At 38.0% G+C, this 72,089-nt stretch overlaps 5 protein-coding genes and 1 pseudogene across 5 annotated transcripts; all 6 read left to right on the top strand.

Annotated features, from left to right (window-relative positions):
• The first annotated feature begins 19,922 nt into the window (after positions 1–19,922).
• LOC104453701 (MLP-like protein 328) lies at positions 19,923–20,794 on the top strand. Its single transcript, XM_010068310.3, has 2 exons — positions 19,923–20,174; positions 20,291–20,794. Exons 1-2 carry the CDS (start codon positions 19,985–19,987, stop codon positions 20,554–20,556), a joined length of 456 nt encoding a protein of 151 aa, XP_010066612.1. The 5' UTR covers positions 19,923–19,984; the 3' UTR covers positions 20,557–20,794.
• Positions 20,795–27,183: 6,389 nt separating this feature from the next.
• On the top strand, positions 27,184–28,022 carry LOC104453702 (MLP-like protein 328). The gene is made up of 2 exons (XM_010068311.3): positions 27,184–27,425; positions 27,542–28,022. Exons 1-2 carry the CDS (start codon positions 27,236–27,238, stop codon positions 27,805–27,807), a joined length of 456 nt encoding a protein of 151 aa, XP_010066613.1. The 5' UTR covers positions 27,184–27,235; the 3' UTR covers positions 27,808–28,022.
• Positions 28,023–39,373: 11,351 nt separating this feature from the next.
• Positions 39,374–40,110, top strand: LOC104453699 (annotated as a pseudogene).
• A 4,731-nt stretch (positions 40,111–44,841) lies between these two features.
• Positions 44,842–45,751, top strand: LOC104453698 (MLP-like protein 328). The gene is made up of 2 exons (XM_010068308.3): positions 44,842–45,120; positions 45,246–45,751. The coding sequence occupies exons 1-2, from the start codon at positions 44,931–44,933 to the stop codon at positions 45,509–45,511; spliced, it is 456 nt and encodes a 151-aa protein (XP_010066610.1). The 5' UTR covers positions 44,842–44,930; the 3' UTR covers positions 45,512–45,751.
• A 3,261-nt stretch (positions 45,752–49,012) lies between these two features.
• LOC104455652 (MLP-like protein 328) lies at positions 49,013–49,959 on the top strand. The gene is made up of 3 exons (XM_039317856.1): positions 49,013–49,200; positions 49,548–49,652; positions 49,770–49,959. The coding sequence occupies exons 1-3, from the start codon at positions 49,013–49,015 to the stop codon at positions 49,957–49,959; spliced, it is 483 nt and encodes a 160-aa protein (XP_039173790.1).
• A 3,412-nt stretch (positions 49,960–53,371) lies between these two features.
• LOC104455651 (MLP-like protein 328) lies at positions 53,372–53,859 on the top strand. The gene is made up of 2 exons (XM_010070409.2): positions 53,372–53,468; positions 53,594–53,859. Exons 1-2 carry the CDS (start codon positions 53,372–53,374, stop codon positions 53,857–53,859), a joined length of 363 nt encoding a protein of 120 aa, XP_010068711.2.
• Positions 53,860–72,089: the final 18,230 nt, after the last annotated feature.

Below are 72,089 nucleotides of genomic sequence, written 5' to 3'. Positions count from 1 at the left end.
TTGTGCCAAGTATAAATCAAGTATAAGATCTCCCGCTTCTTCTCGAGATACAATCATGTTGATGCTTAATAATGTGATTAACACCGTTTTTAAATAATTTTCACTTTTATAGAAGATGTCCTCCCAAATTAAATATGATATTGAAGCCAGTGGTCTCGACTTCTTGTTTCATCTATCTCCTTCCCTTAATGCGCTAACAAATCTTTTTTTTTTCCCTTCCAAGCCCGGTGAGGGTCGCTGATACCTTGCCAGGCTTGGTAGAAAAAAAGGAAAAGAAAGAAAACAAGAAAAAAAAAAAAGAAGAAGAAGAAAAGGAAATAATAAAAAATTATTCATGTTAGTACTGGCTGTTTTATGTGGCACTATTGGCATCCATGTTAAAGATTTTCAGTTAAATTAGCCAAATAAACTTAAATGGAAAAACATGTAAAAGTTTAGGACTAAATTGATACAATTAAAATGTTTATGATTGAATTGACCAAAGTGTAATAGGTTTAGAATTTTTTGAATAATTTTCCCTATAATGGAAAGCATGTCATATATTCATCATTTGAGTTTTTAAGTCTTTTTTAGTACCTAAACGATTATTATTAAGTTCACTATCAGCATAAAGAACTTTCTACACAAACACTATTAGATGGATGACACGTCCGCATGAAGATAGTAATGTAACAAATTTATTCACTCCTCAACAATCTAGGTGATAGTGTGACTTATTTTTTACACTAATAGTAGACCTAACAAAAATCCATAGTTAATGAGAACTTTAGCTTCTATTGTATTTATATTCTCCTACTTTTTAATTATACATATTACTCACTCCACGTTTCGTCCAATGAAATGGTCATGCTATATTTATCTTATAATATTTTGATAGCTTACCTAATTTAACCACTAATGATGTTTGATAATGAATTTTACGATAGATTTGTCAATTTTCATTATTGTCTAGGTTATTTTATGCTAAATATGACTCCTTTGCCCATTATAATTTACCTTTGTATATTGCATAAAAATTGTAATCACATGATTCATCACGAGCTTTTTTGCACCCTAGCACGGGGTGATTTATATATGATAATTTGAACACATTTAAAATAATGAAAGATGGTTTAGTGCAGTATTAACTTAGACTAGCAATTGTTGATCGACTTATGTACATTTTCTTTTGATCAAAATAAAAATTAAAAGATATTAGATGGATTTGCCATTTTATTTGCAAATTAGAGCTGTTTTTTAAACCTACTCCATCTCGCGCATCGCCCGAGGTAATATTCTAGTCTCTTTTTATTTTATTAAGAATACTTGCTATGTTTTCATTCGAGCTATTTCATGAAGTTTCCACTGTTATTTATTTTTGTGATTCCGCATTTTAGACCCATATTTTCTCTTAAAGTTATGACTATTCGACATGAAGTTTTTCCACACTTCGTACCCTTTCGTGACAACGGCCCATTGGTAACCGTCTTGATGGAAGACGAGATATAAATAGAAACGTACGTTCATTTTACGGGCGATCACAAGGTCTGACACAAAATCCTCACATTTAGAATACACCATCAGTACGTGAGGAGATTTGGTTAGTAGAGTGTGCCTATTATTTTCTTGATTTTTCAGGACATTCGACGAACGTGAATACGAACAATGGCTGGAGGTTTGTCTTTAATCGATCCTAGCTTCCGCATATGAATTATTTTGTCTAACATTTGGTATCAGAGCATGTTAGTGCCTCTACCTTGTTTTTCTCGAATTTTTGGTGTATTTTCGGGCATTTTTGAACATGAACAGTAACTTCGGATTTTGAGACCAACAGAGAAACTCCCAAATTCCGGGCAAATTCTGGCGACCCACCCTTTGATTTGGGACCCGCACGGTCGCACTGCCATTAGGAATATTAGCCATGAGTTTTTCCGGTATATCGGTGTTCGCCGGAGGCTAATTGGGTGGCAGAAGTCGCGGTGGTTGAAGGAATTGTGTTTTGGGAAATTTTCGTTTGATTTTGGGGCCAATTTTTGCTCATTTTCGCTGAAACTTGAACCCATGTAGTCGTGCCGGCATGCTCTTCAAAACCCATTATTTATTTCTGTTTGGGATGGGCTGCCGGAGAAGAAACGGCGGTGAAAGTGCGGCGGAAAACGGCGAAAAACTGACGGAAAGGCTTCTGTTCGCACGAGGAAGAAGGCGCGTGGAGCTCACGCGTGCGCTGCGGTTGCAGGCGCGTGGAATCCACGTGCCATGCACTCTCACGCGCAATCAACCGCTGCGCGTGTGGGATCCACGGGCGCAGCGGTTGCTAGGCGCATGCAGACCATGCGCGTGCCGCGGGAACGGGCACGTGCTAGGCACGCGCCTGACGTCTCTTCGTGCGTCTCTTTTTACAATTATGCCTCAAATTTTCATGTTTTTTTGCAATCTTGCCCTTGGCTGATTTATTAATTTACAATTCTGCCCTTTGATGTATTTATTTATTTATTATTATGTCATTTTATGCATTTTTATGAATATTTTATTCATGAAATTAAATGTCCAATGGTCCATATATTTAATTAATTAGAGAGTGGCCACAGCATCTTTAATTAATTAAATTATATAATAAAAGCCTCCGGATCATATTAAGAAATGGACATTAATTGTAATTAATTATATTAATATGATGAATTTTATCCCACAAGAATTTTCATTATATTAATATGATTAATTAGGATGAAATATCATATTATTTTTCTTAATTTACCCATAGGGATTAAGAAAATGCATATAATATGGTAGTTTCTTCATGAAGTAATTATGAATCTATTTAAATTAAAAACTTAGCCCACATGTAGTTTTTATGTTATGTGATTCATATTGTGACATGTTTACATTGGTAAAACATGATTTATTTATATTTGCCTCAAATTTTGTGACATAAGCATGATTATTTGATATGCAGTTTCGCAACCTGTGAATTTTTCTGAATTTAAGTTTGATATTCCTATACTGAATGGTGAGAACTATAAAGTTTGGAAGGAGTTAGTTCTTCTTCAATTTGGGTGGATGGACATTGACTATGCTATAAGGAAATACGAACCACCTGCTCCTACTGATTTGAGCACTCCAGCTGAGATAGCTCTTTATAACCAATGGGAGTGGTCCAACCGCGTTTGTGCCATGTTTATAAGAGCTAAGATATCTCCTAGTATTCGTGGTTCGGTTGCTCAGCATGGCAATGCTAAGGCTTTATTGGAGGCCATAGATGCGCAGTTTGAAAGTTCTGAGAAGGCGCATGCCATGACCCTGATTATGAAGTTTTCATCATTGAAGCTCACTAGTGTTAGAGGTGTGCGTGAGCACATCATGCAAATGAGGAATATTGCAGCTCAGTTTAAGAACCTTGAGGTTGAGATATCTGAATCCTTCATTATGTATTATATTCTGAACACTCTCCCACAATAATATGCACCTTTCAAGATCTCTTATAACACACATAAGAAAAAATGGTCTATTAATGAACTCATGACCATATGTGTTCAAGAGGAAGAAAGACTGGTTATGGAATTGGGAGAAAGTGCTCATTTGTCAACACAAGGAAAGAATAAGGGCTATGGCAAGCATAAGGGAAAAGGTAAAATACCTCCCCAAGCTGACATTAAGAAAGAATCCAAATGCTTCTTTTGTAAACAGAAATGGGCATATAAGGAAGGATTGTGTCAAATTTAAGGCCTGGCTCGAGAAGAAAGGTAATCCAATCTCTTATGTTTGTTATGAATCTAATATGACTGATGTAAGTCACAACACTTGGTGGATTGATTCTGGATCTACAATCCATATTTCGAATTCCATGCTGGGTTTTCAAAACCACAGGAAGTTAGTGGGAAGTGAACAAAGCATCTATTCAGGAAACAAGATGTGTTTGCATGTGGAAGCTATTGGGACATATAGACTAGTTCTCAATAGTGGTTTTGTTTTAAATTTGGAAAAGACCTTTTATGTTCATAGTTTTTCTAGAAACTTAATTTCAGTTTCAAGACTTGTACCTTTGGGATACTCTTTTAACTTTTCAGATTCAAACTTCTGTTTATCATTTAAATTTGAAATTGTCGGGAGTGGTACTTTGTCTGATGGTCTTTTTCGAATTAATTTACAAGACAATGCCTATTATGATGCGATGCATGTTCATGATAAAGCTGGTATAAAACGATGTATTGTGAAAGAACATTCCTCTATGTTGTGGTATAGGAGATTGGGACATTATCTCCATAGAAAGAATTAAGCGATTAGTAAATGATGGAGTACTCGGTACTTTAGATTTTACTGATTGTGATACTTGTATGGACTGCATAAAGGGAAAGCAGACTAACAAGACAAAGAAATGTGCCAAGAAGAGTACATAAATATTAGAAATCATACACACGGATATTTGTAGTCCGGATATGGACTCATGTGGTCAAAAATATTTCATCTTTTTCATAGATGATTACTCACATTACATGTATCTCTATTTGATTCATAATAAATATGAAGCATTAGATGCCTTTAAGGTATTTAAGGTGGAAGTAGAGAAACAATGCGATAAGCAAATTAAGATCGTGAGATCAGATAGGGGTGAAGAATTCTATGGTAGATACACTGAAGATGGACAAGCACCTGGTCCATTTGCAAGGTTTCTTCAAGAGCATGGGATAGTTGCCCAATATATTATGCCTGGTTCTCCGGACCAAAATGGCGTAGCGGAAAGAAGACATCGGACCTTATTAGACATGGTGTGTAGTATGCTTAGCAGCTCCAAACTTCCTAAATTCTCATGGACTAAAGCACTTAAGACGGCAGTGTACATATTAAACCGAGTTCCGACTAAAGCTGTCCCAAAGACACCTTTTGAGTTATTTAAAGGTTGGAAACCGAGTTTGCATCATGTGCGTGTTTGGGGATGCCCGTCTGAAGTGAGAGTTTATAATCCACAAGAAAAGAAGTTGGACCCAAGGACCATAAGTGGGTATTTCATTGGATATGCCGAAAGGTCTAAGGGATACATGTTTTATTGTCCATCTCACACCACTAGGATTGTGGAATCAATAAACGCTAAATTTCTAAAAAAAATGACTTGATCAGTGGGAGCGATCGATCGAAGGATCTTGATCCTAAGAAAAATCATACAGATACTCAACCTTCCACCTCAAGTTTAAGATTGGTTGTTGCTCATAATGCCCCTTCAGTTCAGCCGGCTATTGAACAACCAATTGTTGAAGTTCCACAACCTGCTGATATTGATATAGTAGATCCAATTGTTCAGCAATTACCAGAAACTGTTGAACAACCAGTTGAGCAACATGCTCCTCAAGAGAATGTGATATGGCTAGTATAAGTACCTAGAGGGGGGTGAATAGGTATAAAGTGTAATTTCTTATGATAATCGCACAATACTAGACAGTTGATAGAAATAAGATAATTTTTCTCGTCAATAAACAAACAACGATCAGAATAAGACTGAGAGTAGGGAAGAGAAAATTGAACACAAGGTTTATAGTGGTTCGGCTTATTTCAAGCTTACGTCCACTCTTCTACACTGACAGCCCACTAGCTGGATTCCACTATGAACAAAGAGATATTACAGTACTGTTCTTCCTTGATTTCTCGGTGTAGAAGATCTACCACACTCCCTCAAGGTATCACTAAGTATAGACTCTCTTTGCGTGTACAGTTTTGTTCAATATGAATCGACTAATAATCAAGGAGCTTCAGACTCTGGAATTTCTCTATCGAGCACGCACTAGAACAACTGGAACGTCTTCCTTTTATACTCTTTTATGCCATCATACCCGTTGGCACTTACCAAAGGAATTCTTCCAATCTTCCCATTGGACAGAATCAATTAAGAAGATCATTCGAGCTATTAAAGGAACATGTCGATAGCCCATCAATCCTATTCACACATACAATTAGGATCTTGGTTTCCAAGAATAGAACATTCCAAGAATATTTCGTCAATCATCGGATCTTCAAACGATCTTGATTTCGAATAAATAATCCGTTATATCAAATTCAGCCAAGAAATCTTCTCCAGTCGATAAGACCAAATCCTTAACCAAACACTTTAGCTCTGGATCGCCTTCGTTGTTGGATTAGAAACTGTCAATGAGAATAGTCTTGAGTCTTGAGTCTTGTGTGCTGAGTCTGGTGATTTGAAAGTTTTCAGATTCTAAGTACAAGGGTCTGAACAGCTTCTAGACTAGACTGATAGAAACGTTTTGTCAGCTTCAAAACACTCTAGAGAGATTTCTCCAACAGAATGTTGATGCAACATTGAGAAGATCTTCTAGAATAAAGAAATCGACTATTCCTAGTGATTATATCGTGTATTTACAAGAATCTGACTACAATATTGGAGCTGAGAATGATCCTGAAACATTTTCACAAGCCATGGATAGTGATAAATCCAATTTGTGGTACAATGCCATGAAGGAAGAGATGAGTTCTATGGCATCTAACAAAGTCTGGGATTTGGTTGAGTTACCTGATGGTATGAAGGCCATTGGTTGTAAATGGGTCTTCAAAACTAAGAAGGATTCATTGGGTAACATTGAAAGATATAAAGCTAGACTTGTTGCCAAAGGATTCACTCAAAAGGAAGGAATCGATTACATTGAGACTTTTTCTCCTGTATCTAAGAAAGATTCTCTTCGTATTGTTTTGGCATTGGTTGCCCATTTTGATATGGAATTACATCAGATGGATGTGAAAACGACGTTCCTCAATGGAGAACTAGAGGAGGAGGTTTACATGAAACAACCTGAAGGATTCTCCTCTAGTAAAGGTGAGCATTTGACGTGCAAGCTTAAGAAATCTATATATGGCTTGAAACAAGCATCCCGCCAATGGTACTTAAGGTTCCATGAAGTCATCTCTTCATTCGGTTTTGTAGAGAATGTCATGGATCAATGTATATACCAGAAGGTCAGTGGGAGCAAAATTTGTTTCCTTGTACTGTATGTGGATGATATACTACTTGCAACCAATGATAACGGGTTACTACATGAGGTGAAACAATTTCTCTTTAAGAGTTTTGACATGAAGGATATGGGTGAGGCATCTTATGTCATTGGCATTAAGATCCATAGAGATAGACCTCGAGGCATTTTAGGACTATCTCAAGAAACCTATATCAATAAGGTCCTAGAGAGATTTCGGATGAAAGATTGTTCACCAAGTATAGCACCCATTGTGAAGGGTGACAAGTACAATTTGAACCAATGCCCGAAGAACGATCTAGAAAGGGAACAAATGAACAACATTCCATATGCTTTTGCTGTTGGAAGCTTGATATATGCTCAGGTTTGCACTCGACCTGACATCGCTTTTGCTGTGGGAATGTTGGGAATGTATCAGAGTAATCCAGGTTTAGACCACTGGAGGGCTGCAAAGAAAGTGATGAGATACCTTCAAGGTACCAAAGACTATATGCTTATGTATAGACGGACTGACAACCTGGAAGTGCTCGGTTATTCAGATTCGGACTTCGCGGGTTGTGTTGATTCACGAAAATCAACATTTGGATACCATTTTCATGTTAGCTGGCGGAGCCGTGTCATGGAGAAGTGCCAAGCAGACTTTGACTGCTACTTCCACTGTGGAGGCTGAGTTCGTTTCTTGTTTTAAGGCTACCTCGCATGGTGTATGGTTGAAGAATTTCATTGCTAGGCTTAGAATTATTGATTCAATTTCTAGGCCATTAAGAATATATTGTGACAATTCAGCTGCGGTTTTTATGGCTAAAAATGCCAAAAGTGGCAGTCGAAGTAAGTATATCAATATTAAGTATTTAGCCATAAGGGAACGTGTTAAGGAAAATAAAGTGGTCATTGAACACGTTAGCACTGAATTGATGATAGCCGATCATTTAACTAAAGGCATGCCACCAATGAAGTATAAGGATCATGTAACTAGTATGGGAATAGGTCCCATCATGTAATTTGTCGTCATATGAACGATTTTTGTTGTATGAAACTCTTGTTCAATTGTAATATTGATTCTCAATTTTTGTGTACACATTTTGTTGTTTATGAGAATAACATTTATCCTTGGTTCTGGAATAAACATGGGGTTTATTCATTAAGATATGTTGTCACATATAGGCTGACATTAAAGAAATAAGATGCATTGTGATATATGGAAGATATTACTCACTCTTAGAGGACATGTCGCCATGATCCATGTGTTTTGTTTCTTTTCTTTAAGCGTAAAGTTTTTGTGGAATTAGATGGGATCAAGTGGGAGAATGTTATTTATTTTTGTGATCCTGCATTTTAGACCCATATTTTCTCTTAAAATTATGACTATTTGACATGAAATTTTTCCACGATTCGTACTATTTTGTGACAACGGTCCATTGGTAACCGTCTTGATGGAAGACGAGATATAAATATAACCGTTCGTTCATTTTTGACGGGCGATCACAAGGTCTGACACAAAATCCTCACATTTAGAATACACCATCAGCACGTGAGGAGATTTGGTTAGTAGAGTGTGCCTATTATTTTCTTGATTTTTCAGGACATTCGACGAACGTGAATACGAACAATGGCTGGAGGTTTGTCTTTAATTGATCCTGGCTTCCGCATATGAATTATTTTGTCTAACATCCACCTCCAAGAAAGCATCACTTTAGCATCTCTTTTGTTGCAAATTTGGGCAAATTTAAAAGGCAGAGTATATTATAGGAAGCATACGAAATGAGTCGGAAGTTGCCGGGAGAGAATGGTCACCCTCTATCCAGGGAGACCAAGGATGAGCCTATGATCAGCTGAATTTCTAGGGTGACTTTCTTCAATGACAATTTGGTGGACTCGCCCTAAAGCTCTGTTTGGAAGAGAAGAAGGGGAGGAAAGAGGGAAGCAAACCCACCAAACCTTCGCTTCTCTTCCTTCTCATTAGAATTTTAAGCTTTTCAATATTTTCAACCCTAATCTTCATCACCTCCATTCTCCCTCGATTCCCAAGCAAAACCTAAAGGAGTAAATGAGGATGTTTTGTCCCTTCCTAATAGTTTCATCTGCTATATTATCCACAGTATCGAGACATATGTCCACTGTATTAGTTTATTCTCGACATAAACAATCAAATCCCAACCACCCCTGTCTCTTGCTCTCCCTTTCTAGAAGCTGACATCGGGGCCTCGTCGAGATCTGACCATCACCGTCGCGATCGTGGTTAGTTGTCGATGGCAAGGGAATATCCGGAGGAGGTGCCTCTTGTAGATGGTGTTGCCGTAACGAATATCTGGTTACAGGTGACACGACAGAGATCGACGCCTCATGACAAGTTTGACAGTAGCTCAGTTTCCACTCAGAAAGAGAGAGAGAGAAAGGTGTCGGTGGAGGCCTTAATTCACTATATACGTCGGAGGGGACCCCTCATCGACACCGGTGGTAGGTGGTGAAGCAGCAAAGGTCGCCATTGATGGGGACGATTGGAGGGAGAGATGCGCATTTGGTGTTAGGGGAGCGTAGAGAGATGGTTAGGGTGCGTTTGGATTCTTCGGATAGAATCTAATTTTTCCTAAGTTGAGCGCACTTACAATTTATTTTGTGAACTTGCAAATTCAGGCCACTGTCATGGCAGCAAATGTTAATAGGGCTGTCCGCTAATAAGATAACTATATGCATTGAATATTCATATTTCTCAAAAACTTGAGTGTATATGTCCTATAAAAAAGAAATAGTCATAAAAAATTATAAATTATATCAATTGTAACACATTTATTCCTTTTTTTTTGTGACACTAAAAACTCTAGATTTGTATTTAAGTAATACATTTACCCTTTGTTAGGGTTCTATTTAGAGCCACACGTGGATTCGATGTGCCATTATTAATATTTTTTCAAGGAAAAATGCCACTAATATGGAACCACGCAGTGTCGCATAAGTGCCACATCAGAAAAAGATTAAAAAGAAAAAAAAAAGAAAATTCAAAGTACTGTTTATCACAGTTTATTAGTCATCGTCTTCAAAGTTACTGTTCATCGCATTAAAAGTTACTATTCATCGTCTTCCAGTTCACAATTGCTTCGCCCAAGCTCCTTTGGCGCTTGTCTCTCGCTGCCCCATCACCGCTTGGACCTCCGGTGGTGTTTGTCGGCCCTTGTTTAACCACCTGCCAGATTTGGCTACAGCGATTGTGAGCTTCGAGGTCAGATCTGGCTTCAAAGTTAGCGGCCTCCATGGCCGGTTGAGCTAGAAGCTTGGGTGGCTTGCCCAGATCTAATCCAAGTAGCAGCATCAACAATGCCATGTTCTTGACGCAATAGAGCTTCTTTAGTCCCCATTGCAGCTGAAGACTTTCCACTTTCATGTTTCACATAACCTTAACGAATTATAAATGTACACTTGGGTACAAATTTGTGAATTTTAGTATCACAAAAAAAATGTTTTGGAATAAATGTGTCATAGCAGGCATAAAGCAAGGTATTTGATGGCCTTGCACCAATATATTATATGAAGTAGGATATTTCAATGAAATTAACCTAGCATGCGAATAGTAATATCTACAGAGGATTGCTTATTGTAGTGAGACTAATTCACAAAATTTTATACTAAGTGACGTGGTTGGCTTATTATTGGGTCTTGATATTGCCCACTTGATTAAATGTCCACTTGCACTATGTCATGTCGATAAGTATACAAAATTTGGTAAACCAATATTAGTATACGTAAAGGTGAGACTAGTGCATAACAATTGTTAGAAGCATAGAAGAAACTCCACATCTTCACTTGTAGGGATTGTGGAAAAAAAACACCCAACTCTCAATCTATCGATATATCTATTGAGATTTGTAGTCACTTTAAAAATTTGGACCACTGAATAATTGGGGGCAAATCAGTTGCTGCACCTTACACTACATCTTTGATGTGGAACCTCTTCATTTAATACCTCCGCATGTAGCACTTAAACCAATCGCCTCTCCCCACATGTGAGCCTCTTTCCTTATGATCTTCACAAATGAAGATATTCTTTGTTTGTGAAGATCATAAGAGAGAGCCAATGTCAAAAACCATCAGTGTAATTAGATGGTATCACAAAAAAAAAAAAAAAAAAAAAAAAAAAAAAAAAAACCCATCGGTATCAAAAAAAAAAAAAAAGAGTTTTGGAAAAACCAGGCATAATGTAAGATCATAAGAGAGAGCCAATGTATCACAAAAAAGAAGAAGAGTTTTGGAATAAATGTGTCATAGCGGGTATAATGTAAGGTCTTTGATGGCGTTGCTGCAATATATTATATGAAGTAGGATATTTCAATGAGATTAACCTAGCATGTGAATGGTAATATCTACAGAGGATTGCTTATTGTAGTGAGACTAATTCACAAAATTTTATAATAAGTGACGTGGTAGGCTTATTATTGGGTCTTGATATTGCCCACTTGATTAAATGTCCACTTGCACTATGTCATGTCGATAAGTATACAAAATTTGGTAAACCAATATTAGTATACCTAAAGGTGAGACTAGTGCATAACAATTGTTAGAAGCATAGAAGAAACTCCACACCTTGACTTGTAGGGATTGTGGAAAAAAAAACTTAACTCTCAATCTATCGATATATCTATTAAGATCTGTCGTCACTTTAAAAATTTGAACCACTAAATAATTGGGGGCAAATCAGTTGTTGCACCTTACACTACATCTTTGATGTGGAACCTCTTCATTTAATACCTCCGCATGTAGCACTTAAACCAATCGCCTCTCCCCACATGTGAGCCTCTTTCCTTATGATCTTCACAAACGAAGATAATATCTTCGTTTGTGAAGATCATAAGAGAGAGCCAATGTCAAAACCCATCAGATGGTATCACAAAAAAAAAAAAAAAAACCCAATGTCAAAACCCATGAGTATCAAAAAAAAAAAAAAAGGTTTTGGAATAAATGTGTCATAGCAGGCATATTGTAAGATCATAGGAGAGAGCCAATGTCAAAACCCATCAATATCACAAAAAAAAAAAAGAAAAAAGAAAAGAAAAGAGTTTTGGAATAAATGTGTCATAGCTGGCATAATGTAAGGTATTTGATGGCGTTGCTCCAATATATTATATGAAGTAGGATATTTCAATGAGATTAACCTAGCACGCGAATGGTAATATCTATAGAGGATTGCTTATTGTAGTGAGACTAATTCACAAAATTTTATAATAAGTGATGTGGTCTGCTTATTATTGGGTCTTGATATTGCCCACTTGATTAAATGTCCACTTGCACTATGTCATGTCAATAAGTATACAAAATTTGGTAAACCAATATTAGTATACATAAAGGTGAGACTAGTGCGTAACAATTGTTAGAAGCATAGAAGAAACTCCACACCTTCACTTGTAGGGATTGTGGAAAAAAAAACCCAACTCTCAATCTATCGATATATCTATTGAGATCTGTTGTCACTTTAAAAATTTGGACCACTGAATAATTGGGGGCAAATCAGTTGTTGCACCTTACACTACATCTTTGATGTAGAACCTCTTCATTTAATACCTCCGCATGTAGCACTTAAACCAATCGCCTCTCCCCACATGTGAGCCTCCTTCCTTAGGGTAGCTCACTCTTTATTTAAATATCCTTCTTCACCAACATCCCCAGCTCGAATCTCCTTCTTGGCCTTACCAAGTTTGCCTAATGTTTGCAAGAATAACCTGCCCTTCTAATTCCACGTCAATTCCTTTGCCCAGCCAAACATGGCAAGAAGCGGCGGACACCATCTGCCACCCGATCAATGAGTTACATTGGAAGTTTTTTTCTTTTATTTTTTGAAATATTTATTAGATATCAATTCTTTGTAACCATCGACTAGATTACCACTTGTTAAAAGCTAATATCTTCATTTGTGAATATCATAAGAGAGAGCCAATGTCAAAACCCATCAGTATAATTAGACGGTCACTTAAAAACATTAAGAAAATGTTCTTTTTTGCTTTAAGAAGTAACCCACAATAATTGCCTTATGGTGGCTATTTCTTTTCTTTTAATTGTGGGTCCATTTTAATAAAGGGCTAGGTTAGCCTAATATGGGCGGCCTAACAACTATAAAACCCATCAATAAGTGACCAAAATTTAAATTAAATGGCGGTGCCTACCTCTTTAGAGATAGCTTTCCGTAATCCTATAATAAAAAATGTCATGATTTTATTACTATACGAGGTACACATGTCCCTGTCCTTTAAATTTTGCTTTGATTGGTTTATATTTGTTCTAGCATCCCCAAGAAAAGGACAGTCATTACTCAAAATGCAATGAATGCCATAATTTCCACTCGTAAAAGATTAACTATTTTAATGTCGATTTGATTTTTTTCTAAGAAAAGTTTCTTGTATTTATATTTTCTGGGACTAGGCTGAATCTTGCGGCGGCAGGAAGGCCACATCGACTCTACCCATTCTTTTGGATCCATCGCCAATGGAGAAGATTTAGGATCTTGCTTGAGAAGGACAAAAAAAAGGTGTGCATTCATTATTTTATTTTGTTAGGGTGGTAATTCACTTAGCCGTTTAATCTTCATTTTATGATAGATAAAATTTGCATCGCCTTCTTGACCATCTAAGTTTCAGGGTTAAATTATTATTCAAATTTTCAGTAGGTTGTCCAGAATATTTTGAACATTTGACTAATTCTTACAATATGTGCTTGTCCTCCTAGATCATATATACCAGCTGAATAATTAATGAAGACACATATATGTTTTTTTTTTTTTTTTTTTTTCTGTTAGGTGTATTCCCAAACTTTAAAGCCCCTCGGTGGGTCCACTGACCCACTTGAAGTTCGGACCTCTCCACCTCCTCATTCCCATTTTGGAATGGTAATAGTGGGGTAAGCTTCTAATGGTTCGAGACACGCATCTTTATATTTTTTGGAGTGGTCTCAAAAGAAGAATGATGATTCAAACTCAAGTCTTGAATGAGAAGGATGAAAATACTTATCTCTTGAACAAGCCTTTGAATTTCGAGAAAAAAAAAACAGGCCTTTAAATTTCTAAGTTAAATCATTTAGTATGATATCTGAGTCATTGCTTACTTTCAACCATTTCGGGGTTCCATTCTCTTTCTAGCACTTACCTTCGCTTTCTTGTTGTTTGCGCCAAGCGTAATATTCTTTCCGTCCATTATTCAACCTATCATCTTAATATATAGTATCTTAGAATCAGAAAAGTGATCCTCAGTTTTCCCATTAGTTACATTTTCCATCCAATAGTTTTATAATATCAAAATTAATGCTCTCTGTCTATTCTTTGCACCTTGTTTTTTCCTTAGAAAAAACCAAACCTGGCGTTGACCATTTTACATAACTTTTCTAGACCCCATGGTTTGAAGCATATGCCTTGATCCACGGTACAAACTGTATATTTCAAAAGTCGAGAATACAATTGTATAAGGAAAGAAGGTTATAAATGGTTATTATTATTTTCACTGTTGTCGTTTTCTTTTTTGGTTTCAATGAGAGAGAGTTAAGTTGCGAAGCTAGCTCTCTCCTTAAAATCCTCGCAAGGACTTCCTCCATTTTCCCAGGTCCGATTTTTCAGAAGTGTTGTCAATTCTAATGGATGATGACACCCCCTTTGCATTAGGGTTCAGACATGATATTTGAGCATGACAAAAGCGCGAAAGTTTATTATAAATTGGAGCACCTCTGTTTTCCGAAGGACGATTAGTAGTGTTGTCAAATCATATGATGGCTTGAGTAGAAGACATCGCTGGAGATTAGGATTGGGATATCCAATGTGAGTGTGACGTTAGCATGAACGTTGCTTACATTAGGGATGGGATAAGTATGAAAGTTGCCTACACTACAAGAAGACATCCCAGGAGATTAAGTATGAAAGTTGCTTACACTACATTTGGCCATTCGGACATTTTTGTTAGATAAAATAATATCAGATAAGACAAGGATATGATATGATTTTAAATATCTCATCCAATGTATGTTGACTTCCAGATATAGCAGTAATTTAAATAAATATTATTCAAATGAGTATTTGATTTACAGGATTAAGATAGAAATTATTATGAGGATTAAGTTAGTTTACAAAACTATTATTCGAAGATAGAAATTATGAATTTGTTGCTATTCTGTGATATAGATTAGATGTTTTATCCATTTTAGGTTACACTTTCCTCTATCACCAATAAGTGTCTCGATTGGAGAACAAAAACTTATTCATTCTTAATCAGAATACATTTAGAGAGAGAAAGTCCTGTGTTTTCACACAAACTTGTGTGTTTGCAAGATTGTTCTCATTTTGTGAATTTAGCACTCTAGATTTCTGGTGATTTCTGGATAACCAGAAATCTAGAGTGCTAAATTCACGTGGTATTGATACTTTTGAGTCGATATGACAACAATCATACAGCTTCCACATTTTTTTCTATTTTGGCCACGACAACAATTTCATACATGCATATATTGGGCGATGGATGCACATATACATACTTAGATCGTTGATTGCGCCTTTGAATCCTCAACGAAATTGGCCAATCCCAGTTTCACCTACATACATAAAGCAATGTAAATAATCCTTCCATCTTAGCCATGGAACACGAGTATAAGATGGGGATGATCTTACCGCTCTAAGATTCTCTTTTAGAGGTGAAATTAACGTAAAAATCCTTGTCTTTTGTTGGCCAAAGATTTGGACAATGGGCTAGATCGATAAAATCTGCTAATCTATATAAATAGCTAAATATTATATGACTAAAGTTGAACGATTTATCAAAATCAATGAGCTATTAATTAAATAGAGATTTGTCTTTTGCAATGCGCGCGCTGCAAGGATTAGTTAGTGGGTGAAGATTGGTCGACTGAAACAAATGAATCATATCTTGCGGGACCCTCTAGAAACACACACACACACACATATATATATTTAAATAAAAAAAACCGAGATAAGTGCATACAATAATTATCAAGGATCACGTGAATCATGTCTTGGGGATCCTCTAGAAACATATTTAAAAAATAAATCGAGATAATTACCCAATCAATCTTAAAGTTATTGTGCGACCAAAGATCACATGAATCATGTCCATTGAGACCTTCTATAAATATATTTTAAAAAATATTAGAATAATTACCCAATCAATCTTAAAACTATTGTGTGGATATCAATTCAGTTTTTGTCATGTAGTCCTAAACCTCCACGTGAAATTCCCATGTAACATTTTTGGCCAATTATTGCCAAGAATTTCTAATGTGGTGTTCAATCATCGCCAGTCATCTTATATGACATTTTTTTTTAGGTCAGTCCTATTCTATTCCTACTCTACACTTACTCTCAGACTTTTGCCCTGCCTCGTGCAGGGCGTGGAGAGTCGAAACCCACTCTTGAAACTTTTGCGTCCCCACCCCATCCCCTCCTGAGAAGGTGGGGATTTGAATCTCTCGCCTCCCCCTTCCATGTTGGAAGGGTGGCTACTAGGGCGAATCCTAGTGGTTATCTTATATGAAATATTAACGTGGATGTTTTGTGGTCACCAAGTTAATGATTTTTGGCGGCAATTGGTCGAATGCTTAAATTGAAATTTTGTGCAAATATTTAGAACTATATTAACAAAATTGAAAAGTTTAAGCCTACATTAATATCCATATAATAGGTTTGTACTGAACTGGTAACTTTTCCACAAAAATCAAGGGCGGCCTGTATCATCTATACAAATGAAGTATATCCATGCTGATTTGTTTGCACATAAGTCTTCATGTTTCGAATTTTAATTAACTCATCGTTTCAAAAAACCAAAATGGCCTCCTAGGTAGATTGGAGAGCGATGTGGAGGTGAAATAGCCAGCTTAGAAATTTTACAAGATTCGGAATCACGATGCTGGTAAAGTTTAGAGGCATTGATTAGCCTTTTAATTTTTAATTTTTGTTCTGTAGTGTGAACTTCCTAATTTTATATATTTTCAATCAATATTGAAGTATTGTTAAAATTTGAAATAGAAAACATTTTAAGAAAGTAACGATCTTTAAATATTTTTTTTTTCAATTTTCCCTTTTCTCTCTCATCACGAATTTTTAATTTGAAAAATAACACAAGTGGTTCATTAACTTTAATTCAATGTGCAATGTTATTCATATGCTTTTAATTTGTTTAATATGGTCCTCGGACTATTGACAAATATTTAACATAGTCTTTTAGTTTTTCAAAAGGCAAATTAGACATTGCTCGATGACGTTGATTATTACATGCTGAATTAGAATTTAAAAAATTATGAATCAACATGTCCAGCTTTTTATCCATCTAAGTTAGAAAATGAAATTTTTTTAACATGTCCATTGTTATTTAATGATGCAGATTACTATATCCTTATTTGAAATAGATATCTCATTTGGATAATTCACATGTATTTATTGTTTGTTGTCCACTGTTCAAAGTTAACATATTGGAATCGTATCAACATATTCTATTAAATAAAATTAATGCAAAATCGACATTACACATTTTTCATGTAATTTAAAGATTAGATTAAATATTTATTAATAGTTCAGAAACCGCATTAAACATATTGAACAAGTTAAAAGTTTAGGAACAACATTATATGTTGAATCAACTTCATGATGGCCATATGTCTCATTTTCCCAAGTTTAAAATTTTTAATGTTTCACCCTGATTTTCATTATCTCCATTTTCCCTCAATTCCCAGGTAAAGCCTAAAGGAATATATGCACATCTTTCGTCCCATTGTTATAATTCATCAGGTATGTCCACTGTATTAATTGGCTCTGGACACAATCAAACTCCAACGGAACGCTGCTATTAACCCTTCTCCTCTTACTCTCCCTCTTTAGGAGCTGGCTTCGAGACCTCGTTGAGATCTGACCATCGCCAGATCTTGACGAAGAGGCTAGATTTGGAGGACGTGGCTCTGTACATACTGTTGCCTCAATCATTAGCTGGATAAAGGTCACGAGATAGACGGCGATTGAAGAGAGAAACAAGGCGGGGGAGTGGGGGTGGTTGGGATTTGGAGTAGATAGATGTGATTAGGGTGAGTTCGGATTCTTTCATAAAATCGTTGAAAATGCGAGCAATCTGTCATGGCTATATTGTTAACCCGCTGCCCGACAATAAGATAACCATCCGCATTGAATATCCATATTTTTCAAAAACTTAAGTGTACATGCCATGTATAAAAAATATATTAAGAGAGAATTTCTTTCACTGAAAACTTTTTTGCAAGGAAAATATTTTCATAAAAATATTTTTCAAGAAAAATAATTATTTCTCATTCGTTTGATGGTTTATGTAAAATAATTTCTTTTTCATTAGAAAAGGAAGTTATTTGCTATTCATGATTTTTTTTTTTTTTTTTGTAAATTAGCTAGTTTTCCGTTGTCCAAATACCGGAATTTCAGAAAATCATTTTCCAAAAACGATTTTCTTTCAAACAAATAAACCCAAAGTGTATGTAGAATATTTCAATGAAATCAACCAAAGTATGGGGATGGCAATATCTATAAAAAAAAAAAGGCTAAGTATATCAAGATCACATTGAAAATCGTATACTAAGTGACGTGATATAGGTCTTGACGATGACCCACTTGATTAAATGGTCACTTAGACTTTGTCGCCTCACTTACATGCAAAACTTTGTAGACCAGTCTTAGTACATCTAGTGTTGAGACTAATGTATAACAATTGTAAGGAGCACAAAAAAATTCGATACTTTCACTTGAGAAGATGGTGAAGAGGGAGCTTAACTTTGAGTCCATCAATATATTTAGTTAGACTCATCTCTGCATTGAAAACTTGAATCATGGAGTTATTTGGCTAAACTAATTGCTCCACCTTACGCTAGGTCTTGCAAGAGCCCAACTCTAAGCCTATAGTAAAACCCACATCCACTCCAAAAGCTTAAATAAATGATTGAGGTGGACCAAATTAATTGCTCCACCTTCCACCACATCATTGAGGTGGAATTTTTTTTACCTAATACCTTCACACATGCACTTAAACAAGTCACCCCCAACATGTGAGCCTATTCCATTAGGCTAGCTCCCTCTTAATTCAAGTGTCCTTCTACATTGACATTCTTAGCTTGAATCTCTACCTTGGCCATGCCAAGTTTGACTAATGTTTGCTTGAATAACATTTGCCCTTTTAACTCTACCTCAATCGCCTTTGCCAAGACAAACTTGACAAGAAGTAAGGAACGCCATCTATTGCCTAGATCGAAGAGTCACATTGCAAATTCTTATTTTGAGATATTCACTATAAATCGATCCTATCAACCATTGACTAAGGTAACACCTGTTGAGATATGCAACAAAACTCTAATATCTTTACTTATGGAGATCATCATGAGAGACCTCAAATATACAGTCATCAATATGTCTATCATTTGGGTAGACTCAGCTCCACTTTAAAATTTAAACCAATCAACAATATGCCAAATATGGAGCCTTTTTTGTTTAACACTCTAAAATGTGCATCACAACAATATATAGAGCAACGATGAGCACATGTTATAATGCATCAAAGATACCTTCAGTCCACCTATAGGCCAGATAATTTATCTATAACATTATTTATGCATTGAGTCTAATCTTGACTTGACCTTGGCAAATCAATCAGATTAGAAGATGATTTCCACTCGCAACTTTCATAGAATATTAGAGCTCATTATGAGAAAATAAGAAATGAATGAATTAGGCATAAAATTGCTAATGACCGAAATAAATAAAAGTCTTGAATTGCTTCAAGACTTTTAACAGGCCACAGCTGTAATGGCTCTGCCATATCTTTTTATTTGTCCAAAATACATTTTATAAAGTAATTGCCAATAACGATTTGACAAGTAGATATAATTAGTAAACATATCGAGGACCACGTGAATCATGATGCGTGGGACCTGAAGTAGAGACGAAGATGAACAACAAAGTCTATATAAGAAACGAGTCACACTTCTTTTTTCTCAACGCAAGCCAGTTTTCTAACGAATTTGGTGGATTTTGGAGTTCCAATATTTGTGCCAACATGGCTAATTTGCAGGGAAAACTGGAGGCTGAAGTCGAACTGAAAGCACCAGCTGACAAGTTCTACAAGATTTGGAGGAGCGAAACCCACAAAATGCCCACCGCCACCTCCAAAAACATTCAAGGAATTAAAGTTCACGAAGGTGACTGGGATCAACATGGAGCTATCAAGATTTGGAATTACACCGTTGGTAATTGGTTCAATCTGATCTCTCTAATTATCAATTTTATTCCATGTTGTCACTTAAATTAAATTGACAGCAGTCTCTAACTTAACCCTTCTATTTTTGCCGGTGTAATTGTATAGAAGGAAAATCCGAAGTGTTCAAAGAGAAGGTCGAGTTCGATGACGACAACATGTCATTCACCCTCCATGGCATCGAGGGCCACATCTTTGACACGTGGAAGGTCTTCAAAGCGGCTTGCAAAGTCGTCCCAAAGGGGCAAGGCAGTGTGGCCAAGCTGAGCATGGAGTACGAGAAGTACAAGGAGAGTGACCCTAGCCCCGACAAGTACATGGCTGTGCTCGTCGATATGACCAAGGATATCGATGCTCACATTGCAAGCGCATGAAGGAAAAGATCATGTCACGACTATTATCGGATATGAAGTAGCGCTATATAATGCTTGAGATTTCTGATACTTCCACGTATGGCGATGATCCAATAAATCAAGCTGGTTGATCAGGTGATCTGAAGTTTAGTTGGGTTTGGAAATATGAGATTTCGTGTATTGTGTTCATGTGGTATTGTGTTTGTAATAAAACGCGCTTGTGGTTTTTGCAAAATGATTTGTTTGGGGGAAGCTAGCACATTCTTTGATTTGATCCCTCCACAGATTACCGTTCAAGATTTGGACTGTGGGCGCGTTTACTTGACCATTTCAATTGCGCATAAGAATATAAAATCGCACCGTGACAATACCTAATCACAATAAACAACATCGAAACACAACTTAATTAAGATTGAATAAAGATTATATTTCTGTAGAGTAGTTGATTTGATGCACACGATTTTTAGACGTATTTCAGGTGACTTCTTAGGAATTTTAGATTGTTCCTCGCGTGATTTTTCATGTATTGAGCTTTAGCTTAACTGGCCAGAAAAGAAAATATCCTATAATCAAGAATCTATGTAGCATGAATCCTAATTTTCTTCAATAACTTTTCGCCTGCACCTTAATATTGTGACTATGGTTAAAAATTCCGCTGTCGAATATGAGGTGCAGCTTATTGGCGATTGTTAGAGTTGTTCAAAATGTTGTCAAGCATTAAAAATTGAAAACCTTACATGCGACTATGATGATATGCTATGACTTTACCACGGTTAAATAAGTGATCCAAAAGATAGTTTTAGTGGTGGCGCATATCTTTCTAGAGATAGATTTCCGTAACCCTATTTCCTCAAAGCGAAATCTAATTGCCATGATCTTATTAATACTGAAAGCAGACATGTCCCTGTCCTTTAGAATTTTGCCATGCTTAGATTATATTTGGTTCAAGGACAGTTATTACTCAATTTGCAAGGGATGCTATAATTTCCACTCGTAAAAGATGAACCACTTCCAAGGCTCTGTTTGTTTTGCAGGGAACATTTTTTCGGGAAAATATTTTCCTAGTCAATGGAAAACTACACTTAAATTTAGAAAAATGATTGTCTCCTTTGAAAAAATGAAAAATATTTTCCAAAATATGACTGAATATCTGCATTTAAATTGAAAATTCTACGCTTGAGCACAAAAGTTCTAACATAAGGTCTCTAGTGATAGGGCTTGGGTTCACACCGGGGTCATTGAGGCTGTGCCCAAACCCCTGGTGCCCATGTTCGATTCTTCGGCACCTAGGCTGGAGCCCATGAAGGACATACTCGGATCCTCGATGCTTGAGCTCTAGTCCACAAAGGTCATATGCAAGTCCTCGATACTTGAGCTCAAGTCCTTGACTAATGGATTATTCGTTCTTATAAAAATATTTAAACAAATCAAGTTTTTAATTATTTATCTTTTGTCTTTTTCTCGTTTTTCTTTTCTTTTTCCTTCTTCCTCGAGTAGTGGTCGGCCGCAATGATGGCCGACGCCTAGCGGTTGGTCACTGGCTGAGGAAGAAGGAAAATAAAAGAAGGAAAAGAAAAGAAAATTAAAAAAATTGATTTTTTTTGGTAATTTTTCCCTTGAAAATCTAATTATCCTATCAAACGGTAAAAATATTTTTTTTTAGTTCATTTCAGATTTTAGTTGAACATCTGAGAATATTATCATTTTCTTAAAAATGATTTTTGAAAAATATTTTCTAAAAACGTCACATTTTCCATGAAACGAACCCATACTAAATCGATTTAATTTTTTTCTTAAGTAAAGTTAAATTTCTTGAATTTATTTTTTCTAGGACTAAGCCGAATCGTGAGCCGGAAGGAAGGCCACATCGACTCTACCCCGTTCTTTTGGATCACCCAACAAAAGAACATTTAGGATCTTGCCGAAGGAGGGAAATGTTTTATGCATTCATCCTTTTTTGTTAGGTTGGTAATTCACTTAGCTATTTAATCTTCATTTTACGATAGATAAAATTTGCATCGCCTTGTTGACCATTTAAGTGTTAGGGTTCCATTATTTTCAGAATTCAATGGGATGTCTGGAATGTTTTGAACATCTAACTTATTCTTATCATGCGCAACGGTCCTCTTATACCACAAATTTTGGGTGTGTAATTATTCGAGACACATTGGTCTATGTTCTTTGGAGTGGTCCTAGAAGAATGTGCAAGTATAGCGATTCAAATTCAAGTCCTGAGTAAGAAGGACGAACATGATTACCATTTGAATAAACCTTCCGATTTCTATGTTGGATCATTTAGTATGTATGATATCCGAGTCATGCTTATTTTCAACCATTTCCTAGTTCATTTTCTTTCTTGCACTCACCTTGAATTTCTTGCTGTTTGTGCCTAGCGTAAAATTCTTTCCGTTCATTGTTCAATCTATCATTCATACGTGCCATATAGTATCTTAGCGTTACGAAAGTGATCCTTCATTTTTCCATTATTATTTTTTTCATCCAGTAGTTTCAATAATGTCAAAATTAATGTGCTTTGTACCTTGTTTTTTTTTTCCTCATAAAAAAACCAAACTTTGCCTTGTCTTTTTTACACAGCTGTTTAGACCCCCATGATTGCGTACGTCTTTATCTCAGGGTACTAGATGTATATTTCAAAAGTCGAGGATGCAAGCTGAATTATGGATGATTATTATTGTTTCGACGGTTATATCGTGTTCTTTTCATGTTCCACGGAAAGAGAGTTCATTTGCCAAGCTAGCTCCCTTTCTTAAAATCCTCGCAGTGGCAAGGAAGTCCCTCCCTTTTCCCGGAGGGCGAATTTGTAGAAGTATTGTCAATTCTTGTGATAGCCTGAGTGATGGAGTGCAGACGTCTCCTCTTATTGGGGTTGAGTTATAACATGTGAGTATGACTACAACATGAAAGTTGACTATTAATTGGAGTACCTCCATTTTTTCAAGGATGATTTTGTCGGAAAAATCAATTTTCCATGTACAATATCCCAATAAATCAATCAAGGGCAATCATATCAAATATATCATTTCGATGATATCTTCATCATATCAATTAAAGAGCAATGCTGTCTTCAATAAACAATTCATTCAATTTACAATGCACAAATTTGTAAGAACATACATTATGATTTGATGAAGACCTACATGAGTGTTCAAGAAGATAAGCTTTTAGAATTATTAGTTTAGTTAATTCAGGAAATCCTTTTTTAAAGATATATATATTTTGAACTTGCTGTTATTTTGTGATATGAATTAGATATTTTTATAATTTTTAGATTACATTTTTCTCTATCACAAATAAGTTTCTCGTTAGGAGAACAAAAAGCTTTTTCATTATTGATCAGAATACATTTAGAGAGAGAGAGAGAGAGAGAGAGAATTCCTTTGTTTTCATGCAAAGTTGTGCGTTCGCAAGATTGTTCTCGTATTTGCGGACTTTAGTTTCTATATTTCGGTTCATCCATTTCTGTTGTATAGATAATTTGAGATGATATGACAATGATCACGTAGTCTTCACATTCTAGCCTTTTTTTTCTTTGGCGGTGACAACAATTTCACACATGCATATATGTGTGTCATGCATGTACATATAGACACGAAACAATGATCGCACCTTTGGAGTTTTGACCAAATCGGCTAATCGCATTTTGACATACATAAATGAAACAATGTAAATCCCATTTCAACTATGGACCACAAGCACACGATAGGAATGATCTTAGCACTCTAGGAAAAGATTGTCTCTTTGACAGGTGGGTTTAGGGTAGGACTCATTTTTTCTTGGCGAAAGATATGGACAATGTGCTAGATCCATAAGATTTGCGAATCTATACAATTGGCTAAATTAGTATATGATTAAAGTCGTGCGATTTGTGAAAATTGACGAGCTATTAATTAAATAAGATTTTTTTTTTTTTTTTTGGCAATGCGCATGCTCATTTAATAAACCGATTAGTTAGAAGGTTGACTAAAACATGAAAACGAATACCAAGGATCACATGAATCATGCCTTGCACGGCCCTGTAGAAACATAAATAATGGCAATCGGGGGCCTTCATCATCTATACATATGAAGTGTATCCATGCTAACTTGTTTGCACATGAGCGTTCATATTTTGAACTTTAGTTAACTCTTCGTTTCGAAAACGCAAAATGACATTGCATGGCGAATTGGAGCTGAAATCGCCAGCTAAGATATTATATAAGATTTGGAATACATTGCAGGTAAGACTAAGGCCGTTGATTATCCATGCTAACTTGTTTGCACATGAGCGTTCATATTTTGAACTTTAGTTAACTCTTCGTTTCGAAAAAGCGAAATGACATTGCATGGCGCCCTTGATTAACCCTTTAATTTTTTTTTTTTTTTTTGCATAATTGAATTTCCAACATATATAAATTTTTTTTTTTTTTTGGTGTCTTGAAGATTGATTGGGGTTTTGTATGATTGATTGAAAAAGCAAAATATGGTTATTTAAAGTCCACCATCTTTTTTTATTTCGATTCAAATGGTTGAAACAAAAGGTATATCACTTTAGCACGAAAGTTATGACACTTGTGTTTCGTCGAATCACTTGAGTAACAATTTCAATTTTGGATGCTGGAAATTTGACATGACAATATTTTATTAATTTCCCAAGTTGACGTGGCTAGCTAGTGTGCCTCCTAAACAACATGGTCTTTATGTTTTGCCCTACATATAAACCATAATTCAGACAGATCAAGCCATTATCAAAATTCTTCGAACCCTAATTTGGATCAAGCAATTTGCCGCGATTGAAAACCAATCAACAGCCACATTATATAGAAAAAGTACTCGATCATAAGACACCACTCCAAGACCGTAATTAAATGCAGTTGTCCTGTCCTCTCATAGCAAAACATAACAAAATGGATGCCAAAAAACATGAGCACCGCGTCCGTAATGGAGATTGTGAACCACAGATCCTTCATCAAGAGGGTAAGGTTGCAAGTGCCTACCAAACAATCTTCAACTAGTTTGCTACAATTGTTGGTTAACTCTTATATCCGGGAAATGTTGGTCAACTAAAGCAAGCATCCATCCACCAGTGTTTTTGGCAATTGTGCGTGGAGGGTAGAATGGCCTCTTATGGTCAATTTGGAGTATACGGTCTCTCCATTAAGTCTTGTGTTGAAATTTTTTCTTGAAATGGTCGGTCAAGCATCAATGGTCGACTTTTTTGTGGCTAAGTATATTGAGACAATAACACAAAATTGTATACTATACGACATGACAGGCTTTTTATTGGGTCTGGACAATGATCAACTTGATTATATGTTTACTTACACTCCGTCTTGTCGCTTAGTGTACAAAACTTTATAGACTGATCTTAGTATATTTAGTATATTAATGTGTAACAATTGTTAGGAGTGTAAAAGAAGCAGCTTAATACCTTCACTTGGGGAGATGGAGAAGAGAGAGTCCAACTCCAAACCCATCAATACTTCTAATTAGACTTATCTCCACTCCGAAAACTTGAACCAATGAGTTAGTCGGCTAAATTAATTGCTCCCTTTACACCACATCTTGAGAGAGCCCAATTTTGAGCCTATCAATTTATCTAGTTAGACTCATCTGCACCTTCAAAAGCTTAAACCAATTATTTATTGAGCCAAATAAATTGCTCCATCTTATATCTTATCAACTGAAGTGAGACTTTTTTCACCTAATACCTTCACACATCCACTTAAACAAATCTCCCTCCAAGCACGAGTCTCTTCCTTAGGCTAGTTCCTCCTTAATTCAAAGGTCCTTCTGTACCAATATTCTTAACTCGAATCTTTACCTTGGCCTTGCCAAATTTGGCTAATGGTCGCGTGAATAACATTTGTCCTTCTAACTCTACCTCAATCGCTTTTGCCCAATTAAACTTGGCAAGAAGCAAGGGATACCATCTACCACCACGATCAAAGAGTCACATTGTAAATTCTTATTTTGAGAAAACACTCATTGAGATGTGCAACATAACTCTGATATCTTCACCTGTATCAAGAGAGACCCCAAATCTACGCCTATCAATACATCTATTATCTAGTTAGGCTCATCTCCACTTAAAAAATTAAAACTAATGAATTATATGTCAAATATAAAACCTTTTTTTGGCTTTAACACCCTCTCATGCGCATCATCATAATAATATAGAGAAATGATGAAGGCATCTTATAACTCACCAAATACACCTGAGAGTCCACCTGTAGGCCAGGTAAGTTACCTCTTTCATTATTTTATGCATCGGGTATAATCTTAAGTTTACCTGGGCAGATCAATCAGAGTAGAAGATGATTTCCACTCGCAACTTTCATAGAATATTGGAACTCATTATGAGAAAATAAGAAATGAATGAATTAGGCCTTTAATTTCTGATGACCGATATAGATAGAAGTCTTGAATTGCTTCAATTATTTGACAGGCCACAGCTGTAATCGCTCGGTCATATCTTTTTATTGGTCCAAAATACATTTTATAAACCAATAACAATTTGACAGGGAGATATAATTGATGAACATATCAAGGACCATGTGAATCATGACGTGTGGGACCTGAAGTAGAGACGAAAATGAACGCCAAAGTCTATATAAGAAACAAGTAACGCTACTTTTTTCTCAACGCAGGCCAGTGTTCTAACGAACTTGGTGAATTTTGAAGTCTCAATATTTGTGCCAACATGGCTAATTTGCAGGGAAGACTGGTGGCTGAAGTCGAACTGAAAGCACCAGCTGACAAGTTCTACAAGATTTGGAGGAGTGAAACCCACAAAATGCCCACCGCCACCTCCAAAAACATTCAAGGAATCAAAGTTCATGAAGGTGACTGGGATCAGCATGGAGCTATCAAGACTTGGAATTACACCGTTGGTAATTGGTTCAATTTGATCTGTCTAATTATCAGTTTTATTCCATGTTGTCATTGAAATTAAATTGACGGCCGTGCCTAACTCGAACCTTATATTTTTGCTGGTGCGATTATATAGAAGGAAAATCCGAAGTGTTCAAAGAGAAGGTCGAGTTCGATGATGACAACATGTCGTTCACCCTGCACGGCATCGAGGGCCATATCCTGGACACGTGGAAGGTCTACAAGGTGGGGTGCAAAGTCGTCCCAAAAGTGCAAGGCAGTGTGGCCAAGCTGAGCATCGAGTACGAGAAGTACAAGGAGAGTGACCCTAGCCCCGACAAGTACATGGCCGTGGTCATCGATATGACCAAGGATATCGATGCTCACCTCGCAAGCGCATGAAGGAAAGGATCATGGCATGACTATTATCGTATATGAAGTTTCGCTATATAATGCTTGAGATTTCTGATACTTCCATGTATCGGGATGATCCAATAAATCAAGCTGGTCGATCGGGTGATGTGAAGTTTAGTTGTGTTTGGGAATATGAGATTTGGTATATTGTCTTCATGTGTAATTGTGCTTGTAATAAGACACTCGTGGTTTTTGCAAAATTATTTGTTTGGGGTAAGGTAGTACATCCTTTGATTTGATCCCTCCGCAGATTACTGTCCAAGATGTGGACTTTGGGCGTGTTTACTTGACCATTTCAATTGCGCATGAGAATACATAGAGTAATCGCATCATGTTGATATCCGAATTTAATCGCAATAAACAGCATCGAAATACAAATTGATTAAAATTGAATAAAGATTATATTTCTGCAGTGTAGATGATTTGATGCACACGATTTTTAGACATATTTCTGGAGACTTTTTGGGAATTTTAGATTGTTCCTCGGGTGATTTTCACATATTGAGCTTTAGCCTAATTGACCAGAAAAGAAAATATCCTATAATCAAGAATCTTTGTTGCATGAATCGTAATTTTCTTCAATAACTTTTGGCCCGCACCTTAATATCGTGACTATCGTTGCAATTTCGCTGTCAAATGTGAGGTGCAGCTTACAAGCGATTGCTTGAGTTGTTCTTAATGTTGTCAAGCATTGAAAATTGAAAATCTTACATGCGACTATGTTGATGTGCTATTACTTACCACGTGATCCTAAAAATAGTTCAAGTGGTGGCGCATATCTTTCTAAAGATAGATTTCCGTAATCCTATATCCTGAAAGCGAAACAAAGTCATGATCTGATTAATTCTGAAAGTAGACATGTCCGTCCTCTAGATTTCTGCTATGCTTGGACTATATTTGGTTCAAGGACAATTATTACTCGATATGCGAGGAATGCTATAATTTCCACTTGTGGAAAGATTAACTAATTTCAAGGCCTTCTTTCTTTTGCAGGAAACATTTTCAGAAAAAAACATTCTCCTAATCCATGGAAAACTGTGCTTAAATTTAGGACAATGATTTCCCTCTTTGAAAAACTAGTAAATATTTGCGTTTGGACCATAAATTCTATACCTGGGCATGAAAGCTCTAAAGTTAGGTCTCCGGTGGTTGGGCTTGGGCCCATGCCCGGGTCCATTGAGGCTGTGCCCAAACCCCTAGTGCCCATGCCTGATTCTTCGGCACTTTTGCCTAGGTCTATAAAGGAGATGCTTGAGTCCTCCATACTCGAGCTCTGGTCCACAAAGGCTTGAGTTCTTGATTAATGAATTATTCATTCTTATAAAAAAAATTTTAAAAATCATGTTTTTAATTATTTTTTTGCTCTTTTTCTTGTTTTTTCTTTTCCTTTTCCTTCTTCATCGAGGGACAAGCTTACCCAAGGCTAGTGAGCTTGTCTCTTGCTTGTGGCTAGTGGCCATCGTCATGGTCGGCCACTTGCCAAGGAAGAAGGAAAAAAAAAGAGAAAAATAATTAAAAATTCGATTTTTGGGTAATATTTTCCTTTAAAATCTAATTATCCTACCAAACGACGGAAAATATATTCCAGTTCATTTAAGATTTCAGCCAAATACCAAAAAAGATTATTATTTCTTGAAAAATGATTTTTTGAAAAATATTTTTCAAAAATGTCATTTTTTTTTTATTTTTTTTTGCTAAACGATGGAGGCTATATCGATTTGATTTTTTTTTCCTAAGTAAAGTTAAGTTTCTTGAATTTATTTTTTCTGGGACTAGGCCGAATCTTGAGCCCAAAGGAAGGCCACATCGACTCTGCCCCATTCTTTTGGATCATCCCAACGGAGAAGATTTAGGATCTTGCCGGAGGAGGAAATTTTTTATGAATTCATCCTTTTTATGTTAGGGTGGTAATTCACTTCGCTATTTAATCTTTTTATTTTACGATAGATAAAATTTGCATCGCCTTGTCGACCATTTAATTGTTGGTGCTTTATTATTTTCAGAATTTAATGGGATGTCCAGAATGTTCTGAACATCTAACTTATTCTTACCATGCGTGACAGTCCTCTTACCATGTTCTTTGGAGTGGTCCTAGAAGAATGTGCAAACATAGCGATTCAAATTCAAGTCCTGAATAAAAAAGGACGAACAAGCTTACCACTTGATTAAACCATCTGATTTCTAAGCTGGATCATTTAGTATGATATCCGAGTCACGCTTATTTTCAACCATTTTCTAGTTCCATTTTCTTTCTTGCACTCACCTTAAATTTCTTGCTGCTTGCACCCAGCGTAAAATTCTTTCCGTTTATTGTTCAATCTATCATTCATACGTACTATAGAGTATCTTAGAATTACGAAAGTGATACTTAATTTTCCCATTAATTTTTATTCGTCCAGTTATTTCGATAATATCAAAATTACTGCACTGTTACATTTTTTTCTCATAAAAAAATAAAAAAACCCAAACTTTGCCTTGTCTATTTTACATAGCTGTTTAGACCCCCTGATTGCTTACGTTTTTATCTCAGGGTACAAGATCTATAATTCAAAAGTCGAGGATGCAAACTGAATTACGTATGATTATTATTATTTTGACTGTTATATCGTGTTCTTTTCATGTTTCACCGAAAGAGAGTTCATTTGCCAAGCTAGCTCCTTTTCTTAAAATCTTCGCAGTGGCAAAGAATTACCTCCCCTTTCCCAAAGGACGAATTTGTAGAAGTATCGTCAATTCTTGTGATTGCTTGAGTGATGGAGTGAAGACATCTCCTCGCAATGGGGACGAGATATAACATGTGAGTATGACTACAACATGAAAGTTGACTATTAATTGGAGTAACCTCCATTTTTCCAAGGATGATTTTGTAGAAATATTGTCAATTGGTATGATATGTTCATTAAGAAGTAAATATATAACCTCACATTAGGCTTGGGACAAGCATGAAAGTTCATGCTATGTATAACGCACGAATTTGTAAGAATACATATTGAGATTCGATGAAGACTTACATGTGAGTGTTTAAGAAGATAAGATTTTAGAATTAGTACTGGCTAGTTAGTTTAGGACATCCATTTTTTCAAAATAAAGATTTCTTTCGATTAGTCTTACTCTAACTCTCAACTCACTCTTAGACTTTTGCCATATCTCTTAATAAGACGTGGGAGTCAAAATATATACATGAAGTTAATTGTCCCCAGCCCAACCTATTCAAGAAAATGAGGATTTGAACCCTCCACATCTCTCTTCTCAGGTGAGAAGGGTGGCTATTGAGACAAACCCCGGGGGTTAATATAGAAATTTCAACTTGCTGCTATTTTGCAATATGAATTAGATATTTTATCCTTTTAAGGTTACAACTTTCTCTATCATGAATAAATTTCTTGTCTGGAGAACGAAAAGCTTTTTCATCCTTAATTATAATACATTTAGAGAGTGAATTCCTTTGTTTTCATGCAAAGTTGTGCGTTTGCAAGATTTTTCTCGTATTTACGAACTCGGTTTCTAAATTTTTGTTTATCCATTTACGTTGTATCGATACTTTGAGATGATGTGACAATTTATCACACAGCTTCCACGTTCCAACTTTTTTTTTTCCTTTGGCCATGACAACAATTTCCCACATGCATATATGTGTGTGATGGATGTACATATACGCATAAAACAATGATCGCACCTTTGGAGTTTCGACCAAATTGGCTAATCAAAGTTTGACATACATACATAAAACAATGTAAATCCTTCCATTTCAACTATGGAACACAAGTACACGTTAGGGATGATTTTTCCACTCTAAGAAAAGATTATGCTATTAATTAAATAAGATTTGATTTTTTTGTAATGCACATGGACATTTAATAAACCGATTAGCTAGTAGATTGACTAAAACATGAAAAATAATACCAAGTATCACATGAATCATGCCTTGTGGGGGGAGAGAGAGAGAGAGAGAGAGAGAGAGATTTGCTAATCTATACAATTAGCTAAATATTATATGATTAAATTCGTACGATTTGTGAATATTTATGAGCTATTAATTAAATAAGATTTGTTTTTGTAATGCAAATGGTCATTTAATAAACTGATTAGCTAGTAGATTGACTAAAACATGAAAAAGAATACCAAGTATCACATGAATCATGCCTTGGGGGGGGAGGAGAGAGAGAGAGAGAGAAAGATGCACATGGTCATTTAATAAACCGATTAGCTAGTAGATTGACTAAAACATGAAAAAGAATACCAAGTATCACATGAATGCTTGTGGGGGGAGGGGGAGAGAGAGAGAGAGATGCACATGGTCATTTAATAAACCGATTAGCTAGTAGATTGACTAAAACATGAAAAAGAATACCAAGTATCACATGAATGCTTGTGGAGAGAGAGAGAGAGAGAGAGAGAGAGAGAGAGAGAGAGAGAGAGAGACTGTTTTGCATTAGGCTAGCTCCTCTTTAATTTCAATATCCTTCCATACCAACATTCTCAACTTGAAAAAAAGCCAAAATGCTCGCACGGGTACTGTTCATCGCCTCTCTTCCTCTAGGGTTTTGAACTGTAGCTCGCCGGCGTCAGCTGCTCGATCCGGCCGATCCAGACCTCCGATTGGCGTGAAAATTGGGGGTTCAGCTCCTCTGGGAAGGCCCTCGCTCCTCACCGAACGGATTAGACTCTCTCCATCCCTGCGGCGAGATCTGAGCTTCGGAAATCGCCTTCTGCTGCGCCGCTCGGCCCTTGGAGGTGCGGTGCTGGTGCGGCTCGGGTCTGTGCTTCGCAGGCGTCCCAACAACGTTAGGTAAGCTTCCCTTGGCTCATTGAACGGTTGCTGGTGCTCCTCTCGCCGTGTCGTGCCGCCCGCACCGAACTGCTGGTGCTCGACGCTATATCTTTGCGGCTCATTCTTGAACGAGTGCTGGAGCTCCCCTGTTCGTCTTGAACGGGTGCTGGAGTTCCCCTGTTCGGACCTGCCGTGCCGCTCCTGCTCTTGAACAGTTGCTGGCGCTCCCTTGCTCCGCCCCTGCTGTGCCGCGCCCTGCACCGAGTTGCTGCGTTGCTCGGCCCTTGAGGAGCAGAGCTGGTGCGTCCCGGACCGATTGAAGCGGGAAGAGGGCATCGGGTAAGCCGCCTTGCTCCCGAGCGGTCCGTTGGTCCTCCTCCCCGCCCCGTCCTTCTTTGCGTCCAGCCAACCCGAGAGGTGCGAGGCGTCCGAACGGTTAGTCTCTTACTCTCTAGATGGCTGATGTGTAGAGGACTGGGTTTAGCTGGTTGGGTAGTGTTATGGCTGCTCCAATGGCTGTGGGTGGTGAGCCGAGTAATACGGCACAATTGAGGGATGAATCGGAGAGGACGTCTAGCCTCCTCAATCGAGACAAGGAGGCCCGGGCCTCCATGCACACGGGCAAGGCTCCTGCACTAGCAGAGACCTCAAACCGTGGCCCCAAAGCTACAGGCAGGGATAGGCGCTCGAGAGGACGAAGTAGAGCAAGGTCGGCTTCCAAACGGCCTCAAGCCTCGCAAAAACAAGCGAAGAAACCAGACGCCCCGGCTGTCCGGACGTGGGCGAATGTTGCGAAACTTGCAGCGAAAGGGTATGACCTTACCTTTGTTCCTCCCTCGTTTGAGGATGATGTCCCGGTGGTGGATCTTCCTGAAGAAGTGTTAGATGCGGTGGATCCCAAATGGCATGAGTGTCTGGTTGGATATTATATAGGGAAGAGTTTGCCGTTCCAGCTCACGGAGAACTCGCTCAAGCTATGTTGGGGACCGAAGCTTGTTGAGGTTTTTGCCGATGACCAGGGTTTCTTTTTCTTCCGCATCCCTGACCCCGAGTTCAGAAGGAAGATTTTGGAAGAAGGTCATATAACGGTTGCAAGGGTTGCACTTGTTTTGCAACAATGGAAGCCGCTCCTAGAGTTGAAGAGGGAGAAGCAAACCTCGGTGCCGAGTGTGGATTCGCTTGAAAAACCTACCTCTTGACCTATGGACAGCCCCGGCAATAGCGCCATCGCGAGCACCATTGGCAAGCCGTTATTTGTTGATCAACGCACGGAGCAATCTCAAAGGATCTCTTTTGCAAGAGTGTGTGTGGAGATTCAAGTAAACAAGCCAAGGTTCTACTTGACCGTGGTAAGACTAAACGGAGTTGTTCGGTCGATTGCCATTGAGTACGAGTGGAAGCCAGCGGAATGCTTGAAGTGTGGCTCCTTTGGGCACAATTGTGCAACCTCTTTGAATGGGCGGAAGGCGGTGCAAGGCCGAAACAAGTTCGAGACCATTCCTCCCCCACCGTGGAGGCCCGCCCCCTCGAGACTTCACCAATGCTGGTGGTAGACCTGAATGAGGCTGATTTTGGATGGAAACAAGTCAAGGGAAAGAAGAACAAATCTCCCCTCCCAAGGAGACATGTTTGGACCATCCGGCAAGCTCTGGTGAAGAGGAACCACCTCTCAAGCAGTCAGCAGCAGCTCTTAAAAGCTTGCCATCAACCTCCACCCGGAGGGCTCAGAGTGGGTTTCAAGCACTAATTAGTGTGGATGACCACACCTCGACAATGGAGGAAGATCCCATTAGCCATCCAGATGCAGGCTTAGGGAGTGGAGCGGAATTGAATGAGTCTGTCAACCACCTTAGCTCAGATGAAGATCTTCTCTCGCCTTGTCAATCACCGAAGGCCCCTCCAGATCTATCGCCGAAGGCTCCTCCAACGAAAAACATGGAGGAGAACACCCAGGACAAGCCGCTCGTGCTTCCTCCTGACCCACCTCCTCCAGCGGCTCGAGCGGCTCCCTCTCAGAGCCGTCGCAAGCCTCCGAAAAGGAGGTAACCCTTCCTCGTTTCCTCTTTTGTACATATGTATATAGGTTGCTGGAATATTAGAGGTATGGTTGATTCGACTAGACAAGCGGAGATTCGTAATTTTATTACTTCGAACCACTTGTGCTGTGTTGGTTTGGTGGAAACTAAGGTGCCACAGGATCGCTTTAACTCCATTTCCGAAGCTCTATTGAGAGGTTGGTGTTGGACTCCAAACTATGACTTCTTCCCGGGGGTAGAATTTGGGTCGGATGGGACCCCATGAGAGTCAAGTTTGAAACCTTCTCTCTTTCCAACGGGCAATTCATGGGAACCTTGAGACCCTAGACTCGGGGTGGCTTGCTGTGTTTCTTTTGTTTATGGAGATCACTCCTTTTCGCGAGGAGACGCTGTGGGAAGACATCATCATGAAAAGCACCCATCTCCGAGACACTCCTTGGCTTGTCTTGGGGGACTTCAATGCTATTAAGGATCCATCGGACCGGGTCGGTGGCTCCGAAGATTGGCTCCCTTGTTTCAATGAGTTTGGACAGTGCTTGGAGCAAGCTGAGCTAGAAGACTTGAGGTTCGTTGGGTTTAGATACACTTGGACTACGTCTTGGGGCATACTAGGAAAGCAAGGAAGATTGACGGGGTTCTAGTGAATGCAAAGTGGAGCTTGGATCTATCTTACTCGAAGCCTCCTTCCTTCCTCCCGGGAATCTCAGACCACTCGCCTATGGTGGTGAAGATTCTTAATCCGACTCATACAAGGAAGCCCTTCAAGTTCTTCGACTGGATGAAGCACCCGGAGTTCAAAGAAATTGTCTCACAAGTGTGGAATGAGCCGGGGAATGGTTTCCCTATGTACAAGCTTGTCTCTAAACTCAAGGCTCTCAAATGTCGGCTTAAGCAACTCAACAGAGATTCCTTCTCTAATATATCTGCTAGAACTCTTGATGCGCGGAAGATGATGGAGGCCACCCAAGCAGAATTACAACTAAATCCCTTTTCTACCGACCTTGCTGAAGTGGAGAAAAGCCAAAGATGTATCTTTGCAGAGCTGCGCTCCTCGGAAGAGTCCTTCTACAGGCAAAAGTCCAGGGTTAGATGGCTCAAGGAGGGAGACCGAAATACCAAATTCTTCCATCAATATGTCAACAAAAGACAGTTGAGGAACAGAGTCCTATCCGTCCTCGACTCTTCGGGGAACATGCGACGGAGCCACACCGGTGCAACGAAGGTTTGTAGAGTTCTTTGAGGACCTCTTGATGCCACAAGAGGAGATTATTAGACCTTCGTTAGAGGACTTGAGAGAGGTTATCCAACATCCACTTTCGATTGATCAGGCTGCTCTTCTTGCTCAACCAGTTACAGAGATAGAGATCCGGAACACTATCTTCTCTTTGCCCAAGAAAAAGGCTCCTGGGCCAGATGGTTTCACAGCGGAGTTTTTCAAAGAAAACTGGGACACGGTAGGTCCCTTAGTAACGACTGCAGTGTTGGACTTCTTTAACTCCGGAAAACTCTTGAGGGAGGTTAACAATACCATCTTGGTAATGGTTCCGAAAGTGCTCAACGCCACTTCTGTGGAGGATTATAGACCTATCGCCTGTTGTAACACTATCTACAAGTGTATTACAAAGGTGCTAGCTAATCGGGTGGCCCTAGCTTTGAAGAACATGATAGGCCCTTTTCAGACTGCTTTTATAAAAGGTAGACGAATTAGGGACAATATATTACTGGCCCAGGAGCTATTCTCTAGCTTTCACCTTCAGCCTTATCTACCTAAATGTGCGATAAAGGTGGACTTCAGGAAAGCATATGATACGGTGGATTGGAGCTTCCTTGAGAATGTGATGCTAGCCTTTGGCTTTCCTCACTCTGTCACTAGCCTAATTATGACGTGTGTTCGCACTCCTAAATTCTCAATTGCTTTGAATGGAGAGCTCCACGGGTTTTTTGCGAGCGGTCGAGGTCTTCGCCAAGGGGATCCCATCTCGCCTTACCTTTTCACTATGGTCATGGAAGTGCTCTCAGGGATCATTCTTAAGCAATCCTCGAGACCCGATTTCAAATTCTTTTGGAGGTGCGGGCAAGTGGGTCTTTCACATCTATTCTTTGCAGATGATGTCTTCCTTTTTGTGAGGCGCACCTTCCTTCGGTAACTCTCCTTAAGGAAGCTCTAAACATATTTTCCTCCTGGAGTGGCCTTCGTCCTAACTCGTGCAAGAGTGAAATTTTCTTGGCGGGTGGCAATCCTTCCCTAAGGAATAATATTCTATTGGAGTTGGGCTTTCGAGAAGGAAGCCTCGCGCCTCGGTACACTGGGGTTCCCATTATCACTTCGAGAATCAATAAAGCAGATTGTTGTACTCGGTCAATCGCATCACCGCAAGGGTTCGAGTCTTGGACTCACCGTTTCCTCTCTATTGCTGGTCGGCTTCAGCTTATCAAGCGGGTTCTTCATGCTATACAAGCCTACTTTGGGCTAGTGTCTTTGTCTTACCTTCAGCCGTGATAGAACGGATAGAGAAAATATTTAGACAATTCCTATGGAAAGGTCCGGACCTAGGCGGGGGTGGTGCGAAGGTAGCCGGGATGACGTTTGCCTTCCAAAGGATGAAGGAGGGCTAGGTGTTAGGAGGCTCCAAGATTGCAATAAAGCCTACATGCTAAAGCATATTTGGATCTTGTTCTCCGACAAGGAAGCGCTATGGTGTAGATGGGTCCATTCCACGTTCTTAAAAAACAAGAATTTTTGGGTTGCTAGGAAGCCAACTTCTAGCTCCCGGGCTGGAAGAGCTTGTTGACCCTAAGAAGGAATTTTAGGATGGCCTTCGTCGGAAAATTGGCGATGGCCAAACAACCCTCTCGTGGTTTGACAGCGGCATCCTAGAGGGCCCTTGAACCTGTTCTTTTCAGACTCTCTTATCTATAGCTCGGGCTCTCTAGACAAGCTTGTGTTGCTGACCTCTTCTCAGATGCTGGCCAAGCTCTTAGATTGGTGCTTCAATCGTGGGGGCAACCTCTTCCGACCCTGACGAATGACCCGGATCGTTGCTGTTGGCGAGGAAGCTCTTCGGGCCAATTCACTATGGCATCGGCGTGGAACTTCATCGGGGAAGAAGAAGACGCGGGTCCACCTTTGGTACTCCTTTGTATGGGACAACGCCATAGTGCCTCGATATCAGCTCAATCTTTGGCTCATGGCCGACGTAGGCTTCCAACCCAGGATCTACTTTTGGCCTATGGTATTATTGGAAATGCTACCTGTGCATTTTGCAAGAATGTGCCTGACTCTCTTGACCACTTGTTTTTTGACTGCTGTGTCACGGCTAGTGTTGCCTTCTTTTGGGCGTCCAGATGCAATTTACCCTGGCGCAACAGAGGTTGGGGGGAGAATTTCATATGGGCAACTACCTATTTGATGGGGAAAGATTTCTATAAGTGCATAGCCCGTTTTTCATTTGGCGCGCTGTGTCATATCATTTGGAAAATAGGAATGCCATCATCTTTAGAGACCAGCCTCTCTCTATTCCGGCCATTAAAAACCACCTCTTTAAAGTGGTTCGCGACAAGGCTATCACCTTCAGGAACGTTGAAGACAATTTCAGAAACAGAAGGCTGCAGAGAAGTTGGAGTCTAGACCCGATTATTTTCAATGGGGACCCTTAGGTCCTAGATCAGACGATGGCCTCCTCTTTGTTTTTTGTCTTTGCTTGATAGCTGGTCGAGCTAGTCGTGCTTAGTTTGGCCTTGTTGTTGTAGTTGTTGTGCCGCCTCTGCGGCTTTTGCATCTCGTCACCCTTCCACTTCTTTTGTTACTACATTTGGAGTGCAAGTTCTGGTGACGAGATCTTTTGTACATTTGGCTTTTCTTATTATTTATCTTACCTTTACCAAAAAAAAAACATTCTCAACTTGAATCTCTACCTTGCCTCATTAGTTTTGGCTAATGGTTGCATGAATAATGTTTGCCCTTCTGACTCTACCTCACTCGCCTTTGCCCAATTAAACTTGGGAAGAAGCGAGGGATACCATCTACCACCACGATCAAAGAGTCACATTGTAAATTCTCATTTTGAGAAAACACCTGTTGAGATGCACAATATAACTCTGATATCTTCACCTATGGAGATCCTCAAGAGAGACCTTAAATCTACACCTACTAATATATACATTATCTAGTTAGGCTCAGCTCGACTTAAAAAAATTAAAATAATGAATTATATGCCAAATATGGAACGTTTTTCGCTTAACACCCTCACATGCACATCATAATAATATTTTAAAGAAATGATGAAGGCATCTTCTAACTCACCGAATATACCTTGAGTCCACCTATAGGCCAGGTAATTGACCTCTTTCTTTATATTATGCATTGGGTATAATCTTAAGTTGACCTTGGCAGATCTATCAGATTAGAAGATGAATTCAACGGGCAACTTTCATAGAGTATTAGAGCTCATTATGAGAATATTAGAAATGTATGAATTAGACATTTAATTGCTAATGACCAAAAAAAATGTACGGCTTGAATTGCATCCATTATCAACAGGCCACGGTCATAATTGATCAGGCATATCTTTTTATTGGTCCAAAATACATTTTATAAAGCACTCCAATAGCAATTTGACACGTCGATATAATTAGTAAACATGTCAAGGACCACATGAACCGTGATCTGTGGGACCTGAAGAAGAGACGAAACGCCAAAGTCAATTTAAGAAGCAAGCCACACCTCTTTTTTCTCAGCACAGGCCATTGTTCCAACGAGCTTCGCGAATTTTGGAGTCTCAATATTTGTGCCAACATGGCTAATTTGAAGGGAAAACTGGAGACTGAAGTCGAACTGAAAGCTCCAGCTGACAAGTTCTTCAAGATTTGGAGGAGTGAAACTCACAAATTGCCCACCGCCACCTCCAAAAACATTCAAGGAGTCAAAGTTCATGAAGGTGACTGGGATCAGCATGGAGCTATCAAGATTTGGAATTACACCGTTGGTAATTGGTTCAATCTGATCTCTCTAATTATCAATTTTATTCCATGTTGTCGTTGAAATTAAATTGATGACCCTGCCTAACTTAAACCTTCTATTTTTGTCGGTGCAATTGTGTAGAAGGAAAATCCGAAGTGTTCAAATAGAAGGTCGAGTTTGATGATGACAACATGTCGTTCACCCTGCACTGCATCGAGGGCCACGTCTTTGACACATGGAAGGTCTTCAAGCCGGCATGCAAAGTCATTCCAAAGGAGCAAGGCAGTCTAGCCAAGCTGAGCATCGAGTATGAGAAGTACAAGGAGAGCGACCCTAACCCTGACAAGTACATGCCCTTCTTCATCGACATGGTCAAGGACATCGAAGCTCACGTTTTAAGTGCATGAAGTAAAAGATCATGGCATGACCGTGATCATGTGTGAAGTTGTGCTATATTATGCTTGAGATTTCTAGTACTTTCATGTATCTAGACCCAATAAATCAAGCTAAATGATCAGTTGATGCGAAGTTGACTTGGGTTTTGGCAATATCAGAATCTTGTTTTGTGTTCACGTTTAATTGTGCTTGTAATAAGACACTCGTGGTTTTTGCAATATGATATGGTTATGGGGAAGTTGATACATGCTTTAATTTGATCCCTCCATCGATTAATATTCGCAATTTCCAATCACATTAAGAGCTTAATATGTGGTTGGACTTTGAGTGCGTTTACCTATACACTTTGATATATAGAGATGCTGAAATTTAGTTGCAGTAGACGATATTAGGATACAAATTAGATTAGCTTGAATAAGGATTACATTCTGGTATCATAGTGGATCCAATGCAGGTGATTTTCAGACACATTTTAGGTGACTTTCTTGGAATTTAGGCGATTCCTCGCGTGACTTTTCACATATTGTGGCTGGTCCCACCTGAGTATCGTGGCTGTCGTCACAACTTCGCTGTGGATGATGAGATGCAGCTTCTAAGCGATTGCTAGAGTTGTTCAAAATGTTCTTAAGCATTGAAAATTGAAAATTTTTGAACACGCGTCTATATTGATTTGGTATAAATTACCAAAGCTGAGATCAGGCAGACTTTTTTCACAAACGAAGAGTACAGTATGAAATTGAAACTTCCTGCTCAACTTGTGTACCAATCTAAACTACAATGCACTTCTTGACTTTTTCGCACCTAACCGCATTTCTCATGAATTTGGGGTGATGGAGTAAAGACTTCTCCTGGCATTAGAATTGAATCATGACATGTGAGTACGACCTTAGCATGAATGTTGACTATAGATTGGAGTATCTCCATTTTGTTGAGGACGATGTCATAGAAGTATTGTGAATTCACGTGACAGCTTGAGTAAAGGAGTAAAGACGTCCCCTCACATTAGGTTGGGATATGGCATGTGAGTAGGACTGTAGCCATAGTAAGAAAGTTGACTGTGAATTGGAATACCTCCACTTCCCCGAGGATGATTTTGTATGTGAATTTATATGAGAGCTTGATTAATGGATTAAAGATAATGGAGTGAAGATTCCAAAGGTTTTGACATTAAAATCTGTCAATTTAGATAAGGTGATTACTGTTGAGAGCGAAATACTTAATTTCGTTATCAATAAAGCTGACGTTAAAGACCCAAATTCTGATGACAGAGCTTCGAGCTCACATGAAAATTTGCTAGATATTAATTTGCAGGAAGATTTTCTTTTACCACAGAACTTCGAAGAATTAGCTGCAAAGTTAAATTTAGAAACTTTCTTTTGGGGAAAGTCTGTGGATCATCATGACGAGTTAACATGGAAAAGTAGAATCGTTCTCCGACACTTGAGGATTCAAGGCCGAGTGTTCTCTGACCGGTATAGATTGGTGCAGTCTAAACAACTCTTCGGAGTCGAGTTTTTGCAGAGGAGAAGGATGAAGACGAGCATCATCTAAATTTGAAATTTTACTTAATTTCCCTATCTATAGAACATAAGAGGCTATTTCTTTCTGAATGATTTTTTAATTAGATATTAGTTAATATCTCTATGATTTAGTAGATGATTTCTTTTTATTATTTATGGAACGTATGACAGGGAGTTCGGTGTTGTCTCGCCAGCGTCAAAGCATTGGGAGCATTACTATTGATCGGGAGAGAGTTTATTTTGTATTTCGGTCAAGAGGCGCTAAGTTATCTGAGCAATCAAAGGCGGACTAGCAGTGACATGCGTGCGTGTCGGTATACTTTGTTCTGCAGATATATTCTGTATAGGTGCACGCTCAAGTCTGGGGCACTGAGCCGAGTTGCAAATTCTCCTAGTAGACGGGCCACCCTTTTATCAGCGAGGTTGTGGGGGTTGCGAATGTTGGCGGGAATTGTTCTGCGAGTGATTACAACAAAAGCAACCCGGTGAGATTATTGCGTGCATGATGGCTTCCTAATGAAGGGAAATCACCTTTGCATTCCTTGTTCCAAAGAGATTCTACTGGCAACATCTGAAACCGGAAGTTGGTGAATTGGTGCAGGGATGTCTCTTATTGTCCCAGAAAAGATTTGGGAGGACCTCTCTCCGGACTGTGCTCTGGGTTTTACCCGTGTACGATTGGTTTGTACTCAGTTCTTGTAGCGGTTGACTGGATCACCTGGATGACTCATTTCCACCCTTGCAAGACGACATCAGATGCGACAAATGTAGGGAATCTCTTTTTCTCACAAATTCTGGGGTTGTACTGAGTTGCTAAATCGATCACCTCAGATTGTGACACTGGGTTCCCTAGTCATTCTTGGCAAGGTTTGCGGCACTTATTTGGTTTGCATTGCACTATAGTAGCACAACACATCCGCCAACTGACAGGCACACTGAGGTCGTGAACCGCACTTCGGGTAATCTGATTCGAAGTATATGTAGGGATAAACCTAAACGATGGTGCTTTGTTTCGGCTTAGGCAGAGTTCGCGTGTAACAACGCAACTCATTTGGCTACTGGGGTTCTCTGTTGTTTACAAAACCGCTCCACAACAGGTTCTTGACTTGGTTTCGCTTCGTAAGTTTACTGACAAAAGTGTTGCTGCGCAGAATTTGGCCAGACGGTTTCATTCCACACGAGAGGAAATTAATCAGAGAGAGGCAAAGGCAAACCCTAAATATAAATAAGCCACGGACCTACACCGGAGGCAAAAAGCATTTGAAGTTGGCGATGATGCCGTGATTTTCTTGCGGAAGGAGCTGTTTCCTGTAGGGGAGTACTGTAACTTACAGCCGAAGAAGGATGGGGCGTCCAAAAATCAAGCGGAAGATTAATGGCAATGCCTAGTTTCCTGATTCCCCAGGTTCGATGGGTATCACCGCAGCTTTTAATGATGCTGCATCATTATTTTTTCTTTTGGCCGGGGAATTTTTTTACACATGTATACATATAATAGATATAATCTGTATGTACGTATGTGTGATGTATATTGTTTGATCCGTTTTATTAGTACGATTTGTGAAAAATAATGAACTGTTACTTAAATAGGAATTCCTTTGTTTTTTTGTTTTTTTTTGTTTTTGGCATTGCGCATGTTCATCCAATACCCCAATCAGTTAGTAGATGAGGATTGAGGGAACTAAAAACAGGAAAATGATTTCCAAGGATCACATGAATCACATGTTGTGGGACCCCATGGAAAATATATATATGCAAATCAAGGGCCTTCATCTTCTATACAAGTGAAGCATATCCATGATGCTTTCTTTTTTTGCACATTACTTTTTCTACTTCCAACTGTCAACATATCATAGACCGACCTCCATTCCGGAAAGTCAAACAAATGGATAATTGGCCAAATTAATTGCTCCACCTAGCACTACATTCTTTAGACAGAACTTCTTTTGCCAAATACCTTAATTCGCACGCTTAGGCAAACCCCTTCCATGCGTGAGCTCTTGCATTAGATTAGCTAATTCAAGTATCCTTCTACCCTAATATTCTCGGCATGAATCTTCATCTTGTCCTTGCCAAATTTGGCTGATTTTTGCAGGAATAGCATCCGCCCTCTTGACTCCAACTCAGTTGACTTTGCCCAACCAAACATGGTGAGAAGCAGGGGACACCGACTGCCATTTCAATCAAAGAGTCGCATGGGAAAGTCTCTATTTGAGATATTCACAGTATATCAATCTCATAAACCATCGGCAACAATATCACTTATTAAGACGCATGACAAAAGTCTGATATTATTATTGATGGAGATTATCATGAGAGGGCTCAAGTCTTATAATTAGACCACCTCTATTTAAAAGTTTAAAATAATGAATTATGATACCAAATTTATTGCTCTATCTTATATTGCATTTTCAATATACAATCTTTTTTTGCCTGACAACCGATGAGCCACCTAATCTATTACCTTGAGTCCACCTATAAGCCAGCTAATCTATTTATTTCATTATTTTCTGCATTGGGTACAATCTTAAGTTGACCTTGGCAGATCAATCAGCTTAGAGGATGATTTCCACTCGCAACTCTGACAGAATTTAAGAGCTTATCATGAGAATGTAAGAAATGTAGGAATAGGCATTTAGGATACACATTGTAACCATTCTCTTTCTTTAATTTTCTATTTTCCTGCTCCCTAGAACAAGTGTGGAATAAAAATTTGTTTACTAATGCAATTTCATTTTATTTATTTATTTTGGAACAAATTTTTAGCCCAAAAAAAGTTAGGAATAGAAATGCGAAGTAGAAATTTTTTGCTTTTCTCTTTCTGGAATAGAACATAAATAAAAACTCTTCTCATTAGTCACTCTTGTGACTCATTGCCTTTCGCCCGCCACCACCCCCTAGCCCCCACCAACTGCCACCCACTACTTGCCGATCGCTACTATTGAAGAGAGATATTTAAGAAGGTCTATCAAACGGATTTATGTTCTAAGAATATAAATTTTATGTCATTATCAAATGCGTATCTCTATTTAGAAACTCATTCAAGGAATAAAAATAATAATCTATTTCCGATCAGAAATTATTTTCAGAAACATAATAATTATCATTAACACTCTTAATTACAAATGGCCAAGAAAGTAGAAGTCTTCTATTGTTTCTATTATTTAATGGGCTATGATTGCTGGGTCATATCTTCTTGTTCGTCTAAAATACATTTTATTGTCGGCAATATAAGTTGAAATATATTTAATAAATATACAACGTGAATCATGATGTGGGACCTAAACTAGAGAGAAAATGAACACCGAACTCTTCTATAAGAAACAAGCCATGCCCCTTTTTTTTTCTCATCACGGGTCAGTGTTGTAACAAATTTAGAGAATTTTGGTGTCTCAACACAATTATCACTCAGAAAAAAAAGGGGGGGAATGGCAAATTTGCATGGAAAACTAGAAGCTGAAGTCGAACTGAAATCACCAGCCGACAAATTCTTCAAACTTTGGAGGAGCGAAACCCACAAAATGCCTACTGTCTCCTCCAAAAACGTTCAAGGACTCAATCTTCATGAAGGCGACTGGGATCAGCATGGAGCTATCAAGATTTGGAACTACACCGTTGGTAATTGATTCGATTTGGTCTCTCTGACTATCAATTTTTCAATGTTGTCATTGAAATTAAACTGATGTTCCTATACATATTGCCTAACTTAAACCTTTTTTTGTTTCACTGGTGCAATTGTATAGATGGAAAATCTGAGCAGTTCAAAGAGAAGGTCGAGTTCGATGACAACAACATGTCAGTCACCCTCCACGGCATCGAGGGCCACATCTACGATGTGTACAAAGTCTACAAGCCGGTGTGCAAGGTCATCCCGAAGGAGGAAGGCAGTGTGGCTAAGCTGAGCATCGAGTACGAGAAGTACAAGGCGAGCGACCCTAACCCCGACAGCTACATGGCCGTGTTCATCGAGATGACCAAGGACATCGATGCTCACGTTTCAAGCGCATGAACGAAAAGATTATGGCATGACTATGATCGTATATGAAGTTACGCTATATAATGCTTGAGATTTCTAGTTCTTTCCCGTACCGTGATGATCCAATAAATCAAGCTGGTTGATCAGGTGATTTGAAGCTTGAGCTGGGTATTTGGGGACATGAGATATTGTGTATCTTGTCCATGTGTAATTGTGCTTGTAATAAGACTTGCAGTTTTTGCAAAATTATATGGTTATGGGGAAGCTAGTACATGTTCAAGATTCCTAATCAAATTAGGGGCTTAACGCGCGGAGTGACTTTGAGCTTGTTCACTTAAAAACTTCAATTGGACAAGAAGGTATTCATAGTGATCATATCCTAACAACACCGAAATTTAATCGCAATAATGATTTTGAAATACAAATTAAATAAGCTAGGAATAAAGATTATATTTTTGCAGTGTAGTTGATCCAATGCATGCGATTGTAGACATATTTTAGGTGACTTTCGAGGAACCGTAGATGGTCCCTCTTGTGAATTTTCACATATTGAGCTTTAGCCTAACTAGCCAAAAAAGAAAGAATTAAGAATCTATGTAGAATGAATCATAATTTAATTCAACAACTGGTCTAAGATTAATTGGACCGATTGCCCTAACCTTAGAGTCTTGACTAGTGTCGGAATTTCGCCAATGATGATGAGAGTGTAATTGTGAGCGATTGCTAAAGTTGTTCAAAATGTTCTCAAGCATTGAAACTTTGAAAACTTTTGTACATGTGTCTTTATTGATTATGTAAAATTTACCACTCTTAAAATCAGGCAGATTTTTTCAACTGAAAATAAGAAAATTTTGAAATGACAATACCTGCTCACTTGTACTCGATCCTAATCTCATGTGCTATAGTCTTGTATTAATTTTTTATTTCGCACCTAAGCACATTTCTCATGAGAAACTTTTAAGTAGTGGAAATTGCAATTAGTTAACGTAATTGTCTCATCGAAAAGTATTGGTAGAACAGACTGTTCATCAATTCTTTTTAGTGGGCTTCGGGGTAAAGTGCTCTAGCACAACCTTTTCATATTTTCCTAATGTCTGAGTCAAAGCCGAAAATATTATTTTGCCGACAAGATATATCGGTTGCAACAAAATACTATTCTTTGTCCTTTCATCCATGCTTGCCCAATCATGGTGTAAATGCAGCGTGAACTAATCACTTTTTGCGAAATTATCAGAAGGGAAGTCGGAGTTGTTGAGGAGAAGGTGGAGTTGGACGATGCCAACATGAAGGCGACACTTCACGGCCTGGAAGGCGATATCTTCAAACTGTACAATGTGTCGGGCGATCTGCAAGCTCACTCCGAAGAAAGAACAGCTGTTTCAACAACGATGATCAAGTACGAGGAGCCAACTTCCGAGTCCCGGTGCTGATAAGTACATGGATGTGTTTACCACTGTCACCAAAGACATGGATCCTCATATGGATTCTGCAGGATGAAAAGAAAAGGAAAATAAAAAGGATGAAGCTAGGTTCTGTATATCTTCGTTTGAGCTTATATATGGTGATCACGGATGCATTTTATAGGTATAGACAAAAATATATAAGGTACTGATAGTTAATCAATGTTCAGGAAAATTTTTTTGTTAGGACATGATCATAGATCAAACTTACTGGGATACCTTGACTCGCTTAATCATCGAACGAGTACTTAAGGAAAAAGACGAAGAGATGCTGTCACCAATGTTCGGCAGACAAAACTGATAATCTTAATCAACATTTGTCCATGACCAAAGCACCTCATTAGTGTTGAGAAAACTCCTATCAAGATTTTGAAGTTGACAAAATTTTCTGTTTCAAATTCTTAAATTACTTGTGAGTTGTTTCTAAGTATTTATCAAGGTTCTATCTAATACTCTTGCTTAAGTCTATTTCATCCCAAAAACATTTCTCATTATGACGAAGGCTGGACTAAGATCATGTCTAGAATGAGGAATAGTCCAAAGTCAAACTTAGCAATGTTTGACACGAATGAACTTTATTTGGAGACAAAAGATTTTTTTTTTCAACAACTATCTTTTGGCCAAGGATTTCACCTTATATATACATATTGATTAAGTCAATTGCAAATTTGACAAGCTCAATCTTGAAAATAAGTTCCTTATGAGGAAGTTCTACTTATAGAAACTTAGATTTTGATTGTATGGGTGATCAAAATTAGTGAAATTTTTATCTCTATCTTCAAATAGCTACAAGATCTCTTTAATAGATTTTGTCCAATGGATTGATTGGAAGAAATTCCTCTAGAGAATGTCAACGGCTAGTGTGGCATGGAGGAGAATTTAAAGAAGGTCATTCGGTCAAGTTGAAGTATGGGACGCAAAAATTAGAATTCCAAAGTCAGAAGCTTTTCTCAACTACTTGTTTTCTTCATTGTGCCTTACAAATTGTGTTCAAAAGAGAAAAATACAAAAATAGTGGCTTAGTGAGTTAGAAGATTATATTACTAAGTATTTGCACTTATAAGTTGTAATTCTCCGTTAATGCTACAATGAAATCAGCTAGTAAGCTATCGGCGTGGGAAAGTTGACGTAAGCTTAATCTAAACCGAACCACTATATAATTGTGTGCAATCTTATTTTTCTTAACTTTATTTAAGTTTTGCACTTTTATAGATTATTTCAAAAGTCTATTGCATCGCATAACAGATTTTGAATATTTTGAATCTAGTGGCTCATTTATAGATTTTGATCCTTATTCAAACTTTGTTCGCAACTTATTTTATTTTGTATTTATTTGTCAAGATTTCCTTTAAACCCCATTCACTCACTCTAAGTGTTTGTACTAGCTTATCAATTACCAATAGAGATCATCTTATTCTATAGCTTCCCTTGACATAGACAACTCTAGTTAATTGATCCATCACCAAAGCACCTCAGTTCTTGTCTCTATTTTTCATGAGGAGGACCAAGCAGTTGCAATTGGGCAATTTTCTCCATAGTTATTCCTCTTATACTTACCAAAAATTTCTTTTTTGTGAACCTGGGTATATCCTCAAAATAATTTGAAGATAATGCTCGGAAAAAGGGATATGAATTGATGGGGATGATAACGATGCACATTTTGTTGCTACTACAAATTGCCATAACTCGGTTTGAACGACAGTGCATTTTGTAATTTGCGATATTTTACACTCATGTACCCTATCCTAAGATGGGATTCCTTGTGATCTCAGGCGAAACCAAATGAATGCATCGCTTATATAAATGAATTATGTTTCGAATGCTTAACATGTCACAACACTTTGTATTAAGACTCGGGAAACAATCTCCCAGAGGACCATGGAGGAGCCCCTTTTCTTTTCGAATAACATGTCAAGATCTGAGAAAATTTAAATGGACTGAAGTCTCCAAAAGATCCTAAGCATTCTATATATTGGCTTCAAAGGCGGCTGCTCATTCGTATGGTCTAGCAACAACGTACACTTCTCGACACAGTCTCTTAACCTTTCTTTTTCAAAGAGCAGAAGGAGAGAACATGGCTCAATTGGTGAAGGTCGAGGCTCAGGTGGAGTTGGAATCTCCAGCTGAGAAGGTGTTCGATATTTTCCGGAGAAAGTCCTACCTCTTCCCAGAAATCGCCCCTCATGTGGTCAAGGACGTAAAATTGGTCAGTGGTGATTGGGACTCTGTGGGCTCCGTATGGCTCTGGACTCAATGTTGTTGGTGGGTCCTGAATTTTTGTTACTTGCATATGCCAATTTAACTCCCATATCCCATTTTATATTTATCTCCCAATTCCTCTGTCTTGTGATTGAGAGTCCACCGCTGCTCCAATTTCTTCTATTTTCCATCAAATTCATCGCTAATTCATTGTCGTGAGTCGAACAATTGAAGCTAACATGTGAGGTCAGTGTCAAGCTTGAATATTTTAGCTTGTGGAAGATCTCAACACTTCATTATTGTTTCGTGAGCTTTGGTTTGGCGACGTCTGAACAAAGCTTTCGAGTAATTTCCGCTAACGTTGGATGCGTTTTTTCGATGAATGGTCTCAACTGATTTCCGATCTGAAGGTCTAACTTGGTGGCGAGAGGATACGCCTGTATTAAACTTGTAGTAAATTTTTCAAACCCGAGCATAAAGTGGCGCCTGACTGAAATGGAGCCATACGGGAATAAGTAAGAAGTCATGCGTCAACTGAACTGGGGTACATACCACAGGTGATTCTGGAATCGGGAAGGAAACTTTTGAAGCTTTCGATGATGAGACAAAGTCCATCACATTCAAATGTTTAGACGGAGTGGCGATGAATTTTATAAGAGCCTGAAGTCAAGCTTACAGTTCTCTCCGGAGGGCGAACGCTGCATGGCGAAAGCAGTTTTGACTTACGAGAAGCAAAACGCTGACGTTCCCGACGCCAATAAGTATTTGGAGTTCACGCGCAGTCTGCTCATCAGTGTTGACGGCTACCTTCTCAAGGCGTGAAAGATGAACCGAAAATGGCGATTCGATATAATTTGAATGGGGATGTGCTGCGTGTGCTAAAGTATTAGGTGGTGTGAAAATAATGACCCTATAGAAGCATCGAAGGAAATGATGTCCAGTTGCTTATCGAGCGTGTCAAGATTTGGGAGCTTTCCTCAATGCATGGTATTGTACTCCATGGTATATGAAATGTAATTAGTACTTTGTGTGAATAAATGCGTCCAGTTGTGTTTACAGAACACTCTGCATAGGGTATAATCATTTCGTATATTTTTGTGGCCCGAAATTTGCTTTCTAGTATGTGAAAGAAAGACCGCAGACAAACTGAAAAGTTCAAAACTTGAGGAGTTATGCAAGTTTGCCATAATCTTAGATTAGCCTATTCACATTGGGTTGGCTTATAATAGTTAAGGAACGGAACTTTTATGTGAAAATTAGACGCCCAACACATATTCAAGCCCTCATATTACCAAAAACAAAACGGAAGTCAATGTACTTTGGACCTAAGTACAATGCATAAGACTCGATTAACACAAAGAATACTAAAAAAGCTCTTTTCTCGGATTTCCTGAGCAGCAATCAGTATAGGAGCATTAATTTTGAAAGACTCCAAATTGCTTGAAACTCAACTTATTTGGAAACTAGACATATAAGGTTTTCCAAAACGTACAATATTTGATCACATTGAAGTACACAAGTTCTTTCAAACATCAGATAAAAGTGACCACGACAATCCAGCCAACCAAGATACGATCAACGAAGCTCCAGATAATTTTGCATCGATGTTTAGATAAGCCTTAATCTTCTGAAGGTGATCCGTCATCATAAAATTTCAATTCCTGTAATCCTAAGCCTGTGGATTGACAGGCCAACTCCATCTATCGATGAACTTGGGCGGATTTGGAGGGGAGTTGGATGGGCCCTGGCCCTACCAACTTTCTGAAATTGTGCTCGAGCTCCAATTTTCCAAAATCATTTACAAAATATAAGGAAGTATTATTAGGATTTCTTTTACCAAAAAAGGTCCTTCCAAATCTAAGAGCTATATTTTACAAAAACGATACTTCTAATTGTGAAAAACGAAGACGGATGAGTAATTATTTCCAAACTTGAGTAATAAATGCTTTGGCACAGATGGAATGATTGAACTTTATTATTAGGTCTTCCTCCATTTGCCTAACATAAATTAAAAAGATCTGAGTTTCGACCAAAAATAAATTAAGAAAAGCTAAGATATTCTTTGCTATATAGCTCGTGAAATGCATAATATTTAAAAAATGATAAAGAACAAAATTTCCTACCATGATATATGTTAGTTATTGAAAAGACTGAACATCAGTTTTCTTAACTACATTTTCTATTAGATATTTACTAAAAAAAAATTCTATGAGGGGACCATTTCTCACCCTAGTTCTCCCTATTCCGTCCTGTATAACCTCATGTTTGTGAAATACACGTGGCTTAAGCCAGAGCAGTCAACGTGATTCATGTTCGCTTTCTCAAAGTTAACCAACGAATAGTATCAAAACCAAATGTGATCATCGTGGAGAAGAAATTGTCAACTCTTTAAGTGATCGGGTGGTGCTAAAAGGTAAGGATACTGATTAAAAAAAAAAAACTCGACCATTAAATTTACTTTACTAAATAACCTATAATTCTGTTGGTACGTAGTTGACTCGTTTAATTCATTGATTTTTTTTACTGAGATATAGATATGCATGTTAATTTAATTAATACATAAGAAGATATGCTACAAAGTTGATTGATCTAGCAGTAACAAGATTCATTTATTTTTCACAATATCACAAATTTATTTTTCACAAATTCAATTTACGTCACGAGCAAATTTCCAAATAGGCCATGCTGCATTGCCTAGATCTTCATACCTTATGTCAAGAAATTTTTAGCTGCTAGTATCTTAATGAGACTGCAGTGACAGACGTAGATCATCACTAATGCAGAAAAGTTTCAACTCAAATAAAACAATTTGAATAGAGCGTGAAATTCCTAAGTCATCGTCCAAAATATTCATAAGCATTGTCACTTTCATCCTTTTTACTTATAAAAGAAAATGCACGAGATGTGATAGCTAAGGACCAACCTTTTATGTACCCCGGCCATCAAAATTAGAAGTCTAATAAATTATTTAGCAATTTATCTTTGAGGAAGGCGAGATTGATGGTGGTATTGATTTCTCAAAACGACACGCAAAAGGTCAAAAATCCAAGGGGAAATGGCAAGTGGTCGATGAGGGCGGTGACATTGATGATGTTATTAACTTCTCAAACGATGTGCATAAGGTTGAGAATCAAAGGAAAACAGCAAGTGGTCAATGCGACTAGCTTGTGATATATTAACTGAGTGACGTGGCCTACCTTAGAAAAATAGTTATTGAGCAATGCAACCTATGTGACTGACAATGAAAAAAATCACCTCCATGACAAAGGCTAGACTGGGCAATGCAATTGGTATAGTTGCTGTCGAAACATGACCATCATGGATTGGATTTGATTAAGTGCTTCCTTAGAAACTTGTGCACATAAAGTGAAACTTGTTGATTGATGAGCATGTATTTATTTGGATGTGTCCTAGGATGCTCGGGGTGCACTAGGAAAGGAGTCTCTACTATTAAGTTAAAAATAATAATGTGAAAGATGGATTTGAAGAAATTATGTATATTTTGATGTATAGAAAAGAGTACTTGGAAAGTTTATTTATAGACTTTAATAGATGGCTATTTAAGGAAAGAAAATCTGATATGCATAATGAAAATAAATATAGAAAATAAAAGGAAATATCTTATATATTTTAGAAGATATTATAACACAGTCCACCAATACGCCTGCAAATATATTTATTTCATTATTTTCCGCATTGGGTAGGGTCTGAAGTTGACGTTGGCAGTTCAATCATTAGAAGATGATTTACACTCGCAACTTTGATAGAATTTAAGAGCTTATCATGAGAATTTAAGAAATGTATGAATAGGCATTTTATTGCTGATGGCCGAGAAAGTAGAAATATTGCTTCTATTACTTACCAGCCTATAATTGTTCAGACATATATTTTTAATCATCTAAAAAACATTTTAGTATCGGCAATACAAATTTTTTTCAGGAAGAAAAAAACTGTATTGTCGACAATAATACAATTTTTGTTTCTAATAAAAGTACCACGTGAATCATGATGTGGGACCTAAAGTAGAGAAAAAGATGAACGCCAAACTCTTATATAAGAAACAAGCCATGCCCCTTTTTTTCTCATCACAGGTCGGTGTTGTGACAAATTTAGATAACTTTGGTGTCTCAATGCAACCATCATGGCGAATTTGCATGGAAAACTAGAAGCTGAAGTTGAACTGAAGTCACCAGCCGACAAATTCTTCAAGTTTTAGAGGAGCGAAACCCACAAAATGCCTACCGTCACCTCCAAAAACATTCAAGGAATCAATCTTCATGAAGGTGACTGGGACCAGCATGGAGCTATCAAGATTTGGAACTACACCGTTGGTAATTGATTCAATTTGATCTCCTAACTTCAATTTATTCAATGTTGTCATTGAAATTAAACTGATGTTCCTATACCTATAGCCAAGCTTAAACCTTTTTTTTTTTTCACTGGTGCAATTTTACAGATGGAAAGTCTGGGGTGTTAAAAGAGAAGGTGGAGTTCGATGACGACAACATGTCGGTCACCCTCCACGGCATCGAGGGCCATCTCTACGACGAGTACAAGGTCTACAAGCCGGTGTGCAAGGTCGTCCCAAAGGAGCACGGCAGTGTGGCTAAGCTGAGCATTGAGTACGAGAAGTACAAGGAGAGCGACCCTAACCCCGACAAGTACATGGCTGTGTTCATCGAGATGGCCAAAGACATCGATGCTCACGTTTCAAGCCCATGAAGAGAAGATCCGTTGTTACGAAATCGCACGTCGATTCCAGAAAAATAATGCTCGCAAACAATTCACCAGATAGAATATAGTAATAAAAGAGCATAATCAGATGAACACGCCAGAAAATTTGTTATCGAAGTTCACCCAAACTTAGGCTACGTCTCCGCGCAGAGGCACTCTGCAAATCCACTAGACTTCAAAAAAGTTGGAATACAACGACGATCTTCTCAAGATCAAGGCACAAAGAGATTGAGAACTCTCATCAAGAAAAACTCACTTTTTTTCTTCTCTCTTTTTCTTGCCTCTCTATTTCCTTTTTCAATGTCTTGACGGCTAGGGTTTTGCCATCGCTAATATGTAGGTACCACTTTTAACCTAAAAGGAAATCTAATAGAAAAGACAAAAAGCCCCTAAAAACAAATATTTGGCTTTATCTATAACAATCTCCCACTTAAGACAAATATACCCAAGCACCAAGCAACTTTGCATCCATCTTCTTCAAAAAATAGTAGTTGAAAAACTTATGCCTGCGATACTCCTCATCAATCAACATGGAGTAATACCAATAGTAGTAGTACAGAAAATATGCTTCTCTCTCGTCTACTACCTTGGTCATCATGTCACTGGATTCTTCGAGCCATCAATCTTTTGTAGCTTTAATTCATTATCTTTCAATGCTGACCCGATAAAGTGATAACGCTTCTTGATATGTCTAGTCCTTGAGTGATAAGCTGCATTCTTTGCTAAGTGCACCGCACTTTGACTATCACTCCACAAAGGTACGACCGGCTGTTTTCGATGTAACTCCTCCATATAATCTTGTAACCACATGATTTCCTTGGAGGCTTATGTAATCGCTACATATTCTGCTTCGTCGTCGATAAAGCCACTATCTTTTGTAGTTGAGATACCCAACTCACCGCTGTACCGCAAATCAGAAGACATATCTAGTGGTACTCTTACCACTATCTCGATCACCCGAATGATCTGCATTTACATAACCCTGCAACTCTAGAGATGTACCACCATAACAAAGTGAGTAATTGGAAGTACCTGCTAGATATCTAAATATCCATTTAACTGCATTCAAATGCTCTCTACCTGGGTTCTGCATATATCGACTCACAACTCCCACTGCTTGTGCAATGTCTGGTCTCGTGCTCACCATGACATACATCAAACTCCTCACTGCTGATGCATATGGAACTACCGCCATCTCATCTTTCAAAGCTTGAGTGCTTGGACACATATCCTTGGAAAGTTTGAAGTGACTCGCTAGAGGAGTTGCAACCGGTTTTGCCTTGTCCATGTTTTTAACACCTTGTTCACATAGTCTTCCTGCGACAATCATAATTTCTTATTTTCCCCGTCTCTGATGATTTTCATGCCTAAAATATTCTTGGCCTCTCCCAAGTCTTTCATAGCAAACTGTGATGATAACATCTTCTTCACTTCTACGATTCTCTTCATATTGGAACTAGCCACAAGCATGTCATCCACATATAAAGATAGATACACAATGTCACCATCATCATATTTATAAAATAAACACAAAGGATCAGACTCACAAGCAGTGCAAATCCTTTTTCTTGCATGAAACCATCAAATTTTAAGTACCATTGCCGCGAAGCTTGTTTCAAGCCATACAAGCTTTTTTTCAAGCGACATACCATGTGCTCCTTACCTTTGACTTCAAAACCCTTAGGTTGTGCCATGTATAATTCTTCATCTAAGTCACCATGTAAAAACGTTGTTTTTACGTCTAACTGCTCAAGATGAAAATCCTCCACTGCAACTATACTTAACAGAACTCTAATTGATGTCATTTTCACTACAGCTGAAAATATCTCGGAGTAGTCGATCCCTTCTTTTTTAGAAAAGCCCTTGACTACAAGTCTCGCCTTGTATTCAATACTACCATCTGCTTCATTCTTAACCCCGTACACCCATTTGTTTAATAAAGCTTTTTACCGTGGGCAACTTGGTCAACTCCCAAGTTTTGTTCTCAAGTAACAAGCTCATCTCGTCTTTTCATAGCACACTCCCACCGCAAGTGAGACGTGTCTCCGCCTTTGCCTCATCGTAAGTCTTCGGTTCCCCCAAATCTGTATATAAGACATGGCTCATAACAGTATTAGCTGATGGATCAAAAATTACCTTTGGCTTTCTCACACGTGTAGACCTTCTTAAGACATGTACTTCAGGGTCATTCGTTTGCTCCGAATCACTATGTTCTTCTTGAACTACCTCTTCACTGATAATAGGCTCATCTTGAACCTCTCTTTCGAACTTTGATCTACTAGAAACATCTTCACGGGCATTATGTCTAATTCAACATACTCGGGGTTGTACTACCTTCTTATGCTCTCTCCTCTCCGACGATCCTTGTACATCTTTTCTTCATGGAATACTACATTGATCGGATGACTTTGTTATTCTCATAATCCCAAAGTCTATAGCCATACTGCCGCCACCGTATCCAATAAAGACGCACTGGGACTTAGCATCAAGCTTTTTTTCTATCATCCCCGTCAATTAAAGCATATGCAATACAACCAAACACCTTTGGATGTGAATAATTAATCTTCTTACCTGACCACCGCTCTTGTGGTATTTCTCCATCCAACGCACTAGATGAACTTCTGTTGATAAGATAAACAGCTGCATCAACTGTAGCGGCCCATAAGTGTAGCGGGAGACCCGCATGTAGTCTCATGCATCTCGCACGTTCTAGAATAGTCATGTTCATTCTTTCAGCTACACCATTCTCTTGAGGAGTTCTAGGAACAGTCTTTAGCCCGTGTATGCCTTCTCGGCTCAGATAATTTGCAAATTCTTTACTTGTGTATTCACCACCATTATCAGATTTCAAAGCTTTAATCTGATAACCTCTTTTTTTTCTACCATGGTCTTCCACATTCTCGAACATCCCGAATACTTCTGATTTTTCTTTAAGAGCATAGACCCAAATCTTTCTTGTTGCATCATCAATGAATGTGACAAAATATTTCTTACCACCATAAGAGAGTTCCTGAGTAGGTCCCCATACATCGCATGAACCAACTCTAGCTTCTGGCCTTTATTTTGTCGCACATTCAATTGAAAACTAACAACCTTCTGTTTTTCATAAATGCAACTCTCACAAAAATCTAACTCAACTTTTAGTAAACCCGGAAGTAATTTTCTCAAGTGTAATGGCTTTACACCTTTTTCACCAAGATGTCCTAAATGATAATGCCAAAGAGTAGATAAATTACCTGTAGCCATTGTAGTTGCAACCATATCACGATATTGTCTCCTTGAGAAGGTAAAGTGTACCCGTATGCTTTCCCTTTACTACTACTCTTACCCCCCGAGGTTATCTTCCACTCTCCGCAACCAAAGGTTATTACCAAACCTTCTTGGTCAAGTTTACTAGTTGAAATCAAATTTTCTTTAATTCCGGAATATGCCTAGTTTCACGCAAAACTAGACGTCCTCCACCCGAGATGCTCAGCCACGGTTCCTTTCCCAACAATTGGACACATGTGGCCGTTTCCCACAACCACTTGTCCAAAATCTCCACTAGCATAATCATCAAATATGTCTCTTTGCGAGGTGCAATGAAAAGAAACGCCAGAATCAATAAACCATTTATCTCGTTGTCAAGTCAAACCCGCGCACAAACACAAGTTATCTAGCAAAGATTTATCGCTAACTACATTAGCACCTTGATTCTCATCTTGCTGCTTCTTTTTGTAGGCTTCACACTGAAACCTCCGTGTCGGTTTTGTGACAAAACCAACACTCATCTTTTGTAACCTGTCTCTTACCCCTTGATTGTGATCTGCCATGACCGCTAAAATTTCCTCTACTTTTACTTCTTCCACGGTTCTCCACTGCAAGTGCCGTTGAAGATGTAGATGCAGAAAAATTATCTCCACCTGAGACTTTCCTTCGCATCTCTTCATCCATGATACTACTCATAGCATCATCAAGAGTTAAATCATCCTTCATGGTGCTCGAAATTCCCTACACCGCGGTATTGTAGCTTTCGGAAGAGAACATAAAAATAATAAAGCTTGAAGCTTCATATCTAAATTTATGCCCTGCGGATTCCAATTGACCCGTGACTCCGCGTGAAACTATTAATATGCTCGCCACGTAACCTCTATCGATAACTTCATATTAACCAGTTTCTTCAGCAAAAATACCGATTTGATGTGGATGGCTTCTCAAAATATTCGTTAGAATATCCATGGCTTCTTTTGCAGTTTTTGCTTTCGCGATGTGATACCCCGTCTTTTTCGTCAACCCTAGACGAATCGCACCTAACGCCTTTCGATCAAGAATTTTCCATCCAGCTTCGCTGTCGGATCCACTTCGCCATCTCGGGTTTCCAACCTCAAGTGGTGCATAGAGATCTTTTGATAAAGATAATCCTCTATTTGTAGTTTCCACCATCCGAAATCCTCTCCATTGAACTTATCGATTCTGATTTTATCTTTCGCCATCCCGTTTGCTTTCAATCGAACGTCACCGAAAACCCTCGATGTTCTCGATTAGCCAACCTAGGCTCGATACCAGTTGTTACGAAATCGCACGTCGATTCCAGAAAATAATGCTCGCAAACAATTCACCGACAGAATATAGTAATAAAAGAGCATAATCGATGAACACGCCAGAAAATTTGTTATCAAAGTTCACCCAAACTTGGGCTACGTCTCCGCAGAGGCACTCGCAAATCCACTAGACTTCAAAAAGTTGGAATACAATGACGATCTTCTCTCAAGATCAGGGCACAAAGAGATTGAGAACTCTCATCAAGAAAAAAACTCACTTTTTTCTTCTCTCTTTTTCTTGCCTCTCTATTTCCTTTTCAGCGTCTTGACGGCTAGGGTTTTGCCATCGCTAATATATAGGTACCACTTTTAACCTAAAAGGAAATCTAATAGAAAAGACAAAAAAAAGCCCCTAAAAACAAATATTTGGCTTTATCTATAACAAGATCATGGCATGACTATGATCGTATATGAAGTTGTGCTATATGATGCTTGAGATTCCTAGTACTTTCATGTATTGTGATGATTCAATAAATCAAGCAGGTTGATCAGGTGATGTGAAGCTCAGCCGGGTATTTGGGAATATGAGAAATCGTGTATTGTGTACATGTGTGGTTGCTTGTAGTAAGACACTTGTGGTTTTGGCAAAATGACATGGTCATGGAAAAGTTAGTACATGCTTTGATTTGATCCCTCCATAGAAGATGCACGATCGAGATTTCCAATCAACTTAAGAGCTTAACATGCGGTGTGACTTCAAGCGCGTTTGCTTAAACACTTCAGTTGGACAAGAGGGTACATGGAGTAGTCATATCATAATTAAGGATGTGCTTGTTTCATTGAAAATTTCATAATATTTTCCATGGAAATCATTTCGGAAAATTTGTCCAAAAAGTCCAAAACCTATTGTATAACCATCAATACAATCTTAAATCTTTCAATTGTACTAAATAAGTCTAAAACATTTTAATTATGTTAATTCAATCTTAAAACTTTTAATATCCCCTTAAACATTTTAATGATTATTTCGGTCAATTTTGATTGGAAATCACTATTATAACAATCTAATTAGTACCGACAATCTTATGTGGCACAACCGACGTTGATGTGGATAATTTTTGTAATCATTTTATTTTATTTTTCCTTTCCTTCTTTTTCTTTTTTTCCCTTTTTCCCTTTGTTGGCCATTGTCAGGCCAACAATGATCGTTTGCCTCAGGTGAAGGCCACCTAGGGCAACCCTTGCCCTCGCTCAATCTGTCAAGGGTGGTCCTCACCAGCCCAAGCACAAGCGTCCCTCGTCCGAGGGCAATGAGGTGGTCCTCACTTGAGGCTAACAACCTCCCTTGATCATCAACAAGACATGGCGATGGCTAACAAAGGAAAGGGGGAAAAAAGGAAAGGAAAAATAATCATAAAATTTAAAAATCGATAAAAAAAAAAAATCCACATTAGCATGGGCCATGCCACGTAGGATGCTTTTGCGTTGACTAGATTATCACATCAGCAATTTCTCATCAAAATTTGCGAAATGACTAAATTAATAAATTATTCGAAGGTTTAGGACTAAATTATCAAGTTGTTAGAAGGTTTATGATTAAATTGGTACAATTAAAATATTAAGGATTGAATTGGTCACCATGCAATCCATTTAGAATTTTTAGACAATTTTCCAAAATCATTTTCTGGAAAAAATGGTTAATTTTCTTTTGCTTTGTGGTTTAAGAAAAATGGTTTCTTTCTTGCCCAAAAGGAAGGTTATTTTCCTCCAATATTAAGCTTGTTATTGTCAGTTCATGAAAACAATATTCTCCTTAGATCAATTAGTTTTCGTTATCCAAACCAAAAAAATTGAAAATAATTTTTCATCATGCAAACAAACCCTACGAAGAGTACAATTCGAAATGACCCAAAGAAGAGTTCAATTTGAAATTAAAATAACTGCTCAAGTTGTACTCGATCCTAGTCTCATCTATTGTGGACTTGATTAATTATTTATCGCACCTAAATACAATTCTCATGAGAATTTTTAAGTAGTGAAAAGTGAGTCATCATAATTGTGGCATCGAAAATTATTGGTAGACCAAACTGTTCATCAATTATTGGGCGCTTCGGGGAACCTGTGCTGGTACACTTTCTAAGGCAAACCAAAAATATTATTTTTCCGACAAGATAAATGGATTGCAAATAAATAATTTTTAATATTTGTCTAGGCAAAGTCAAAAATATTATTTATCTGAAAAGATAAATCAATTGCAATTAAATATTATTCTTTGTACTTCCATCGCTGCTTGCCTAATAAGAGAGTGTTAATGCAGCGTGAATTAATCACTTTTTCCAAAATTATCAGAAGGGAAGTCGGAGGTGTCGAAGGAGAACGTATGCGAACATGAAGGTGAGCCTTCACGTCCTGGAAGGTGATGTCTTCAAACTTTGTACAAGGTGCGTCGGGCAATCTGCTAGTTTTTTTTTTTTTTGGCCACTCAGAAGAAAGAACGGCTGTTTGGCAACAGCAATGATCGAGTACGAGAGGCCAACCCCGGAGTTCCGGCGCTGATGAATACATGGATGTCTTTACCGTCACCAAAGACATGGATGCTCATATGGATTCTGCAGCATGAAAAGAAAAGGGGAGGAAAAATAAAAAGGACGAAGGTAGGGTCTATATATCTTTGTTCGGCCTTATATATGGTGATCTATGGATGCATTTTATCGGTCTAGACAATATATAAGGTCTTGTAATTAATCAATGTTCAAGCAAATTTTCATGTTTAGGATATGATCATAGATCAGAATTATTAAGATACCGTGACTCGCTTAATCGAGTAATTAAGGAAAAAAGTGGAGAGATGCTCTCACCAATTTGCGACATGCAAAACATAAACGCACCTCATTAGCAACAGAGATCATCTTATTCTATAGCTTCTCTTGACATATAAAACTTTAGTTAATTGATCCATGACCAAAGCGCCTCAGTTCTTGTCTTTATTTTTCACGAGAAAGGACTATGAAGAATCTGATTCATAGGTGACCACACGGCCGTGAATTTGATTCCTTGTATTATTGCAATTTGGCAATTTGCTCCATAGGTTATTTCTGTTACCCTTACCAAAAGCTTCCTTTTCTGTGAACCTGGGTAGATCCTCAAAATAAGCAGAAGATAATGCTCGGAAGAAGGAATATTACGGCATTTGTAACGACGCACATTTTGTTGCTAATACAAATTGCTTTAACTTGCTTTGAGCAACGACGCATTTTGCAATTCGAGATATTTACACTCATATATCCCAATGTAAGATGGGATTCCTTGTGATCATAAGGGAAAACAGATGAACGTATCATTCATAATAAACGAATCTTGTTTGAAGTGCTTAACATGTAATAACACTTTGTATTGCAATATTGTGCATCATTGAGGACGTATTAAGACTCCGGAAACAATCTCCCGAGGGACCGTGGAAGAGCCCTACTCTTTCTAATAACATATCATGATCCGAGAAAAGTAAAATCGACTAATGTCTCAAAGACATATGTATCCAAAGGCCTAAGCACTTCTACATATTAGCTTCGGTGGTGGCTGCTCAATCGCACAGTCTAGCTCCAACATACACTTCTCAAGACAGTTTCTTAAACTTTCTCTTTCAAGAGCAGAAGGAGAGAACATGGCTCAATGGATGAAGGTCAACTCTCAGAGGGAGTTGAAATCACCCGCTGAGAAGGTATTCGATATCTTCCGGAGAAAATCCTAGCTCTTCCCAAAAATCATCCCTCAGATGGTTAAGGATGTAATATTGCTCGGGGCTGATTGGGAGTCTGTGGGCTCAGTGAGGCTCTAGACTTGTGCTGCTGATAGGAGTGTTGAAACCCAAAAACCGAACCGAACCGAATCAAAATTCTGAGTCTTTTGGCTCGAGTCTCATTCAATTAGGGTAATAGTTAAAGGATTTTGGATAATTTGCTGGTTTGGTTCAGTTTCGGTTGTTTGGGATTGGGTTTTTTATCTTTAAAAAATGCAAATCTAAATCAAACCCCCTGCAATACGTTCGAACACCCTAAAACTTTAGTCTCCGATTATCTCTCTCTCCTCCTCATTTCTCCCACGATCATCACCTCATGGATTCAAACAGCATGACTAGCAAGACCTTGCCGGTGAAGAGCACCGCAGGGGTGTCAAAAACCAGCTCCAAATGGAGTGACCCTGATCTATTATATACCCACATCTCCAAATTGCTGTGTAGCAACTACAAAGTTCCTGCTTTAGAACTCCGAATTTAAGCGTGCTCAGGTGAGAGAACTCTCAGAATGAGTGACCTATTAGGAAGATGCTTATATGTATGTCAAAAGACAATCCTAAAACTCGATATGAGAGAGATCGAACGATACTTCATTGAGTTAATCCAGAGGCATCACACCAGTCCTCTCTAATTCTTCTAGAATTTGACACATTATAAAGGATGGAGGTGTGACTAACTAATCAGAAGCCGTGAAATGCTGTGGCCAATGTTGGGTGGCTGAGGAACAACGCCTCGAACTTGACATGTCCAAAACAAAGATTTGAGTTAAGGCTTTCCACAGGTGGAGATCATGGCATCGATCGTCACTCTGACGTAATCGTGCCCTCTTCGGTATAGTTGTTGGGTTAGCTCCACTGGGATTTTCTTTGATATTCAATGGCATTGATTGCCTCTTAGATGAGGCGTCTTCCAAGCGGGCCAGGTTCCTTACAATAATTCGCTCGCTCGAGATTGTTTTTAATTCCAAGCGCATGATAACCCTGGCCTCTCTCTCTCTCTCTCTCTCTCTCTCTCTCTCTCTCTCTCTCTCTCTCTTTCCTGCATAACTTAGGTATTCGAGATCAATATTCTCTCCATAGTCACCCTCCTAATCGGGGGAAAAAAAAAACAATAGTCTTTGCTTCATTTTAAATGTTCCAGGATAACTAGTCCAACATCTCATGAAAATTAGCTGCTTGTTTTGAAACATATGGAACATTATATCATTCGAGGGAAAAAAAAGTCATTTCTGTGATCACATGACAGACACAACTTATATTTATAACATCGATTATATAAGAATTCAGGATTAGTTGAACCGAGGTCACAAATTTGGTCTAATTTATTACCCGACAGCCAAGACTCTAACCTTGTATATAACCAGGCTGAATGGTGGGTAGCTAATTTCCTCCTAGTTCACCCGGCTGCCAAATTCATGCTCAGATCCTATCTTGACATGCCCACGGTAAGAGCGAAAAGCCGTTTGTTTTATACCTGTTGCCTTGTTTTAGCATAATCATCGTCCAAGCAGCCAATAGGAACATGTCGCTCTTAATAAGTTCAGTGGACGAATCCTGTTATATTTAATATTAATACTCGAAGTGATTTTATGTCCCGGTTAGTGGAGTTCCATCTGTCCTCGCACATTTCGTCGTTCCACTATTTTATATTTGACACGACAAATAAAATAAATATGTATCCCTCATGGGCCTACCCAGCGAGCGACCCTAACCCCGACAAGTACATGGCTGTGTTCATTGAGATGACCAAAGACATCGATGCTCACGTTTCAAGCACATGAAGGAAAAGATCACGGCATGACTGTGATGGTATATGAAGTTGTGCTATATGCTGCTTGAAATTTCTGGTACTTTCATGTATTGCAATGATTCAATAAAGTAAGCTGGTTGATCAGGTGATGTGAATCTCAGCCAGGTATGTGGAAATATAAGAAATTGTATATTGTGTCCATGTGCGGTTGTGCTTGTAATAAGACGCATGTGGTTTTGGCAAAATGACATGGTTATGGAAAAGCTAGTACATGCTTTGATTTGATCCCTCCATAGAAGATACATGTTCGAGATTCCCAATCAACTTACGAGCTTAACGTGCGGTGTGACTTCCAAGTGCGTTTACTTAAACACTTCAGTTGGACAAGAGGGTGTATAGAGTAATCGTATCATAATTAAGGGTGTGCTTGTTTTATTGAAAATTTTATGATGAAGAAAAATATTTTCCATAGAAATCATATTGGAAAAATTATCCAAAAAGTCCAAAACCTATTGTACAGTAATCAATTCAGTCTTAAATATTTCAATTGTGCTAAATAAATTCGAAACTTTTCAATTATATTAATTTAGTCTTAAACTTTTTAATAATTTACCAGTTTATTCTCTTGAAGCTTTTAATGATTGTCAATATAGTTATTTTGGTCAATCTTGACTAGAAGTCACTATTATGACGATCTAATTAGCACTGATAGTCTTATTAGATATGACTTATTAGATACGACTGGCGCTAACGTGGATAATTTTTGTAACAATTTTAATTTTTTTCCTTTCTTCCTTTTCTTTTCTTTTCATTTTCTTTTTTCCCTTTTTCCCTTCATTGGCCATTGCCAGGCCTTAACAATGATAGTTTGCCTCAAGTGAAGGCCACCTAGGGCAACCCTCGCCCTCGCTAGCCCAAGCACAAGCATCCCTCACCCAAGGCCGGTGAGGTGGCCCTCACCTGAGGCTAACGACCTCCCTTGATCATCGACAAGGCATGGTGATGGCTAACAAAGGAAAGGGAAAAAGAAAAAAGAAAAAGGAAAGGCAAAAATGAAAATAATCATAAATTTAAAATAATTTTTAAAAAAAATCCACATCAATATTAGCCATCGGGATGTTCAATGTTAACTAGATCATTACATCAGCAATTTCTGATCAAAATTTGCAGAATGACTAAATTAATAAATTATTATAAGGTTTATGATTAAATTATCAAATTATTATTATGTTTATGATTAAATTAGTAGAATTAAAATATTAAGGACCAAATTGGCCACTGTTCAATCAGTTTAGAACTTTTTGAACAATTTTCCTAAATCATTTTCAGGAAAAATGGTCAATTTTCATTTGCTTTGTGATTTAAGAAAAGTGGTTTCTTTCTTGCCCAAAAGGAAAGTTATTTTCCTTCAATATTAATCTTGTTATTGTTGGTTCATGAAAAAATATTCTCCATAGATCAATTAATCTTTTCCGTTTTCAAAAATTAATTTCTCAAAAATAATTTTTCATTAAGCAAACAGATCCTAAGAAGAGTACAATTCGAAATGACCACAAGAAGAGTTCAATTTAAAATTAAAATAACTGCTCAACTTGTACTCTATCCTAATCTCACCTACTGTGGACTTGATTAATTATTTATTGAACCTAAATACAATTCACGTGAAAATTTTTAAGAAGTGGAAAATGAGTCATCATACTTTTCGCATCGAAAACTATTGGTAGAACCATCTGTTCATCAATTATTGCGCTCTTCGGGGAAAGTGCTCGGGTACACTTTTTAATATTTTTCTAACATCTAAGGCAAAGCCAAAAATATTATTTTTCCGACAAAATAAATCAATTGCAATTAAAGAATATCTTTTGTACTTTCATCGATGCTTGCCTAATAATAGACTTTTGCGAAATTATCAGGAGGGAAGTCGGAGGTGTTGAAGGAGAAGGTGCGAACATGAAGGTGAGCCTTCACGGGCTGGAAGGCGATGTCTTCAAATTGTACAAGGTGTGTCGGGCAATTTGCAAGCTCTCACTGAAGAAAGAACAGCTGGTTGGCAACAACGATGATCAAGTACGAGAAGCCAACTCTGGAGTTCCTGCATTGATAGGAAAAATTATTGAAAAAGTACCAAAAAAATCATTAACCTATTACATTAGTACCAATTAAATCATAAACTTTTCAATTTGACAAATTTATTTCTAAACATTTTCACATTTATATAAATTTAGTTTATCTAGCCAATTTTGGCCAGCATGTGCTAACATGGATGCTAGCTAGTGGCCAAATGCTGATGTAGTAATTTTTAAATAATTTTTAAAAAAATTTTATTAATTTTTTTATTTTCTTTTTCCTTTTCTTTTCTCCCCTTTTTCCTCCTTGGACTTTCAGTGGAGGCTCATCAGCCACTAGGCGAGGGTCGCGAAGCCCTTGTCGACCGCTGGCGAGGTTCACGACCCTCACTCAGGGTTGTGAGCAAGGCAAGGCTTCACCCAAATCTGGACAAAACCAGCCTCACCTAGCCTTGCTGCAGGTGAAGGTGGCCTCGCTAGCGATAGGAGGCCGCTTTCACCAGCGGCAAGGACAAGGTTGGTGTCGCCCAAATCCGAGTGAGGTTGAGCAAGGACCACAACCCTTGCACTAGAGGCTTGCTGGCCACTGAAAGTCCAAGGAGGAAGAACGGAGAAAAGAAAAAGAAAAAATTTATTTAAAAATTGTCACGTTAGTGTCCGGCCATTAATCGGCATCCATATTAGCACCTGTCAACCAAAATTGGTCAAATAAACTGAATAGATCCCAATATGAAAATGTTGAAAACTAAATCAGTCCAATTAAATAATATATGATTAAATTGATACCAATACAATAGATTTATGACTTTTTTATTAATTTTCCTTACACTGATAAGTACATGGGTGTGTTTACCACTGTCACCAAAGACATGGATGATCATATGGATTCTGCAGCATGAAAAGAAAAGTGAAGAAAAAAAATGATAAAGGACGAAGCTAGGGTCCATATGTCTTTGTTTGCCCTTATGTACGGTGATCTATGGATGCATTTTATCGGTATATATAAGGTCAAATCTTATATGTATATAAGGTATTGTAGTTAATCAATGTTCGGGCAAATTTTTCCGTTTGGGATATGATCATAGATCAGAATTATCGGGATACCATGACTCGCTTAATCAAGTACTTAAGGCAAAAAGCAGAGAGATGCTCTCACCAATTTGCGATAGACACACAAGCGCACCTCATTATCAATAGCGATCATCTTATTCTATAGCTTCTCTCGACATGTCAACTTTCGTTAATTGATCCATGACCAAAGACCTCCGTTCTTGTCTCTATTTCGTAAGAATTATTGTGTGGCTCACATGATATTATTAATTGATGGTTTAATAAATATTTTGTCCCACTGAGTTTTTTCGGCTTAATGTTTTTAATGAGGTAGTATCCTTCAATGCACATTCGTAATTAATATAATGAATATTCAAGGAGGAGTGTTATGAAATACATGAATGAATATTCATTATATTCATCTTATCTAATATACTTATTATGGTACATTTGTAGCATACATTCTAAGTACATTTCCATATACAATGAATATTCATCTCCCTATCCAATACATGTATCATTTGATACATTGATATTAATGATAAGTACATTCTTGTTTTCTTATAAATAGGAACTTAGTTTTTGTTGTAAACATAATAGTCATACACTGGAAATATAATTCTCTCCTCCGACTTTCTTTACGATCTCTAGTGTTTGATTTTCTCTACTCAATCTCTCTACTATCTCTATTATATATTTGCAATGCAATATTTTACAACATTAATAAATATTTAATGCTAAATTGTATTTGGCTATGAAAAATTATGACTTTAATGAAATGGTACAATTCTCATTGAAAAGTTACCATTCTTCCGAAGAGGTGCTACTCTCACATAAAGTAAAAGGCGCTTTGATTGAAAGCATCTCTTGATAGCATGTAATAATAAGAGTTCGGTCATTTCTCCACTCACGATGTGAAAAAATAATTGTATTCTATCCTCTATCAGACAGAGTACGTTAAGGAAAAATGGATTAAAGGAAAGAAATCAGATCTCTTCATCTCTTTGGTTTTTCTGTGACAAATATTTTGAAAGTTTCGTTATGGATAAAGATATGTCTTTATCTCTTTTATTGTGAAAACCATGAAGATTGAAGATCATGTTTTTTTTTTTTTTTGGTTACATTATAGAATTACGTTATCGCTTACATATTTCTCACGAGGAAGGACTACATAGAATCTAATTCATTGGTGACCACACGATTGTAAATTTGATTTCATGTATTATTGCAATTGGGCAATTTGCTCCATAGATTATCTCTTACGCTTACCAAAAGCTTCCTCTTTTTTTGTGAACGTGGGTAGATTCTCAAAATAAGTAGAAGATAATGCTCGGAAGAAGGAACATGACGGCGATTGTAAGGACACACATTTTGTTGCTAATACAAATTACCATAACTTGCTTTGAGCGACGGCGCATTGAAGATGTTTTACGCTCATATATCCCAATCTAAAGTGGGATTCCTTGTGATCGTAAGGCAAAACAGATGAACATATCATTCATAATAAATGAATCCTGTTTGAAGTGCTTACCATGTAATAATACTTCGTATTGGAATATTGTGCATCATTGACGACATATTGAGACTCGGGAAACAACCTCCCGAGGGACCATGGAAGAGCCCCTTTCCTTTTCGAATAACATGTCATGATCTGAGAAAAGTAAAATCGCTAATGTCTCAAAGATCTATGTGTAGCCAAAGGCCTAAACACTTCTACATATTGGCTTCGGTGGTGGCTGCTCAATCGTACAGTCTAGCCAAAACGTACACTTCTCAACACAATTTCTTAGCCGTTCTTATTCAAGAGAAGGAGAAAACATGGCTCAATTGGTGAAGGTCAAGTCTCAAGTGGAGTTGAAATCACCCGCTGAGAAGGTATTTGATATCTTCCGGAGAAAATCGTACCTCTCCCCAGAAATCATCCCTCAAATGTTTAACTCTGTAAAATTGCTCAACGGTAATTGGGAGTCTTTGGGCTCGGTAAGGCTCTAAACTTATGTAGCTGATAGAGATGTCAAAATCCGAACTGAAACCAAACTCAACCGAACCCAAAATTTCGGGTCTTTTCAGTTGGAGTTTCATTCGATTCAGGTAATAGGTAAAGGATTTTTGCCGGTTTGGGTCAGTTTGGGTTTAGGGTTTTTTATCTTTAAAAAATGCAGATCTAAGTCAAATCCCCTACACCTTTGGTCTCCAATTATCCTCTCTCTCCTCCTCATTTCTCCCAAGATCCTCACCTCACGGATTCGAACTACATGGCTAGAAAGGCCTTGTCGGCAAAGAGCACCGCAGGGGTGTCAAAAACCAGCTCCAAATGGAGTGACCCTGATCTATTATATACCTACATCTCCAAATTACTGTGTAGCAATAATAAAGTTCTTTACTTTGGAACTCCAAAGTAAAGCATGCTCAGGTGGAAGAATTCTCGGAATAAATAATCTCATGGGAAAGTGTTCACATGTACACTAAAAAATAAAACTGTGAAACTCAGTATGAGACAGTTCTCAGCTAACAATACCAACCTGAATTAATTCAAGGATGTCACATCAATTTTCTCTAATTCCTCCAAAATTTGATACATTATAAAGGATGGAGATGTGATTAACTAATAAGGAGCTTTAAAAAATGCTGTGGCCAGTGTTGGGTGGCTGAGGAACGGAGGCTTGAACTTGACATGTCCAATAAATATTTAAGGCTTTCCACAGATGTAGATCATGGCATTGATTGTCACTCTCATGTAGTCGTGCCCTCTTCGGCATAGTTGTTGGGTAAGTTCCCCTGGGATTTTCTTTGATATTCAATGGCATTGATTGCTTCTTAGATAAGGCGTCCTCCAAGTGGGCCAGGTTCCTTACGATAATTCGCTCGCTCGCGAGTGTTCGTAATTCCAAGCGCATGATAACTTTGGCCTGTCTGTCGTATTTAACCTTTTTTTTCCTGCTTAACTTGGTATTCAAGATCAATACTCTCCCCATAGCCATCCTCCTAATCGGAAAAAAAAAAAAAAAAAAAAAAAAAGCCTTAGCTTCATTTTAAATGTTCCACAATAACATTAAAAAATCTCTTGAAAATTAGCCATGCGTTTGAAACATATAGAACATCATATCATTCGAGGGGGAAAAAATCATTTATGTGATCACATGACAGACATAACTTATATTTATAACATCGATTATATAAGAATTCAGGATGAGTTGAATCGAGGTCACAAATTTGGTCTAGTTTATTACCCGACAGCGCGACTCTTAACCATGTATATAACCAGGCTAAATGGTGTGTAGCCCGAGCATTGTTCTCTTGCGGGATCCTTTCCAAGTTTCGCTTATTCCCTCCTGGTTCACCCGGCTGCCAAATTCATGACAAGATCCTACCTTGATATGCCCATGAAAAGAGCGAAAAGCCATTTGTTTTATACCCGTTGCCTCGTTTTAGCATAATCATCGTTCAAGCAGCCAATAGGAACATGTCGTTCTTAATAAGTTTAGTGGACAAATCCTATTATATTTAATATTAATACTCGAAGTGATTTTATGTTCCGGCTAGTGTAGTTCCGCCTGTCCTCCTCCCACTTTTCTTCGTTCCACTATTTTATATTGGATACGACAAATAAAATAAGTACGTATGCATCCCTCATGGGCCTAGCCAGTGAGACGATGACGTGGATTAGGTTTCAATTGTTTCCCATCATATGTATGCACCAGCTATCCTTCACTTTCGTCGAGACTTTCAAGCCAGTGGGATTTGGTCTAAGAAATTTTTTAATCAAGATAAGAGATGCGCATGTCAATTTAATTAATGCATGACAAGATATGGTACGAAGTTGATCCATCTAGCGGTAAAAAGATTCATCTTGTCTTTCACACCGTCACAAATCCATTTCATGTCATGAGCAAATTTTTAAGTGATGTATATAGATATCTCAGCTTAAGAGATTTCTAATTTGCTAGCATCTTAGTAGGGTCGCAGTGATAGACACGCCAATCTCGAATTTACAAATCATCACTAGTGCAAAGTAATTATGACTCAAATTGAATAATTCGAAATGAATGTGAAACTCTCGTGAAAATAACCAAATGAGTCTTAAGCAATGATTGTCACTATCATCCTTTTTACTTGTAAGCGAAAGTAAGGAGGAGATCTAATGACTGAGGATCATTCCACGATTGAGATATATTCAAAACGATATCTCTCTCTTTTGACCTCCCTGCCAGTCAAAATCAGAAGCTAGATATATTATTCAGCAATTTGTCTCTATAGATAATTTTTCAGAGCTATCATGTTGAAAATGCTATGGTCTATTGGATAAAATGTACTAAACTCGTGGAAAAATCCGTGTCACAAAACTTCACTGGCCGATTGAAAATATTAATCCTGACTTTATTTTAGAAATCATGCTTTTGTATAGAAGTGCAATACTAATCCTAGACATTACTTTGCTCACAGTAAAGTGAAGGCATGTGAAGATATAAACGGGAACTTCCTAGAAAAGCATCAGATCCCGGACACTATCTTTCTGCTTGCTATTAGTCTGCCAAATCGTACTTTTTTTATTGACGTGTTGACACCTAAATTTTGGCGATCCATTTAGACATTTTAAAAATTAGGGGTTAATTTTATCCCTGAAAAATAAAATCACATGGCATATAGTTTAGGAACATTTTTGTTTATTTTATTGGACCAACGGCGAGTGCAAAATTTTTCACATATTCCGTTCAGATTCTTCACACATTTAGGCAATATACACCAAATGATATATTTTCAAGCAAAAAGGAAAATTTTGGATGGGATATTTGATAAATACAAAAGGTAATATTACGCGGGGTGCAACGATATATTCGGTGGTATTTTGCATGAGCAAAATTAGAAAGTAAAATATACCACGAAGATCCAATTTTTGGCTTATAAAAGGGACCGCGTACGGACAAAGTTGAAGAGGAGGCCACATTTATTGAATACACGGCCACAATTGAGAGCATAGAGAGAGAAGAAATCGTGAGGGGATCGGCCATGATCCACAATTGAGAAACGGCACATTGAGAG

Source organism: Eucalyptus grandis, chromosome 7, assembly GCF_016545825.1.
Source record: "Eucalyptus grandis isolate ANBG69807.140 chromosome 7, ASM1654582v1, whole genome shotgun sequence".
NCBI classification, from domain to species: domain Eukaryota; kingdom Viridiplantae; phylum Streptophyta; class Magnoliopsida; order Myrtales; family Myrtaceae; genus Eucalyptus; species Eucalyptus grandis.
This window is presented reverse-complemented; position numbering and strand designations above follow the sequence as displayed.

Coding starts and splice junctions, on each gene's coding strand:
- LOC104455651 (XM_010070409.2), top strand. CDS start 53,372: ATGCCTACCGTCACCTCCAAAAACATTCAAGGAATCAATCTTCATGAA. Junction 53,469..53,593: donor GATTTGGAACTACACCGTTG/GTAATTGATTCA, acceptor GCAATTTTACAG/ATGGAAAGTCTGGGGTGTTA.
- LOC104453701 (XM_010068310.3), top strand. CDS start 19,985: ATGGCTAATTTGCAGGGAAAACTGGAGGCTGAAGTCGAACTGAAAGCA. Junction 20,175..20,290: donor GATTTGGAATTACACCGTTG/GTAATTGGTTCA, acceptor GTAATTGTATAG/AAGGAAAATCCGAAGTGTTC.
- LOC104455652 (XM_039317856.1), top strand. CDS start 49,013: ATGGCTCAATTGGTGAAGGTCGAGGCTCAGGTGGAGTTGGAATCTCCA. Junction 49,201..49,547: donor CTCTGGACTCAATGTTGTTG/GTGGGTCCTGAA, acceptor TCCGATCTGAAG/GTCTAACTTGGTGGCGAGAG. Junction 49,653..49,769: donor ATGGAGCCATACGGGAATAA/GTAAGAAGTCAT, acceptor TCAAATGTTTAG/ACGGAGTGGCGATGAATTTT.
- LOC104453702 (XM_010068311.3), top strand. CDS start 27,236: ATGGCTAATTTGCAGGGAAGACTGGTGGCTGAAGTCGAACTGAAAGCA. Junction 27,426..27,541: donor GACTTGGAATTACACCGTTG/GTAATTGGTTCA, acceptor GCGATTATATAG/AAGGAAAATCCGAAGTGTTC.
- LOC104453698 (XM_010068308.3), top strand. CDS start 44,931: ATGGCAAATTTGCATGGAAAACTAGAAGCTGAAGTCGAACTGAAATCA. Junction 45,121..45,245: donor GATTTGGAACTACACCGTTG/GTAATTGATTCG, acceptor GCAATTGTATAG/ATGGAAAATCTGAGCAGTTC.